This window comes from Nicotiana tabacum, chromosome 16 (genome assembly GCF_000715075.1).
Source record: "Nicotiana tabacum cultivar K326 chromosome 16, ASM71507v2, whole genome shotgun sequence".
Taxonomy (NCBI): domain Eukaryota; kingdom Viridiplantae; phylum Streptophyta; class Magnoliopsida; order Solanales; family Solanaceae; genus Nicotiana; species Nicotiana tabacum.
The window spans coordinates 8,715,153-8,787,241 of NC_134095.1; the positions used below are offsets into that span (position 1 = coordinate 8,715,153).

General features: G+C 37.1%; 2 protein-coding genes and 1 pseudogene across 2 annotated transcripts in view; all 3 read left to right on the forward strand.

The window, feature by feature from the left end:
* Positions 1–35,632: 35,632 nt before the first annotated feature.
* On the forward strand, positions 35,633–52,130 carry LOC107772205 (serpin-ZX-like; annotated as a pseudogene).
* A 5,228-nt stretch (positions 52,131–57,358) lies between these two features.
* On the forward strand, positions 57,359–60,373 carry LOC107772383 (serpin-ZX). Its single transcript, XM_016591919.2, has 2 exons — positions 57,359–57,853; positions 59,270–60,373. The coding sequence occupies exons 1-2, from the start codon at positions 57,461–57,463 to the stop codon at positions 60,047–60,049; spliced, it is 1,173 nt and encodes a 390-aa protein (XP_016447405.1). The 5' UTR covers positions 57,359–57,460; the 3' UTR covers positions 60,050–60,373.
* Positions 60,374–67,589: 7,216 nt separating this feature from the next.
* The window catches only part of LOC107772476 (nucleobase-ascorbate transporter 3-like), a 6,076-nt gene continuing 1,576 nt past the window's right edge, over positions 67,590–72,089 (forward strand). The window contains exons 1-10 of the mRNA XM_016592012.2: positions 67,590–68,115; positions 69,948–70,045; positions 70,134–70,310; positions 70,652–70,752; positions 70,915–70,990; positions 71,078–71,137; positions 71,224–71,408; positions 71,485–71,581; positions 71,716–71,802; positions 71,933–71,991. Coding sequence (XP_016447498.1) covers positions 67,938–68,115; positions 69,948–70,045; positions 70,134–70,310; positions 70,652–70,752; positions 70,915–70,990; positions 71,078–71,137; positions 71,224–71,408; positions 71,485–71,581; positions 71,716–71,802; positions 71,933–71,991 — 1,118 coding nt within the window. The 5' untranslated portion in view covers positions 67,590–67,937. The remainder of the gene's footprint in view (positions 68,116–69,947; positions 70,046–70,133; positions 70,311–70,651; positions 70,753–70,914; positions 70,991–71,077; positions 71,138–71,223; positions 71,409–71,484; positions 71,582–71,715; positions 71,803–71,932; positions 71,992–72,089) is intronic.

Below are 72,089 nucleotides of genomic sequence, written 5' to 3' on the forward strand. Positions count from 1 at the left end.
TTTACCATTTTATCGCATTCTTCCTTTACCATTCCATAGTTATTTTCGAGCTAATTAAAAGGACACTATAGCATACAAGAAAAGTAGTAGAGTATTTCGTACCAATGTAACAATCTAAATCCCAAATTTTATTGTTTAACTTCATTACTATTCAAGCACTGTCAATTTATATTGTCTCCCCTAATCATTGGCTTACTCGTGAATGCTATCACTTACTGACAAATAGCAAGTGAACTACAGTAGCATAGACATGATACCTGTTTGTGAATCGTTTTTATTTTATCAAATTTAAAGACAAAAATATTGTAAAGAGATATTCAAAGCAATGCGTTATAATATATATATATATATATATATATATATATATATATATATATATATATATATATATATATGAATGTATATGTATAAAAAACTAAACCTCAATTACTTCTTTTTTCTACTAAACTAATTATAATCTCTAACCAAGGAGTAAGTGGTGGGATTGGCCCACTTATTTTTATTTTTTTTGCTAAATACTAACTAAATTCACTTCCTTATGCTTTCAAATTTAAAATATGTAATCGGCTCAGTAACCACCTATTTAAGACACTGTCGTATATGTGTATTGGGAAAAATTAAGTTAACTTTTGGAATTAATTATGTGCTGACATGTCAAGACACGTGGGTCAATGGAAGAATGACAGCTGGCAAAGAGTATTCAAAGAGCCGCAAGCCTTAACAGGCACGGGCAAAGATTCAAGAAAACAAGAAGGATCGGTTACTCAAATCTCTTGATGACTTGAAGAGACATCGAAGGAATGAATCTAGTTAGCAAAAAGTACTAATACGTATTATCTATAATTAATGAGCATCAGTGATAGGAACATTATAGAATCTTCACGAAACAGTTACGATTGCCAATTATAACGCTACATTAATGTCATTAATTACTAATAATGGCTCTATTATGAGAGGAAAGAAACGTAGTACTTAGAAATAGTTATAAAAGGAGAGAAATAACATTTGTATGGGAACACGGATTATTATTGGAATATACTGATTTACTTTGCTTTATTTTGCTTTCGGATACATTTCAATTCAATTCTTCTTTTTTATTGTTTCCTTATTTGATTAATAACCCGAGTTCTTCTAAAATTAAGCTTTGACCAAAATTTCTATTTTCTGGTTAAACAAATTGGTTCAGTTACCGGGAATTTGATAATCTTTTATTTCTAAATCGACTCTTTTGTCAAAACAATCATGTCGAATGTCAACGATAATAACCAACAAGATTTACAACACCAAGAAAATCAGCAACGTCAGGAGAATCAACAAGGTGAAGGAACTTCAGCTCTATCTCCACGAAACTCTCCTCGACAATCTCGAGAGGGGGCTCCTGATGGATCTGAATCAAATACGAATGAGCAGTTTGAAAATAATCAAGCTATTAATGAAACTTTGAAAAAATTAATGGCCCAACAGGTTAGTAACGCTCTTCAGGCTTTTGTTAACTAGCTGCCAGGTGCTGCACCACCAACACCAACTCCAAACAACAACACCGTGGAAAATCCTCACTCAGAACTCGTTGCAGTGGAGGAACGCCTAGCGAATCTCATGATAGAGGCTCAGGTAACCCAGTCAATTCTGATTTATAAAATTTAGTACTAACTTTATAGAAATAGCTCAAGGAGCAGAGCGATTGCATAGAGCAGATACCTGGAGTGCCGCCTGTAATCAAGGGAATAGATATAGATAAATACTCTCAATAACCTTGAAAGCCAAGTGTCGCTCCTTTACCAATTCCAAAGAACTTCAAGATGCCCGATATTCCGAAATATGATGGAACAACTGAACCACGGGATCACATAACCGCATTTATGTCATGACCCAATTTCACCACAGGTCGTGATGGCATCCAACACCATTGTCAAGCAAGCCAACGCGAAAATATTGGTGAGTTCTAGTTTTACTTTACTAAAACAATTATAGCAATTTCTAAAGAATTTAAAACAAGTGATAATTAGCAACGTACAATAATAATTATACAATCCAAAAGAATAGTCTTCCAATGTTCGTGCCAAGACCTAGTGTCACAAGCATATGGGCATCTAGTAGAATAAACAAAAGAATAAATATATCCTACTATCTAAAATATAATAGACAGCCAAAAGCAAAAAGAGACTTCATCATGCTGCTGAACAGCATAGGAAGGGAGCAGCTCACCGTGGAATCTCGGGCTACGATCAAGAATGCGCACCAGACTGGTAGCTAGATATACTTGCCTCAGATCCTGTACTATTAAGTACAGAAGCAGAGTATGAGTACATAAACAACATATACCCAACAAGTATCCCGTCTAATCTCGAAGAAGTAATGACGAGAGGTCGACTTGACACTTACTAGGGTCAAATAATATAAAAAAGTGTTATGCTAAGCATTGATATCACAAATAAATAACAATTTATAGCAAGAAGTGATGGGTTCTTTCCTAGATAATATCACATGTAGCCATTTACATTTAGGGGCATTTAACACAGTTCAAATCACAAAAAATACCGAGCAAGAAGCATGCGCAAAAAGTGCCGAGGTCATAGGGTCTGATCCAACATAAAAATAAAGTGTGCACTGCCGGAGGGTCGAACGACACGAACCATAGATGCATCTATTACCCCACTCGCGAATCATACATGCGATGCGGTCAAATATAATTAAACATAACGAACAGTCAGACAGGAATATATCAGGGAAGCAATTACTCAAAGAAATGTCAACTTCTCTTTAAAAGGTCAAGAAAAGGATTTTACTCTTTATAAATTCATTTTCCACGCTCAACACGATTTAAGCAATCCAAATTGACCATAAAGTTACAGGAATAGCACATAAGGCATACTTTTGGGTCCTAGACTACCCGGACTTAAGCATAATAGTGGCTACTCACGGACTCTCATCACCTAGTGCGTACGTAGCCCCCGCATTTAGTGGTAAATTATTCAATTATTTCACCTATGGGGACAATTCCCTCTTACAAGGTTAGAAAGGAGACTCACCTCGCTCCAAAGCGTACTTCCAATATCAAGAACGTGCTCAAACCCACAATTTGGAGCTGAACGATCCAAAACTAATTAAACGAGGTAGGAACTAGTCAATAAAAGCTCACAAGTTCGCATTCTAACTATTAAAGTAATTTCACAACCCTAAACACAAGTTTCTTAAAATCCGTCCTCGGGCCCACGTGCTGGATTCCAGAATTTTTCGAAGAAAGTTGTTCTCTATATAACCTAAGGATCAAGAATATATGATTTCTACTTTATTCCGTAACAAATTTCGTGGTTAAATCTTGTTTTCTATCAAAACCCTAGTTTTTACTCTAATCCCATGATTTTTCACTAATCTTTGTGTGTTAATCTACCCAAAACCCAAGTATTAAACTCAAAATAAGTAGGAATAACTTACCTCAAGATGCTACGTGAAAATCTTCTCTCGAGAGCCCCAAAATCGCCCAACTTATGACTGGAAATGATCCAAAAATGGCTAACACCCGCAATAAATGAAGGTCACTGCTTCAGTGATTTCCACATCTGCGGTCTGGGCCGCACTTGCGCCCACCACATCTGCGGAAAAGTGTCTGTTTCTGCGGAAATTTAGCTGGGCCGCTGGGCCGCTTCTGCGGGGAGAAAACCGCTTCTGCGGAAGATTAGCCACTTCTACATCTTTGGGCGTGGCCGCTTCTACGAGAGCACAGCCGCTTCTGCGGTCTCGCACTTGCGGCTGACCAACTGCAAGTGCGGTTATCAAAAAAGACCGGAGCTTCAGCTCCTTTTCAAAAAATTTAACTTCACTCAAGCCTTGCCCGATTGATGCTCGGGGCCCCCGGTCCCTGCCCGAACATACACACAATTTTGAAATCATAAAACAGACTCGCTCGAACCCTCGGAATGCCCGAAACAACGCTAAATCTAAGAATCACCCCCTAAAACCCATTGAATCAAACTTATGAACTTCAAGTTCTTCAATTTACTTCCAATGCGACGAAACACACTTATACTACTCGGATTGACACCAAATTTTGCATGCATGTCTTAAATAGCAATACGGAACTATTCCCGACCTCGAAACTCCGTTCGGACCTCGAAAACACAAAAACCCTCTCCAAACCAAGTATTTAAGAACTTCAAAATCCTTAAGGAATCAACTTTCACTATTAGGCACCAAAACGCTCCTGGGTCATCCAAAACCCGATCTGGACATATGCCCAAGTCCAAAAACATCATATGAATCTGTTGAAATCTTCAGATCCGGATTCTGAGGTCGTTTACTCAAAATGTTGCCCAAAGTCAAATTTGGTCTTTTAAGCCAACCTTGATGAACCAAGTGTTCTAATTTCAACCCAAACTCTTCCAAATCCTGAACCAACCATTCCCGCAAGTGATAAATCAGTAAAAGCAAGTACGGAAAGTCTTATATAGGGGAACAAGGTTCCAAAAAGCAAAACGACCAGTCGGGTCGTTATAATTTACAACTGGTGTAGAGGGAAATGACTTGATCAACCAAGAAATTGAATCAGTATTGGTCAAAAAATTCAGAGAAACGCTCACAAAGGGAGCATTAATATGGTACTCTCTTTTACCCAAAAATTCTATAGATTCTTTTGCTGAGCTTGTAGATCCATTTATCAAAGCACACTTGGGAGCTCAAAAAGTTGAAAAATGAATAGAGGACATTTTCAAAATAAAACAAGGAGATACGGAGCTGCACAGGGAATTCGTAGACAGATTCCAGTGTGAAAGGATGATGTTGCCACGTGTACCTGATAACTGGGAAGCTATGGCCTTTGCCAGTAATCTAAATGAAAAAACTCGGAAGCCACGAGGAGACTCAACGAAAGTTTACAAGAATTTCCAGCAACAACTTGAAATGATATTTATAACAGATACAGCATGGAGCTGCGGATAGAAGAAGATACTATCATTCAGACTCTAAAAGATGAAAGGGTGAGTTCAAGACGAGTTGAAACTAAAAAAAAGGGCTGGAAAAAACAGGTACGAGCCTTACATGGGACCAGCAGGAAGAGACTCGCGTTCAAAACAGGAAAACCCAAGTTGTGGTCATAGATCAAGAGATAGAGAGTCAGGTTCATCATCAAGGTTCAGAAAAGAATGAAACACGCGAGAGACGCGAGATGATGATAGAAGCTCGAAGGTAAAGATCGGTGGTTGCAGTTTTAATATTAGCACATCCGAGTTGGTGGTTGTTTTAAGGAGCATGGGGGAAAAGGTACGGCGGCCAAAGGAAATGAGATCAAACCCAAACAGGCGAAATCCTAATTTTTTGTGCGAGTTTCACAATGATCATGGTCACAAAATAGCGGATTGTAGATTGCTGCAAAGTGAAGTAGAACATTTATTAAAACAAGGATATTAACTGAATTGTTTAGTGAAAAGGGAAAGCAAGCATATATGAAGAATAGGCAGGAGACTAAAACCTCCTTCACCAAAAAGGACGGTTATTGTCATAAGTGGAGGAGAAGAGATCAATGGCATAACATACACGGCAGCAAAGAAAGTGTCAAAAATTACAGTTACACACGGGAAGCGAGTTCGATAGGTTTTGGAAGAAGATAGTATTACATTTGATAATGCAGATGGCGTACTAACCCCGCATAATGATGCACTGGTAATATCTTTACTTGTACATGACACTAATGTAAAACGAGTATTGATTGATCCAGGTAGTTCCATGAATATCATTCTGTTAAGAGTGGTAAACGAGATGCAAGCCGATGATAAGCTGATACCCAAGGCACACACTTTGTCTAGTTTTGACAACTCGAGCGTCGTAACAAAAGGAGAGATAATACTCACCATATTTGCAGAAGGACTAGTCAAAGATACCAAATTTTAGGTACTAGAAATGGATATGGCTTACAATATGATTCTCAGCAGACCATGGATGCACGAAATGGACGTTGTTCCATCTACCTTACATCAAGTTATCAAGTTTCCATCACAATGGGGAATACGACAAATCTGTGGTAACCAACAAGCTTCACGAAGCATTAATTCTGTGGCAGATTCAAACACAAAAAGTGACGAAAAATAGCAATCACAGAATTCAGTTGAGGACGCAGCAACACGAACCTCAACTGAAGATGGGCAAACAGATGTAGACTCGAGGCCCAATATTATTCAGGAACTAGAGGAAAATGAAATATCAAAACAACGATCGAGGAACTGGAAGCTGTGGTACTATTTGTACATTGGCCGGACAGAAAATCTACATTGCAACCAACCTCAGTCCATAGATGAAACATAAGTTGATTGAATTTTTAAAGGCTAACACAGATTGTTTTGCTTGGTCCCATTCAGATATGATAGGTATACCACCGGAGGTAATGACTCACAAATTAAATAAAAACCCATCATACCCATATGTCAAACAAAAGAAAAGGAAGCAAAGCTCCTTCAAGAATCAGGTGATTCAAGATGATGTGTAAAAACTTTTAAAAATCGGGTCCATCCGCGAGGTAAAGTATCCATATTGGTTGGCTAATATTGTAGTAGTACCCAAAAAGAATGATAAGTGGCGAGTCTGTGTAGATTATACTGATCTAAAAAAAGCTTGCCCTAAATATTCTTTTCTATTACCGCACATAGATCAACTAATTTATGCTACTGCAGAGCATGAATTATTAAGTTTTTTAGATGCCTATTCAGGATATATATAATCAGATTAAAATGGGTCCTCTATATGAAGAAAAAACTTCTTTCATCACAGACAAGGGGACTTACTGTTACAAAGTTATGCCGTTTGGATTAAAGAATGTTGGAGCCACATACCAAAGGCTAGTGACCAAAATATTTCAAGAACACCTAGGAAAAACTATGGAAGTGTATATAGATGATATACTGGTCAAATCACAACAAGAAGGGGATCATATTCAACACTTGACTGATACATTTCAGATTCTTCGTAAATTTAACATGAAGTTAAATCCTGAGAAATGTGCATTTGGCGTGTCATCAGGTAAGTTCTTGGGATTTCTTATTTCTAATTGTGGCTTTGAAGTAAATTCCGCGCAAATTAAAGCTATTGAAGAAATCACGGATATACTTACGAACAAAAAAGAAGTACAAAGGCTGACAGGAAGAATAGCAGCCTTGGGAAGGTTAATTTCCAAGTCATCAGAAAAGTGCTTCAAATTCTTTTCAGCTTTGAAAAAGCAAAATCATTTTGAATGGTCTGAAGAATGTCAACAAGCGCTTAAAGATTTAAAGGCGTACCTGTCAAATCCACCATTGCTAGCCAAACCAAAAAATGGGGAGAAATTACTTATCTACCTTGCAGTTTTAGAAGTATCAGTAAGTGTCGTATTAGTTTGAGAAAACCAAGGTAAACAATCTTCGATTTATTATGTTAGCAAATCTTTGCTAGATGCTGAGATTCGATATTCTCATTTAGAGAAACATGCATTAGTCTTTATTATGGCATCTAGAAAATTAAGACTTTACTTCTAATGCCATCCTATCTCTATGGTAACCGCCTACCCCTTACGTAATATATTGCATAAACAAGTGTTATCAGCTAGATTAGCCAAGTGGGATATAGAACTAAGTGAATATGACATTATATATCAACTTAGAACTGCAATAAAGTCACAAGTTTTAGCAGATTTCGTGGCATATTTTAGTCAGGGGATACAATTGGAGGCAGAAAAAGAACTGCAGGTATTTAACGGATCTTATCCAGGTACTTGGACCTTATTTACTAACGGGTCATCAAATGTAAAAGGAGCAGGCCTAGGCATTGTCCTGGTACCACCTGCGGGTGAAACCATACGACAAGCAATAAAATGTCATTCAATCACTAATAATGAGGCAGAATATGAAGTTCTAATTGCAGGTTTAGAATTGGCACGAGAGCTCGGAATAGAGCAGGTCATAATCAAAAGCGATTCGCAACTTGTAGTTAACCAAATGCAGGGGACTTATACGGCTAGAGAGGCAAGGATACAATAATACCTGAAAAAGGCATAGGATTTAGTTAGACAATTCCAAACTTGGAAAATCACGCAAATACCAAGGGAAGAAAATGTTGAGGCAGACACTCTAGATAATCTTCCATCAGCTGCAGAAGTAACAAATGAAGAAAATGCTTCCGTGATACATTTGTTTTATTTAGTGCTGGATCAAGACAAAAACGAGGTAAATTACAATAATCTAACTTGGGATTGGAGAAACGAGATTGTCAATTTTTTGCAGTATGGAATACTACCTGAAGATAAGAAAAAGGCTCAAGCACTTCGCCAAAAAGCTGCTCGTTACTGTTTAATTCAAGTCAATTTATATCGAAAGATGTTCGATGGCCCTCTAGTGAGATGTCTCGGGCCTTCTCAAATGGAATATGTGATGAAAGAAATACACGAGGGACATTGTGAAAATCACGGTGGAGGGAGATCTTTAGTAAAAACCATAATTAGAGCTGGCTATTACTGGCCAAAATGGAAGAAGAGGCGGAAATCTTTGTGGCTAAATGTGACAAGTGCCAAAGATATGGCAACAACATGCATCGACCAGCTGAATTGTTACATCCAGTTATTGCACCATGGCCTTTTATGAAGTGAGGGATAGATATCGTAGGTCCACTACCAAAAGCAAGGTAAGATTTTTGTTAGTACTCACTGACTATTTTACTAAATGGGTATAAGCAGGAGCCTTCAAATAGGTACAAGAAAAAGAGGTTAGAGATTTCATCTGATGAAACATCATATGCCGATTTCGGGTGCCAAAGGAGATCTATGTGATAACGGCCCGCAATTCATATGTGCACAAATCACATAATTCTTCCAAAGTTGGCGAATTAAAAGGATTACCTCGACACCTTACCATCCGGGGGGTAATGGACAAGCTGAATCAATGAATACAGTCATTATCAATAATTTGAAGAAAAGACTAGAAGAATCAATGGGCAATTGGTGAGAGGTACTACATGGAGTCTTGTGGGCTTACCGAACAACAGCAAAAACAACTACGGGAGAAACATCATTTTCACTTGTATTCGGTGTTGAAGCCTTAATTCCAGTCAAAATTGGGGAGCTAAGTATGAGATATACTTAAGCTACCGATGAGTCGAACGAAGAAGAGATGCGGGTAAACCTGGATTTACTTGAAGAAAGGAGGGAAACCACATTAATAAGGATGGCAGCGCAAAAACAAGTTATTGAGCGGTATTACAATCATAAAGCTCGTCTCAGATACTTCAAGATTGGAGACTACGTACTCAAGAAATTTTTCCAATCCACGAGGGTAGCCAATGTAGGAAAGTTGAGTCCAAATTGGGAAGGGCCTTACAAGATTCATAGTATCGCAGGAAAAGGAGCATACGAGCTTGAAACTTTGGATGGCAAGATTCTACCTTCAAATTAGAATGTTGTTCATTTAAAGAAATACTACTTCTAAGGAAAAGAAATACCAACGGTCAGGTATCCCCACTCACGATTTTTATGTTTGAATTGTAGTTTTACTAACGTTTTTAGATGATAGGAAAAAAGCTAGCCCACACTAAATGATGAATTACGACCTGAAAGACACATGGAAAGAACATAATTCCCGGTCTAGAGTTACAACTATTCTGATGGAAATTTAAATGGGTTAAGAACTCTTCATCTAAAATTATACCTTCGAGTCCCGTATATTTTTCCTTTTTAGGAAAAGGATCACATGGAAGGAATAATCAAGTGCTCTAGATGTCATACTTCAAAACTCAAACACTTGGGGAACTATATAATATACATATGATATATGTAAAAGGAAGGCAAAGAAGGCTGAAACAATTAAATTTCAAGTCAAGCCTAAAGTCTACTCAACAAATATCAAGTTTGGAGCAAAGTCACGAGCCAAAAAATGCAAGCCTGATCCAAAAACCTATGATGAATACACTCGTGGATACAAATTTCTAACTCCTACGAATGTTTAGGTTAAAGGCAGTATTTAGCCATGGGTAGTAAAGAAACCCTTAGATTTATTTTTACAAATCTGTTGTAAAGAAAACAGTTATGGAAGAGTTATAGAAGATATTTAAATATATGTAAGGTGTTATTTAAGCTTGACAAAGTTTGAATGAAAACTTTTATCACAGTTATTCCAAGAAACATGTGTGTTCCTATTTCTCTTTTCGTATGTTTACACCATTATGAAGTTGAGACGTCTTCTTCATTAAGTGTCGTATATAAAATGGCCTCTTTTATAATTCATGTTCGATTCAAAAATCCATGAAGCTAACTAAGCATTTCTAAAAATGCAAAAAGTTAAAAGGGTAAAACAAAAACCCGCACATTGAAATTAAATAGAAGCAAGACCCTAAACTTATAAAGAAACAATACAAGGGCAAATCATTGAAAGAGTATAACAGAAACTCAAGTCAAAGGTATAATAAGTTAAAACAAAAAATTTATAATATTCAGTTAAAACTAAGTATAAACTTAGTCATAACCTAATTGTCATTACAAAATCCCCAAAAAGACTTGGGGATACGTTGTTACCAAAAACATTACCCCTAAAATGGGACCAGGGGTAAAACCACCAAACATTCCACCAAAAAGAAAAAAAAGAGTCAAACTTCACAAATAAACTTTCACTGTGGAGCAGGTTCTGAAAAAGAATTCTAGACGGCATCATTAGCAACAGAATGCTTGATTTGGTCAAAAGGAGTTGGGACATCCACCGCACCAGGATTAGCTTCAATATTCTTGAGAGTATCAGCCATGGGTGAATAGAAACTTTGGCCTTGCTAAGTTTTTTCAATGGTCTCTTTAATATTTGCTAACTCAGCATTCAAGTTAAAACCCTCTTGGCTAACCTCCACAAGGGTATCATGGCGCGTTTTCAAAATGGTCCAACTTACTTCAACAACAGTTTTGCCCTCAAGAGCCTCGTAGTCTCTTTCCCATTGATCAATTTCACTCTTGAACTCTTCCCTCTCAACAAAAGCAACATCGTAAGAAGATTGTAAAGGGGCAAGAGAACTCTCCAAAAATCTGACCTTATCAGAAGACACTCGGAGATCTTCTTGGGTGTGGGTGAGTGTTTGAACAAGCTCACCAGCATAAACCTCTTTCTCATTCAACAAGGCCTTCAGACCTCTGATCTCTTCAGTGGCTTTTGAGAGTTGTTCAGCAAAAAATGACTCAATGAGGTTTTTATCCTTGCCCGCCTGGTTGGAAGAAGCTTTCTCAACTGCTAGCTCCGATGCCATGACTCTTAGCTACTGCTCTAAGGTACATTTATTTTCTTCTAAAACTTACATCTTAAGCTGAAGACTTTCAACTATTCTTTCCAATTATCTGCTTCAATCTGGTAATCATGCATCAATTGTTCTGTCGGGGAAACCCTTTTCATAATCTCCGTACCGATGAGATTGATCTACAAAAAAATATAATAATAAGAATCTTAGCAAAAGGAAAATGGAATAGAACATGAAAAGAAGCTAATACCTTCAATGATGATTGCACGATGTCATTCGTCCAAGTCAAAGAACTATGATTATCTAACTTGGACTTTTCAACCGGACCAATCAAGGGGTTCAACCATACGTCAGTTTGGCCTGACTTCTTCAAAAGATTAATATCGGCAGAAACCTCAATGGTAATTTGTTTCATCACTCTACTTCCACTTGAAGAACCAACTTCAGTTCAAGAAATATTAGTAGCGGGGATGTAGAGGAAGTCATAATGGCTTGAGGCAAAGAAGAAACAGCAGCAGTAAAAATAGGCAAAGAGCGTTCCATTGGGACAGATACGGGGAAAGAAGCAAGAGGTACTTCATCAGATACCAAATCAAAGCCTTCACTATCAAACCCACGTGAAAAAAGTTGTTCATCAAAGTCATGAGCTGTCATAGGAGTATCTTCGTCAGAACTCACTAAAGTGGCTTCAACAGGCTCGGTCATGGGAATAGAACGGGGAGGAGTAACTTCGTCATCCGAAATGACGCGTCTTCCAGCCCACGGCCTTTTAACCAAATAATTTACATCCCGTTCCTCCTCCTCTTTAGAATCCTGGGGTTGTCAGCTTTCCTTTTCGATGAAGAACTCAAGATTATCTTCTGAGCTCTTTCCAAAGAAAGTCTAGAAGCTGCGATCGACTCAGCACTTACACCACGAATAGGAAACCCTGATAAAAAGAAGGGTTAAGTACATTCTAAAGAAAGAATGAATAAAACGAGAAGGAAAAGAATAAAATTTTACCGTGAGTTTTAACTTTCCATCCAAACCTGTTTGAGAGGTATTTCCAAGATATAACTTCCATTGAAGCTATGGTTAACAATTTCTCTACCCAACCATGAAAATTGGGAATCTCTTCAACAGTTCCCATGGTTGCTGAAAAAAGAAAAGCAAAACAGTCACGAGAAGTGCAAACCCTATTTTGAAAAAAAAAAGAGAAAAAGTTGTAAAGAAAACTTACGTGCAAAATTTTACTTTTCAGGGAATGGCAAATTTTCTTCACCTACTAACCCTGATGTAGGAGCAGCAACAAATCGAGCATACGAACCACGATCCTTATCACCCTCAGGGCTGACTAATACCCTCTTACTGCTCGCCACCAAAGTAAAAATCCCATGGAGTAATAACTTAGGGGAGTAGAGGTGTATTAGATGAAACAAGGTGAAATGCAATTGAACTAAATTAGCCAAATACCTTAAACATGCAACTGCCCTCCATACAATAGGGCCAATTTGTCCTAAACATACATTGAAGAAACGGCAGAATTCAATGATAACTGGATCAATAGGGGGTCTAAAGTCTAATGTAAAAGGGTATGTATACACGAAAGAAAAGCCAACCTTGAAAGAAGTAATACTTTGATTTGCATTAGGAATTAGAATGGGGAAATCAAACCTCCAATGACAATCCCTACGGACAACAGAGATCAAACCTTCAATAATATGTGAAGGATAGACATCGGCACGATCATGAGATGACATAGAGGAAACCTGATTTCTAATTGATTCTCTGTCAATATAAAAATAAAGTTCAAAAGGGACAATTTCATCTACTATATGTTCACGTATTGGTTCATTGATATCCCTACTTTTGGCAGAAGACCTATGTGTAAGAGAAACCCTAGTTCTAGAAGATGAAGGAGGAGTAGAACTAGGTAGAGAAGAAGAAGAACCTCGAATGGAAATTGACCCTAAGCTACATAGCCTACCCCCTCTCCTGCTCCTAGTCAGAGCAAGAGGAAGTTCATCTATGATAAGAACTTTTTTAGGATCGGGGTTTGAAGAAGACATAGCTGTACGAAGAAGAGAAGGATATTGAATAAGTTAAAGATGGAAAAGTTTTCTAAGAAAGAAGAGACAAATGATTTATTTATACTCAGAAGCAACCGTCAAACAAAAAGGTAATGATGAGAACGTCATAATAAAACGGCCACTTCGTGATTGATGAAGCCGTAAAAAAGCCTTAAAAGACGCTGAAGGACTGCAGAACCAATCAAAAACCACCATGTGTCACATGCATTAAATGGAAGTGACATGCGAAGCATCAGTTTTGGAAAAGGTGTAATGATGCTTGAGAATTGCGGCAAAAATTTCCGCTTTAATGAGATCCACTTCCCAAATATTCAATTGCTGAATAAATGGCAAGTGGGGGGGACTATCTGTATTGGGAAAAATTAAGTTAACCTTTGGAATTAATTATGTGTTGACATGTCAAGACACGTGGGTCAATGGAAGAATGGCAGCTAACAAAGAGTATTCAAAGAGTCGCGAGCCTTAACAGGCACGGGCAAAGATTCAAGAAAATAAGAAGGATCAGTTACTCGAATCTCTTGATGATTTGAAGAGACATCGAAGGAATGAATCTAGTTGGCAAAAAATACTAATGCGTATTATCTATAATTAATGAGCATCAGTGATGGGAACGTTATAGAATTTTCACGAAACAATTACGATTGTCAATTATAACGCTACATTAATGCCATTAATTAATAATGGCTCTATTATGAGAGGAAAGAAACGTAGTACTTAGAAATAGCTATAAAAGGAGAGAAATAATATTTGTATGGGGACACGGATTATTATTGGAATACACTGATTTACTTTGCATTATTTTGCTTACTCAGTTACATTTCAATTCAGTTCTTCTTTTTTATTATTTCCTTATTTGATTATCAGTAACCCGAGTTCTTCTAAAATTAAGTTTTGACCAAAATTCCTATTTTCTAGTTAAACAATGTGTTATATTAAATCATCTTTCAGTAGCTTGGTACTTTTTCAATAGCCACAAATAAATTAATTCACTAAGCTCACAATTAATGAATGCGTCATGACCCTAAACCCGGACCCGATCGTGATGGCGCCTCTCGTAAAGATAAGTCCAGCCGACACATTTTCAATTTGTTTTTAAGCAATTAAGAAATAAGCATTTAGTCTTAAACATGATAAATTCCAAAATAAGCAGTGAACAATACAATTTGCGGAAAACAAACCCAACAAAACCCTATACCGGGGTATCACCAGTCATGAGCATCTATTAATACACTACAAGTCTGAAGAGTCTACAAAGTTATTACAGAATCACTAATAAAAGAAAAGAAATGAGATAAAGAGGGAGAAGCACGGGGCTGCAAACGCCGAGCAACTACCTCGTGAACTCCAAAATCTGCTGGGAGCTTTCAACCCTCGCGAGCAGGATCAGCAGCGCCTGAATCTGCACAAAGGGTGCATGGAGTAAAGTGAGTACTCCAACTCAGTGAGTAATAATCATAAATAAAGGCTCAGAAGTAAGAAATCATGTAAGGCACATAACAGGCTATAAGAAAGCGGTAAAGGCCAGTAAAAACAGTGAAGCAGTAAAGATGTGTAAAGTCACTGAGTTCAATTTTAAACTTTATAAAATGTCTTTTTAATAATTAAGCAAGTAAATGACAGGAAAATAGGAAAGATAAACACATATCGCCCCTCGGGCACAATGTCAACTAATCCGCCCCTCGGGCAATATCTCAAAACAATACCAGCCCCTCGGGCTATATCTCACATCACAATGGGTACCCGTACTTACTGGGGGTGTGCAAACTACTGGAGGGCCCCCTTACGGCGCAAGCGCAATATCAAGTCATCTCGTGGTATCATCACTAGGCTCTCGGCCTCATATCAACAAGTCACCTTGTGGCGTACAAATCACAGGCCCTCGGCCTCATAATCATAATCAGTGTTTCCTCACAACATAGGCCCTCGGCCTTACTCAGTCAAAATCTCACAGCCACTCGGGCAACAATAAAATATGGTGCTCAACCCAAAATATCATTTAAAATATCATTTAAGTGTTAAAGCAGAGTAAACATGGCTGAGTTATGAATCCACATCATATAGCATGACTGAGTTCAAGTATAAAGCCAAAACAGTGAGAAAATATTAATAAAATCCCCTAAGGGTTCAAATAGTTGGCACGAGTCCCAAATATGGCATTCAATTCAAAACATGATGATAGCAAATAGTTTTCAGTCAAATACGCGGTAAAATAGTCATTCAGGACGGACTAAATCAAAATCTCCAAGAGTGCACGACCCCACGCTCGTTATCTAGCATGTGAGTCACCTCAATATAGCACAAGGATGTGCAATCTAGGGTTTCATACCCTCAGAACATCATTTACAATCATTACTCACCTCAATCCGGTCCAAACTCTAGCCCGCGATTCCTTTGCCCCTCGAATCAGCCACCACTCGTGTTGAATCTATCCAAAATCAGAATTACGACGTCAAAATATGCTAAGGGAATGAAGCCCAAGCAAAAATAATCAACTTACAACACAAATCCCGAAATTACCAAAACCCGACCCTCGGGTCCACGTCTCGGAATTTGATAAAATTCACATTAATGAATTTTTATCACTCCCCGAGTTCATTCATACCAAAAGCATTAAAATCCAACCACAAACGACCCCTCAAATTCCAAGTTCTAGGTCTCTAATTTCAAGCCCTAGTTCTTCAATTTTAGGCTCAATTTTCATGATTAATTAGGTAGATTTCACATTAGAATCAAGTATTAAGTCCATGAATCTTACCTCCAAATGTTTCCCCTTAAATCCCTCTTCAATCATCTTTAAAAATCTCCAAAATTGCTCAAAAATGATGGAAACCCCCAAAATCGCGGACAAGACGACTATTTAAGCATTCTGCCCAGGCCTCAATTCCTTCTTCGCGAACGCGGTCAACCCCTCGCGTTCGCGAAGCACAAACAAACTTTGACCAAAAAGTTCCTCTATGCGAACGCGACCAGCCACTCGTGAATGCGATGGCTCCTCAGCTTGACCCTTCGCGATTGTGTTACCTCTCTCGCGAACGCAATGAACAAAACACCTTGAACCCAGCTGCCCAATTTCCTCTACGCGAACGCTCTCCCCTTATCACGAATGCGTTGCACAATCATCCAGCCCTTCGCGAACGCGGAGCCTTCCTCGTGAACGTGAAGGCTAAAATCTCAGCCTTCACCAGCTAACCCTTCGCGAACGCGAGGACCTACTCGCGAACTCGAAGGTCTAATTTCTCTGCAACACTCAGCAGTTTTTCTGCAATTCACAACAACAAGAAATGGTCGGATTGAGCACCCGAAACTCATCTGAGGCCCCCGGGACCTCAAACAAACATGCCAACATATCCCATAACATCATTCAAACTTGTTCCAACTTTCGGAACGCTCAAAACAACATTAAAATACCGAATTCGCATCGGATTCAAGCCTAAGAATTCTAAAATCTTCTAAATTACGCTTTTGATCAAAAACCCAACCAAACCACGTCCGAATGACCTAAAATTTTGCACACACATCCCAATGATACAACGGAACTACTGCGACTCTCGAAATTCCATTTCGACCCCTATATTTATATCTCACCTATCAATCGGAAAATGCCAAAAATCCAATTTCGCCAATTCATACCAAAATCTACCTCGGACCTCCAAAACACATTCCGATCACGCTCCTATGTCCCAAATCACCTCCCGAAGCTATCCAAGCCATCGGAATCCACATCCAAGCCCTTTAACACATAAGTCAACATCCGGTTATCTTTTTTAACTTAAGCTTCCTCAAAAGAGACTAAGTGTCTCAAACCTTACCAAATCATTTCCAAACCCAAGCCAACCAACCCTATCACATATAGAACCAATAGACAAAGCAATAAGAAGCATAAATGGGGGAAATGGAGCGGCAACTCGTGATACGACTGGCCGGGTCATCACATCCTCCCCCTCTTAAATAAATGTCCGTCCTCGAACGAGTCAAGAAACATATCTAAAGCCTCAAACAGGTGATGATATCTGCTCCGCATCTCCCGCTCGGTCTCCCAGATAGCCTCCTCCACGGGCCGACCTCTCCATTGCACTTTCATTGAAGCTATATCCTTTGACCTCAACTTTTAAACCTGATGACCCAAAATAGCTACTGGCTCCACATCATAGGTCAAATCATTATCTAACTGAACCATGCTGAAATCCAGAACATGAGACGGATCCCCAATATACTTCCAGAGCATAGAAACATGAAATACCGGATGCACACTCGACAAGTTGGGTGGAAAAGCAAGCTCATAAGCCACCTCCTCAATCCTCCGAAGCACCTCAAAAGCCCCAATGAATCGAGGATTCAATTTACCTTTCTTCCCAAATCTCATAACACCCTTAATGGGTGAAACCTTCAACAGAACCCTCTCGCCAACCATGTAAGACACATCCCAAACCTTCCTGTCAGCATAACTCTTTTGCCTCGACTGCGCTATACGAAACCTCTCCTGAATTACCTTCACCTTTTCTAAAGCATCTTGCACCAAGTCTTTCCCCAATAGCCTAGCCTCACCCGGCTCGAACCAACCAACTGGAGATCTACACCGCCTCTCATACAAAGCCTCATATGGAGCCATCTGAATACTCGACTGGTAGTTGTTGTTATAACCAAACTCTGCAAGTGGTAGAAACTGATCCCATGACCCTCCGAAATCAATGACACAAGCACGCCACATGTCCTCCAATATCTGAATAGTGCACTCGTATTGCCCGTCCGTCTGAGGGTGAAAAGTTGTGCTCAACTTAACCTGAGTACCCAACTCTCGCTGCACAGACCTCCAAAACTGCGAAGTAAACCAAGTGCCCCTATCTGAAATGATGGAAACTGGAACACCATACAAACGAACAATCTCCCGGATATAGATCTCTGCCAACCGCTCAAAAGAATAGGTAGTACACACAGGAATGAAGTGCGCGGCTTGGTCAGTCGATCCCCAATTACCCAAATAGCATTGAACTTCTTCAAAGTCCATGGGAGCCCAACTATAAAGTCCATGGTGATCCGCTCCCACTTCCACTCTGGAATATCCATCCGCTGAAGCAAGCCACCAGTCTCTGATGCTCAAATTTCACCTGCTGAAAATTGAGACACCGAGCTACAAATCCCACAATATCCTTCTTCATTATTCTCCACCAATAATGTTGCCTCAAATCCTGATACATCTTCGCGGCACCTGGATGAATGGAATACCGCTAACTATAGGCCTCCTCCAGAATCAACTCCCAAAGCCAATCCACATTAGGCACACATATCCGGCCCTGCATCCTCAACACCCCATCATCACCAATGGTCACATCTCTGGCATCATTATGCTGAACTTTGTCCTTGAGGACAAGCAAATGCGGATCATCATGCTAGCGCTCTTTGATGCGATCATATAAGGAAGACCGAGAAACCAAACAAGCCAATACTCGACTGGGCTCCAAAATATCCAACCTCACGAGTCGATTGGCCAAGGCCTGAACATCAACTGCAAGAGGTCTCTCCGCAACTGGAATATATGACAAACTTCTCATACTCACCGTCTTTCGGCTCAAAGCATCGGCCACCACATTGGCCTTTCCCGGATGATATAATATAATGATATCATAATCCTTTAGCAACTCCAAACACCTCCGCTGCCTCAAATTAAGATCATTCTGCTTGAACATGTACTAGAGACTATGATGATCAGTAAACATCTCACAAGACACACCATACAAGTAATGCCTCCAAATCTTCAACGCGTGAACTATGGCAGCTAACTCCAAATCATGAATGGGGTAGTTCTTCTCATGGGGCTTCAACTGACGAGAAGCATAAGCAATAACTCTACCCTCTTGCATCAATACACAACCAATACCAACTCTCGAAGCATCACAATACACGGTATATGAACCTGAAGCTGATGGCAAAACTAACACTGGAGTTGTGGTCAAGGCTATCTTGAGCTTCTAAAATCTCTCCTTACACTCATCCGACCATACAAATGAAGCATCCTTCTGAGTCAACTTGGTCAAGGGCGATGTGATAGATGAGAATACCTGAAAAACCCGACGATAATAGCCTACCAAACCAAGAAAGTTGTGAATCTCTGTGGCTGAGGATGGTCTGGGCCAACTCTGAACCGCCTCTATCTTCTTCGGATCAACCTGAATACCCTCGTTGGACACCACGAACCCCAAGAAAGCCACTGAACTGAGACAAAACTCACACTTAGAGAATTTTGCATAAAGTTTCTCCTCCCTCAATCTCTGCAACATAACTCTCAAATGCTCCGCTTGCCCCTCCTGACTACGCAAATACACTAGAATATCATTAATGAAGACTATGACAAATGAGTCGAGATAAGGCTGGAATACGTTGTTCATCAAATGCATGAATGTTGCTGGGGCATTGGTCAGCCCAAAAGACATTACCAAGAACTCATAATGACCATATCAGGTCCTGAAAGCCATCTTAAGAATATCCGAGTCTCTGATCTTCAACTGGTGATAACCCGAATGGAGATCAATCTTGGAGAATATTGTTGCTCCCTGAAGCTGGTCGAATAAATCATCAATGTGAGGCAAAGGATACTTGTTCTTAACTGTCACTTTGTTCAATTGCCTATAATAAATGTACATCCTCATATTTCCATCCTTCTTATTCACAAATAGAACCGGCGCACCCCAAGGTGACACACTAGGTCGAATGAACCCCTTATCCAGGAGTTCCTAAAACTGCTCTTTTAACTCCTTCAACTCTGCTGGTGCCATACGATACGGCGGAATAGAAATGGGTTGAGTGCCCGGCACCAGGTTAATACCAAAATCAATATCACTATCTGGTGGCATGTCTGATAGGTCTGCAGGAAACACATCGGGAAAATCCCTCACAACTGGAACAAAATCAATACTAGGAGTCTCTACACCGACATCCCTCACAAAGGCTAGATACGAAAGACAACCCTTCCCAACCATATGTTGGGCCTTCAAGAATGAGATTACCCTACTGGGAACATAGTCAGTCACACCTTGCCACCCAATTCGTGGCACTCCCGGTATAGCCAATGTGATTGTCTTGGCATGACAGTCCAGAATAGCACGACACGGAGATAGCCAATCCATGCCCAAAATGACATCGAAATCCACCATACACAATAATAAAATATCCACATGGGTCTCCAGAGCCCTAATAGTTACCACACACGACCGGTACACACAGTCTACAACAACAGTATCGCCTACTAGGGTAGATACATGAACAGGTGAAGCAAGAAACTCACGGGGCATACTCAAATAACGAGCAAAGTATGATTACACATAAAAAAAGGTAGAACCGGAATCAAATAATACAGAGGCATCTTTGTGGCAGACTGAAACAATACTTGTAATGACAACATCGGAAGCAATAGCATCGGGTCTGCCTGGAAGTGCATAGAAATGGGCTTGACCGCCACCAGATCGACCTCCCCCTCTGGGGCGACCCCTAACTAACTGACTGCCACCCCTAGATGGCTAGGCGGGTGGTGGTGAAGTAACTGGTGCTGAAGACGACGACTAACCCCTCTCATCTCATACTGCATCACACTCATCTCTCCCTGACGCAACCACTCAAACTGCCTGCGCAGCTCCTCTCTGTGAGACTGTGGCACATACTTCTCTAGAAAGAGAATGGAGAACTACTGTCAGGTAAGGGGTTGTTGCACCAACAGGCCTACGCCTCTCAAAAGCCTCCCACAAAGTGAAGGCAGCTCCAGAAAACTGATAAGTAGTGAAAGCGACCCCATTGGTCTCTAGAATACCTGCTGTACGAAGCATCTTCTAACACTTATCCAAGAAACCCTTAGCATCATCACCCTCTACACCACTGAAGGTCGGAGGCTGAAGTCTATCGAACTTCTCCAAACTACGTTGCTCGTCCTCTGTCATGGAAGGAACTACATAGTCCTGAGCAGCTACAACCGAATAGGCTGGATGTGCCCCCAATGTCTGAAGTCCCTGCATGACCTGCTCAGGTGTGCGAGCGGTGGGAGTCTAAGTGCTCCCCCAGCCTCATAAGTAGTTGTGGCTGTAGTAATTGAGACCGCCTGACCTAGGCCAGTGCAAACTAATAGAATCTGAGCCAAGGCCTCCTGAAGACCCGGAATCACAATGGGCACAGCCGGCGCCTGAGCTGGTGCTGCTGGAGTGTCCTCAACGGGGACCTGATCCTGAACTGGGGTGGCTGGTGGATCTGCAGGTGATGCCCTAGCTGCTAAGCGGGCCATGCCTCTGCCCCTATCGCGACCACAACTGCGTCATCGGCCTCTGGTGGCCACAGCTGGTGGTACTGGTGGTTGTCCATCCTGACCGGTAGCGTGTATCCTCACCATCTATGAGAGTATAGAATAACATAAGTTTAGTACTCGGATCAAAAAGTTCGCACGACAAGAATTCCAAGAATATGAAGTTTTCTTAAAGGTTCTGAAGCCCCTTGAGGATAAATACAGACGCTTTGTAGCGATTCGAGAGACTCTACTAAACCTGCTCATGACTCGTGAGACCTATGTAACATAGGCTCTGATACCAACTTGTCACGACCCTAAAGATGGACCCGGTCGTGATGGCGCCTCTCGTGAAGACAAGGCCAGCCGACACATTTCCAATTTGTTTTTAAGCAATTAACAAATAAGCATTTAGTCTTAAACATGATAAATTCCAAAATAAGCAGTGAACAATACAATTTGTGGAAAACAAACCCAACACAGCCCGATACCGGGGTGTCACTAGTCATGAGCATCTATTAATACACTAAATGTTTGAAAAGTCTACAAAGTTATTACAGAATCACTAATAAAAGAAAAGAAATGAGATAAAGAGGGAGAAGAATGGGGCTGCGAACGCCGAGCAGCTACCTCGTGAACTCCGAAATCTGCCGGGAGCTCTCAACCCTCGCGAGTAGGATCAGCAGTTCCTAAATTTGCACACGGGGTGCAAGGAGTAAAGTGAGTACTCCAACTCAGTGAGTAATAATCATAAATAAAGGTTGAGAAGTAAGAAATCACGTAAGGCACATAACAAGCTATAAGGAAGCGGTAAAAGCCAGTAAAAACAGTGAAGTAGTAAAGATGTGTAAAGTCACTAAGTTCAGTTTTAAACTTCATAAAATGCCTTTTTAACAATTAAGTAAGTAAATGACAAGCAAATAGAAAAGATAAACACATAAAGGATCGTCCATCGGGCACAATGTCAACTAATCCGTCCCTCAGGCAATATCTCAAAACAATACCAGCCCCTCAGGCTATATCTCACATCACAATGGGTACCCGCACTCACTGGTCGTGTGCAGACTACTGGAGGGGCCCCTTACGGCCCGAGCGCAATATCAATCCATCTTGTGGTATCATCACTAGGCTCTCGGCCTCATATCAATAAGCCACCTCGTGACGTACAAATCTCAGGCCCTCGACCTCATAATCACAATCAGTGTTCTCTCACAACATAGGCCCTCGGCCTTACTCAGTCAGAATCTCATAGTCATTCGGGCAACAATAAAATATGGTGCTCAACCCAAAATATCATTGAAAATATCATTTAAGTGTTAAATCAGAGTAAACATGGCTGAGTTATGAAAACAGTAGAATATAGCATGACTGAGTTAAAGTATAAAGTCAAAACAGTGAGGAAATATCAATAAAAAACCCCTAAGGGTTTAAATAGTTGGCACGAGATCCAAATATGGCATTCAACTCAAAACATGATGATAGCAAATAGTTTTCAGTCAAATACGCGGTAAAATAGTCATTCGGGACGGACTAAGTCACAATCTCTAACAGTGAACGACCCCATGCTCGTCATCTAGCGTGTGCGTCACCTTAATATAGTACCACGATGTGCAATCCGGGGTTTCATACCCTCATGACATCATTTACAATTATTACTCACTCAATCCGGTCCAAACTCTAGCCCCCGACGCCTTTGCCTCTCGAATCGGCCTCTACTCACGTCAAATCTATCCAAAATCAGAATCACGACGTCAAAATATGCTAAGGGAATGAAGCCCAAGCGAAAATAATCAATTTACAACACAAATCCAGAAATTACCAAAATTCGACCCCCGGGCCCACGTCTCAGAATTCGATATAATTCACATCAATAGATTCTTTATCACTCCCCGAGTTCATTCATATCAAAAGCATCAAAATCCAACCACAAACAACCTCTCAAATTCCAAGTTCTAGGTCTCTAATTTCAAACCCTAGTTCTTCAATTTTAAGCTTAATTTCCATGATTAAATAGGTAGATTTCACATTAGAATCAAGTATTAAGTCCATGAATTTTACCTCCAAATATTTCCCCTTGAATCCCTCTTCAATACTCTTCAAAAATCTCCAAAATTGCTCAAACTGGTGGAAATAAACCCCAAAATCGCAGACAAGACGACTATTTAAACATTCTGTCCAGGCCTCAATTCCTTCTTCGCGAACGCGGTCAACGCCTCGTGTTCGCGAAGCACAAACCAACTTTGACCAAAACGATTCTCTACGTGAATATGACCAGCCACTCGCGAACGTGATGGCTCCTCAGCTTGACCCTTCGCGATCGCATTACCTCTCTCGCGAATGCGATGAACAAAACACCTTGAACCCAGTTGCCCAATTTCCTCTACGCGAACGCGCTCCCCTTCTCGCGAACGCGATGCATAATCATCCGGCCCTTCGCGAATGCGGAGCCTTCCTCGCGAACGCGAAGGCTAAAATCTCATCCTTCACTAGATAACCCTTCGCGAACGTGAGGACCTACTCGCGAACGCGAAGATCTAATTTCTCTGCAACACTCAGCAGTTTTTCTGCAATTCACAACAACAAGAAATGGTCTGATTGACCACCCAAAACTCACCCGAGGCCCCCAGGACCTCAACCAAACATGCCAACATATCACATAACATTATTCAAACTTGTTCCAACCTTCGGAATGCTCAAAACAACATCAAAACACCGAATTCGCATCGGATTCAAGCCTAAGAATTCCAAAATCTTCTAAATTACACTTTTGATAAAAAACTCAACCAAACCACGTTTGAATGACCTGAAATTTTACACACACAACCCAAATGACACAACGGAACTATTGCAACTCTCGGAATTCCATTCCGACCCATATATCAAAATCTCACCTCTCAACCGGAAAACGCCAAAAATTCAATTTCGTCAATTCAAGCCTAAATCTACCTCGGACCTCCAAAACACATTCTGATCATGCTCCTAAGTCCCAAATCACCTCCCGAAGCTATCAGAACCATTGGAATCCACATCCGAGCCCTCTAATACATAAGTCAACATCCGGTTGACTTTTTCAACTTAAGCTTCCTCAAAAGAAACTAAGTGTCTCAAACCTTACCAAATCTTTTCTGAACCCGAGCCGACCAACCCGATCACATATAGAACTGATAGATAAAGCAATAAGAAGCAAAAATAGAAGAAACAGAGTGGCAACTCATGAGACGACTGGCCGGGTCGTCACAGAATGTAAAAAAATGCTGGGTTATTACAGCAGGTTTCTTCTTGCTGATGTATGATTGATGATGTGGAGGCTGTCAGACTAGTCGTATTTTTTCTAGTCGGTTTTTTCCTTTGTAATTTGTTTTCCAAATCTAGTTGAGTTAGGATACCAAACATATTTTGTTGAGTGATATTAGTTGACCCTTCATGGGTTTTCTAACCTCATGCATTTTCTGCTTTCTTGTTGTCTTGGCGGTTCTTTCCTTCATCTATGGAAAGAAAACAGAAAAAGGATGTTTGGATAGTAGTTTGACTTTTTATCATTCTTTCCCCCAAGTTTGAGGGTGTACTAGGTAGTGTACGTAGTACGGGTGCTTGTAGAAGTCATAGTCTATTGTACTATGTATACTTTTTGTAAATGTTTTTATCTCTTTTCCTTTTTATTTTCCATCCTTTTTTTCTTCATTTTTTCTTTCACAGTTTTTTGTGGATCAAGACTTGTAGAGGAGTACCCTTTCTGGGCATAGGAAACAGTTTTTCACTGTCCGATAGTTGCGTTTGCGGAAGGTTGTTGTTGCGACCTAAACACTCACGCAAGTGTATGCGATCGACAAGTAATATAGTAATAAGTAAAGTATCGTTCCCACGAGGACTTGTGATTAACTTATCAACTGATGCAAACTCAAACAATTATCGATTTAAGCTAATTCATTACAAAATATTTAAAGAACCAATTTACAACTTACTTAATAATTGCACAATAATTCAACATAAAATTACTACACAAATTTCACAATATGTTTATAACAATTTGGATAAATATATTCCCGGGTCATGGACTTGCTAGAAATTATGCTACAATTTTAGCTTAAAATGGATTTATTGAATTATCCGGGTTATTGATTATAGGGTTAATAATATTCATAAGAATCTTTCGAGTTCTTATGCATCTATTCAAGTTAAACTAATACTTATATGTCTAAGGTATTAATATTAGCAAGAATGCATTTACAACTCCTATTTTTCAACCAAACAAGGCAATTAAGTATATGTCTATCTTAATTGCGAATTCTTCACCCGATGCCCGAGATTCAAAACTTGTTCTATTTGATTCTATATGCAACCAAGAATTTTCTTTGTCAAGTTTAATTCAAGATTCGTAAATAATATTTCACTGTTAGCTATGCAGTAAAATAATTAGAAGCAGAATCAAATAAACAATCCATAACAATAAATTCAATATCTTCAATCTAAACTTCAAATAACATAATTATCTAACATCCATGACCCAAGAATACTAGAGTTTTTTGCTACTCATAATCATACAAAAATCAACAATAAAAAAATTAAACATAATATAAACAAACAAATAGAAGAAAGTTTAAACGAACTCTTTGAATCCTTGCTCCAAGATGTTGTTCGTCTTCTCCTTTCTTAGCTCCAAGATGAAGCTCCTCCTTCTTCTACTTCTCTCTCTAAAATTATTTCTTCCTCTAAAATCTGATCTCTTCTCTCAATAATGGAGCTTTACTTTATGTAAGTTGAGTGAATCCTCTCAGATTTCCCATTTTGCCCCCAAATAATTGATTTCTCAGACAGGACTAGCGCGGGAGCGCATGACCAGCGCACATCCTGCGCATATCGAGTTTCTTTTTGTCCAAATCACTGAACTAGCGCGGGAGCGCATGACCCGCGCTAGTGGGGTTTTCTCTTGTTGAGATGTTGCTGCTCAACTTTTCGTCATTTGACTCCATTTTTTACTTGATTACCATCATAAATCCTCATTTGTTTATTGAACTCCTGTGAGACATTAAAGTCATGATTATAGCCAATTTTTGCATTATTTGAACATTTACAATAGTAAATCATCCTTAAGTTGAGCTAAAACATAGGTTATATTAAACAATTTAGCCTATTATCAACACCCCACACTTAAACCATTGCTCGTCCTCGAGCAATTAACATACACTTCACATAAGGACGATCTTTTTATCAAACAATTTCTTGTAATAACACATGTTGACACTTAGGTACCAATTCATAATAATTCAACCTCAAGACATGACTCGCAAGTGCCACGCATTTTCATAACTTGCTTACTTGCTCTAACACAAAGGTCAAAAATTCTCCTTGCCTTTAAAAATCATGTGCCCTCCCACAAATAATATAGACTAGTTCCTCTCAAAATAATAATCAAGAATATTCAGGAACTCAAAATAGGAAGAACTAACTCACTCTCAGAATAGAAATTCATGTGCAACAGATGACATACCATATGCTTGCCCCTAGTGTAATACTCTACTAATTGAACTTATTCAGTCAAGGATCTAGTAGGACTTTTATTGATTGTAATGTAGGCTAGAAAAAAAAGGGTGTGAAAAATATAGAATGTAGTAACTACACCTCTTTGAACACTTCCATACATACAATATATTTCAAAATTTCAGCATCATTCCTATGTTAAACCATCTCCAACCTTTTTGAGATTTTACATACTAACAACAAATTCCATTCTCTTCAAGCACCTTAGGTTAGGGAATGTTACTACTGAAAATTCATCCCCTATATATATACATATATACATATATGAATTATTCTTCACTCTTTTTTTCACATTAAACCAACCAATCTCTTCTCAACTTCTTCAACATTAAAACAACATTAAGTGCTCATGAGAGATAGAGGTGCAAACAACTAATATATTACATAAATTGGTAAGGTTTATAACGTGGGTGCCAAAGAAATAGGATTAACGGCTCAAAAGGTTTGACTAAGATATATACAATTAGGTGGAAATAATTATCAAACTGGTTCAACAAAGAAATGCCTATATCATCTCCTAAACTGAATAATGCTACTATTTCGCTTTGCAAAATACTTGGGGGCAAGTTCTAGACATCAACTATTATACACGGAATATTCCAGCAATCCTTACTCACACATTGGCACACAATTCACTCAAGCTTGGATCTTTCTCGACTCTCTAGTCAAAGCAGTTAAGCATAGTCATAATTATACAATTTAAGGCACTTACTTTAGAATCAAGAATTGAGATTTGAACATCACAAATAAGGCATATATCACTTTTCAAGCATGTGCATTTGAGAAGAATTAACTCTTTAATTTAGGAACTTTTTATTCAATTGACATAAAGGAGAAAAAAAATTACTATACCCGGTTCAAATACACCCTTGGAAAAGAACCATGGCATAAAGAAAAACCAAGGGGAATTATTTAAATTAAACCAAAACTAGCGTACATTAAACTGAAAAATAAAATAAACAAAAATATATTATTATTATTTTTTCGAATTAATTCTGATTTTTTTTCGTTTTTTTTTTACTAAATCAAGAAAATCTAGTAGCAATATTTCGAAATTAGGACTACTATCTATCAATATTGTAATTTAAAAAAATAAACTAAAAGCAACTTTAGCACACTAAATGAAATCAAAAAAAAAATTAAACTCAATCAAACAAATAGCAATTTGACAAAGTAAATACATTATAATAGGGACAAACCACCCCACACTTAAAAACTTGCATTGTCCCTAATGCAAAATAAAAACAAAATAGATCAGAAAAAATACTCCCTGAGGCCATTGGCTTAAGCATCTTCTTCTTCAAATGTGCGCAGATATTCCTCGTCTTCTGAGGGAACATTGTCCCCATCCCCATCCTTGTCGGCTACTAGATGCAACCTCAGGTAGTCCAATGTTTGATCTTTTGCTTGGGCGCCTAGACATTTTATCTGCACAACATGATATATTAGCTAAAAAAATCATTTTAAGAGCAGGTGGAGTAAATACCCCACACTTTTGTTAATATCATGTTGACACTTAGTATGTATAACAGGGATTCAGACTACCCTGTTCTTCAATTAGAATGATATAATGTTTATCGGTCTACCTAATATTAGAGATACTTACTACAATTGTACATAAAAATAAAAATTACAAACTAAGCTGAAAATATAAACAATAAACATAAAAAGAAATTAGTCTATTTTACAAAATTCAAAATTATTATCCAAAATATACTACACAGGCGTATATACAAATCCTACATAGACAATATACAATGTGAACCACTTTTTGCTTCCACCTTGAACTTATGAATTGTACCCCTAACAAGGCATCAAGCCTGTCGCTATGCTTCTTTGGTGGGGCTACAAAGATAACCAGGCCAAGTAATAAATTTTTCACTCGACACTTCTCGGTCTTTGGATGAGGAATGTAATTTTTGCTTTTTGGCACAATAAATTCAAGAATATAGACACTTTCATCCTCACTCTTTGACTTCCCCATAGGGTCAGGTGGCTCGATTACTATCTTACTATCTAAACACAATGTGGAAAAATGATTGGAATGAGGTCTAATGCGCCATAACTCATGAATTTTACTACTATTTACATCCCCATTTATACAAACACTCAATTCTTCTAAAGTAATGTTATCTACTCCCTCACATGACTCTAGAGCACTCTTCTTAACATGGACATCCTCAAGAAAAATATGATCTAATGATTGGTATTCTTGTTTTAGCTCCTCTATTTGGTCTAGAAGATTTTTTTCAGCTTCATACAACTCATCATTAAATTGTTGGGAGTTACACGCATCAACCTTTGCACTCAAATCTGAATCCAAGTTATGCACAACCAAGCCAAAATTATCACTTTTTTGTGCAAGTTCATCTCTCTCCTTAGACCAATCTTTCATCACTGTTGTTAGTAAACAACGTCGTTTCGCAGAATCCACTAATCGCGAATATCCGTCCCAATACCAACCCTTACTCCCATATTCAAATTCGGATGTCCAAGAGGAGAGGTCATGACTAGCCAAAAAATATGGGCCATAAAAATCTTTGATTAACCAAGCGTCTTCATCATTAACCTTACCTCTGTATATTTCATCCTCAGATGTCATCCTGAGAGAACTAGAAACATACTAAGAGAAAAATCAAATAGTTATAAAAATAACATATTTACAAAAAGAAAAGAAAATAAACTTGTAAAGATAATAATAAAAGTCTAACCCAGAAGAATAGTTAATTTCCAAGTCCCCGGCAACGGCGCCAAAAACTTGTTGCGACCAAAACACTCACGCAAGTGTACGCGATCGACAAGTAATACAGTAATAAGTAAAGTATCGTTCCCACAAGGACTTGTGATTAACTTATTAACTGATGCAAACTCAAACAATTATCGATTTAAGCTAATTCATTACAAAATATTTAAAGAACCAATTTACAACTTACTTATTAATTGCACAATAATTCAACACAAAATTACTACACCAATTTCACAATATGTTTATAACAATTTGGATAAATATATTCCCGAGTCATGGACTTGCTAGAAATTATGCTACTATTTTAGCTTAAAATGGATTTATTGAATTATCCGGGTTATTGATTATAGGATTAATAATATTCATAAGAATCTTTCGAGTTCTTATGCATCTATTCAAGTTAAACTAATATCTATATGTCTATGGTATTAATATTAGCAAGAATGCATTTACAACTCCTATTTTTCAACCAAACAAGGCAATTAAGTATATGTCTATCTTAATTGCGAATTCTTCACCCGATGCCCGAGATTCAAAACTTGTTCTATTTGATTCTATATGCAACCAAGAATTTTCTTTGTCAAGTTTAATTCAAGATTCGTAAATAATATTTCACTGTTAGCTACGCAGTAAAATAATTAGAAGCAGAATCAAATAAACAACTCATAACAATAAATTCAATATCTTCAATCTAAGCTTCAAATAACATAATTATCTAACATCCATGACCCAAGAATACTAGAGTTTTTAGCTACTCATAATCATACAAAAATCAACAATAAAAGTTTTAAACATAATATAAACAAACAAATAGAAGAAAGTTTAGAAGAACTCTTTGAATCCTTGCTCCAAGATGTTGTTCTTCTTCTCCTTTCTTAGCTCCAAGATGAAGCTCCTCCTTCTTCTATTTCTCTCTCTAAAATTATTTCTTCCTCTAAAATCTGATCTCCTCTCTCAATAATGGAGCTTTACTTTATGTAAGTTGAGTGGATCCTCTCAGATTTCCCATTTTGCCCCCAAATAATTGATTTCCCGGACAGGACTAGCGCGGGAGCGCATGACCAGCGCACATCCCGTGCATATCGAGTTTCTTTCTGTCCAAATCACTAAACTAGCGCGGGAGCGCATGACCCGCGCTAGTGGGGTTTTCTCTTGTTGAGATGTTGTTGCTCAACTTTTCGTCATTTGACTCCATTTTTCACTTGATTACCATTATAAATCCTCATTTGTTTATTGAACTCCTGTGAGACATTAAAGTCATGAGTAGAGCCAATTTTTACATTATTTGAACATTTACAATAGTAAATCATCCTTAAGTTGAGCTAAAATATAGGCTATATTGAACAATTTAGCCTATTATCAGTTGCTCATTAATTTTTGTTGGTGATGGATTCGTTGTAGGACGTTGATATAGGTTGTGGCCAAGGCATCCACACATCATACAAATTGGGTTTTTGTCTTCATAGTGGATTTTTGTAGGTGTTTTTCGATCATAACTTTTCTTGGTAGAGGTTTCCCTAAGGGAGCTAGAATACACAAACGTGCATAGTGTTCCCTTGTCGTGTGGGCAGTGCAGCTATCAATCTTTATTACCTCCCCAATCATTTGGCCTATTTTTTTCAATATTTCTAGGTCATAGCATTCAATAGGTTGTTCTTGATTAAGACATATCCAAATGGTGGAAAAGGTGATGTGATTTGCGTTTGGGTTGAATTTTGGTGATCATTTTCTGTTGAAAGGAATTGTGAGCCAATTAACCATGGTCTGTGGTTTAAGGCCTTGTTATATAGGTCAATGGAGGTGAATCGTATCATATAAAATCGTTGCCTAGATCTACGAGGTTCAGTAGTTCTGTTGAGCTCCATTTTTTGTGTATTTTTGTGCGCAGCAAATTGTTGCTCATGCGTTTGCCCTGTAGCTTGATGATTAGGGATTGTTTTCAAGGTTTATATAGTCTATTTTTGTTTGATGATGTTATAGGTATGAAGTTTTGGTGGTTTGTTAGGTTATCTTTTTCCTCCTCCATTGACATATTGTTAAAAAGTGTACAATCAAAATCCATCGCAGAAAAAGTTTGGTTTTGGGTTACTGTGCCTCGGTAGCTTGCTTATAGTCTGCTTTCCATTGTGTGGTTGATTGATGTTTGCTGTGTTTTCTGTCTCTATTGTTCAAGTTCTAGTTCTAGAGAGAATTGAGAAGGTACAAAGGGGGAAAGCAACAATGACATGAATTAAATCATGAAAAAACAGCAATAACACACGTGACAATTCAGTACTAGTAGTTTTTAGAGTATCACATTGCGCGTGTATAAAAAATACGTAATTTTTAAGTTGAAGATTGTGTTTGAGTTATTATAAAACAAAGTTAAGAAAAAAATTCAAAATAATGATAATTGTATCTTATTTATCTAATTAATCAATAAAGAAAAGAACACTACCCTACGTATTTTTCTTTAAATATGTGGTATTATGAGTGCGGTTTTACTTTAGGACTCCTATATTACATGTATAAGAATATATATATATATATATATATACTTATTTTAATCATATAAGAATTAAGTGTCATTTAATGATTATTCGCCATTTCAATATTATATGTTTATTCCAATTGAGGTATTTACATTAGTGTTTAATTTAATATGTTTCTTCCAATGAAGTGGTAGAATCTAAATAGAATTTAAAGTTTTAAATAATAGGACTTCCTATCTAATTCAATTAGAAAGGATCATTAAATAAAATTTAGTTGATTTTTAAGTCCAAAGAATTAGGAAAATAATTAAATAACTATTTTGTCTAGGGTAGAATAAGATGTTGAGTTAGAGGATATGGTAATTGTTAAGAGTTAATAGTGTTAATAGGCTAACATTTTACCATTATGAAAAAGCATATTTGACTAACTGCTACACAACAGAATGTCTAACCAAAACATCAATTTTGATTTTCCAGCACCCTTTATACCCCCCCCCCCCCAAACCCCCTTTAGAATATCCACGAATACTTCCAACCCCTATCTTTTGCTCAATCTGCTAAGAAATAAAATTACTTTGATAAAGTCACTTAAAGTAATAAACAAAATGAAGAGTTTATAGTTGACTTACTGGATACTATCACATGCAATTATTTTCAGCTGGGTGTCGTGAATCGCACTTGACACCCTAGGAATAGGAGCTTGAAGAAATACACGATACTCATGATGTCCTTTTAAGTTGAAGTCAATACATTTAATATTGCATAATAAAAATTGGTAAATTTATTAGCTAAAATTAAAATCAAAGCATCATAGTGACAAACCATCCAACAAAATCCACTAATCTACACAAATACAAGTATACGCTTAAAGAAGTACATCCAAGCAATCCAATACTTCAAAGTAAATAAGTACCAAACTACCAATACATCAATTTACACCCCATGAAGAATAAGTTAATGTTAAAAAGATTAGAGAGGCAAGAAAAGCTCAAACCTTATCGTAAACAATGCAAATAGTCAAAGCTTTATTATACGTTTACACAAAATAGCCGTGAAGTTCTTTTATAGATGAGCAAATAGGTTTTGAAAATTTCATTCAAACTAGAACAATTTTGCTTCATAATGATTAATGAGCAGGAATGAGTTCATGACATACTCAGACTTTAAAAATTAAGTCTAGTGTTTATTTTTAAGATTCGTTCACAATCACTACAGTAATACAATCTTAGAAGTAGTATTATGAAATTCATATTAAAATTAACTTTAAAAGTGATCTTTTAGTTAATTCTACCGTTGTAAGTGTTTTAGTTTATGTGTGTATACCGTCTTGTCCTATTTAAATTAAGACACTGTGGGAAGTTAATTTATGTCGGGCCTTCGACTACAGAAGTCACCCACCTTGTTAGAAAATTGATGGAGCAGTATAGGGAGAGAAAGAAAGACTTGCATATAGTGTTCATCGACTTAGAAAAGGCTTACGATAAAGTTCCGAGAGAGGTTTTATGGAGAGTTTTGGAGGCTAGAGGTGTACATGTTGCCTACATTAGGTTGATTAAGGACATATATGATGGAGTAAAGACCCGAGTGAGGACGGTAGGTGGGGATTCGGATCATTTTCTGATTATGATGGGGTTGCATCAGGGGTCGGCACTCAGCCTTTTTTTGTTTGCTCTGGTGATGGACGTACTGACGTGCCACATCCAGTGGGAGATGCCATGGTGCATATTATTTGCAGATGATATAGTATTGATTGACGAGACGCGAGACGGTATGAACGAGCAATTAGAGGTATGGAGGCAGACCTTGGAATCTAAAGGTTTCAAGTTGAGCAGGACCAAGACAGAATACTTGAAGTGTAAGTTCAGTGGCGAGACTCAAGGAGGGGAAGGGGAGGTGAGGCTGGACTCGCAGGTCATCCCTAGGAGAGGGAGTTTTAAGTACCTTGGGTCTATTATTCATGGGGGATGGGGCGAGTGATGAAGATGTCACACATCGTATTGGAGCTGGATGGATAAAATGGAAACTCACTTCCAGTGTTTTGTGTGACAAGAAGGTGACATCGAAACTTGAGGGTAAGTTCTACAGAGTAGTGGTCAGACCAATGATGTTATATGGGGCTGAGTGTTGGCCAGTCAAGATCGCTCATGTCCAAAAGATGAAGGTAGCAGAGATGAGGATATTGAGATGGATGTGCGGGCACACCAGGTTAGATAGGATCAGAAATGAGGTTATTCGCGACAAGGTGGGTGTGGCCTCTATTGAGGACAAGATTCGTGAAGCGTGACTTAGGTGGTTTGGACATGTGAGGAGGAGGAGCATAGATGCCCCAGTGAGGAGGTGTGAGAGGTTGATATTGAAGGGCATGCGGAGAGCTAGAGGTAGGCCAAAAAAGAGGTGGGGAGAGGTGATTAGGCAAGACATGATGCAACTTCAGTTGATCGAGGACATGACCCTTGATAGGAAGGTATGGAGGTCGAAGATTAGGGTAGTAGAGTAGGTAGTCTAGAGTGTTCATAACAGTAGTATTGGCACGTAGTCTCGCTTTCTGTTGGTAGTAGGTTTTTATGACTAATTGTTGTTTTCTTTCATTGTTGATCACCTTACTATCTTGTTATTTTTATTCTGCTTTTATATGGTTGTTTGGTACTGTCCGTTCTTGTCTATATTTTTGTTAATGTGGTGCTGATGTTTCCTGAGCCTAGGGTCTATTGGAAACAACATCTTTATCCTCACAAGGTAGGGGTAAGTCTGCATACACACTACTCTCCCCAGACCCTACGGTGTGGGATAATACTGGGTAGGTTGTTGTTACTCGATTTAAATTCCTAAATATTAGGAGTTCTTACCTAGCTACCTAGTTAATAAGGAAATATTTACTTTATTTAATTTAAAATAAATATTAGAAAAGTAATTAAATTACAATTGTATCCAATGTGAAATCTAGTTTTAAAGGGCAAAAAAGGCGAACGACATTTCGTTAATGACTTGCGTGCTTTTATTATAGTATAGATAGATATAGATAGATATATAGATATATACAGAGATAGATTATGAAGATTGAATGATGTTTACACTGTTTTCTCCCAATAACATGAATTAAATCATAAAAAAACAGCAATAACACACGTGACAAATCAGTACTATTACGAGGTACAAAGGGGAAAAAACAGCAATAACATGAATTAAATCATGAAAAATATAATTCCATGAATAAACAATTAAGTCGGGAAATTTAGAGGCGGCAATTAATCAAGGCTGCGTCTGGTAAACGCAAGTAACACATAACTCTTTTAATTAGAGTAAGAAAAATTAATCATGCTAATGTAAGTTCTATACTTAGATTTCCTTGGCGAGAAAAGGAAAAAATCTCCTATTATATAATCAGAAACACGAAATGAACAGAAACGTAGGTTTACAACTTAACCTCTATATATAACGAGAGTCTCCAATCTCAAGTTGTCACTCCTCAGAAATATAGCCATCTTCTCCATGGATTTCCCTTCTTATTTTCGCAGTATGAACTCGACCAGATCCCGTTACTAATGGACAAATCTGTTTGTAGTATGGATCTGTGGAACTCAATTCAAAAGCAGAGCGATGTTTCTTTGATTCTTGCTAAACACGTATTCTTCAGCAAGTTTAAAGAAGACAACGAGTCCAAAAACACAAATATGGTATTTTCACCGCTCTCCATTCAATTAGTTCTTGGCCTTATTGCTGCTGGCTCCAATGGTGCCACATTTGTTTAACAAAAAATCTGAGTCTTTGGTCAAAGCTAAAAAGAAATTCGGGTTACTGATAATCAGGAGACGAAAATAAAATATTTTTGAGAATGATGGTAAAGCAGTAAATAGTTTTGTATTTCTGTAAGATCTCAATAGTATTTCGTGTCCTTACAGATGTTGAGTTTTTCCCCTTTTATAGTTGATTCTAGGAGAAGATATAATGTCTTTGTCTTAATGAGGCAATTATGAGCAATAAATGATATTTAAAAGAAACGATACACAATCATTTCTATTTAATTCAGATTCTCTAACGTATTTGACATTTAATGCTGTATTTAGACTCTTTTACGTCATCAGATTCGTATCTTCAACTTCTTCTGATCTTTGATCTTTAAACGACTTGAATAGGTACGAGACTCGTACCTATTTTAGTAACGGTCCACACCTATGTTGCTTTCTTTTTCCCCTATCTGTTGTCGCTCGTGCCTCTTGGCTATTTATTGCGTTTTGACCTTTTGACCAGTCCACGTGTCATGACACGTCATCTTCAATATTCGGACTCAGTTTTTTCCCAATACAGATAGTCCCCCCATTTTCATTTATTTATCAATTAAATATTTGGGAAGTGGACCTTCACAAAAAGGGAATTTTTTGCTGTAATCAATGCTATGACAGTATTGACGCCCCAGTTGTCTTTTCTATTTAATGCTCTGCACACGTGTCACCTTCCGATTGGTTTTGTAATTCTGCAGCCTTTTTCCAAGGTTTATTCATCTCTTATATTCACGAAGCGATAGTTGCCTTTATTATAGGCTTTCCATCATTACACTTCTTTGCTTGACGGTTGCTATTATATACATATATATATCCTTTCTCCCTTTGTCCTTTTCTTCATAAACCCTTAACAAATCCTTTACTCTTTATTTCTACTCCTTTCTCCTTGAGTTCATCCTTTTCTCTGCAATGGCATCTCCGAATCCTAACCCTAAAAGAATCCCAATTCTTGATAGCTTCCCCAATGCCCCTGAAAGACATAGAAGAGGAAGAGGTAGCAGGCTTCGTAGCCTAGGATTCGTTCGTGGTGGTGCCTCTGGTTCTGTCATGCCTTCTTCTAGCTCCGGTACTATTTCCAGAGGTTCTATCACTAAGAAATCTTCCTCTAAAGGTAAAGAACTTCCTAAGCTTCTTCAAGAGCCTTTAGTTGAGGAAATAGTACCCAACGACCTATCTTTTGAGAATGATCGGAAATCTCTTCGTGAGCAAATTGTCAATTTAGAGAAAGCTGACACTTTCCCTTCTTTAATCACTGAACCTTTGGTTTCTATTGTTCGAAAAGATTGCAACTGGAGAAGTGATTTTCGTATAGTAATCCCTAATCCAAATCAAAGAATATCTTCTTTTAGGATTGGATTTTCTTTTGTTTATACTTACCCCTTCACTTTGGGATTTATTCCTGCTATTGACCCAGTCATACTTGATTTCTGTCGTTTTTTCAAAATTTGTTTGGGACAAATTGGTCCCCTTGTATGGAGAACAGTAGCTTGTTTGAGGTATTTATCTGTTAAAGCCGGTGTTGATTTTTCCTTTCCCCACCTTATCATCTTTACCACCCTATGTTATTTTGCAATGGAGTTTTTACTCTAACTGCAAGAAGTAAAAGGGTCTTAGTAAGCCCTGAAGATGACAAGGACCGCGGGTGGTACACTCGTTATGTTGCGGTATGCACAGTTGATTTGGTGGGTGAAACAAATATCCCATTCCCTGAGAAGTGGAACTTTGCACGTAAGCTTTTTTTTTACTTACCGTTCTTACCTCTTAAGAATTTCAACTTCTTTTCTAATTTCATCCTTCTTTGCTTTTCTATAGCAACCATGGGAGATGTGGAACCCGTTCCTAATTTCCGTTGTTGGGTAGATTTAATCATGAAAGTCGTGCCTATGGAGGCGAGAACGTGGAAATCCATTTCCAATTTACATGGTTGGAGAGTGAAAACTCACGGTATGCGTCTCTTTATCATTTTTCGTATGACAAGTCCTTCTTTTTAAAAAAAAATCCTTCTTTTTGTCAGGATTTGCTATTCGAGGAATGACAACCGAAGTGGCTACTGCCCTTCGAGCCTCTTATGGTACTTCTCTTTCTGTGGAGAGAACTCAAGCTAGGCTGTCAAAGAGGAAAGTTGTAGAAGAAGATTCTGAGGATGATGAAGACGAAGACACCTCTTTGATAGCTAGACCAAGAGCCAGGAGACGCATAGTTTCCGAGAATGAAGCTGAAGTTACCCCTGTCTGTGCCTCTCTTACTGAACCTGTTCACATTCCCTCTGAAGATGAAACCACTCCGAGGGACACCAACGAATCTATTCATCGTCTCTTCGTTGGTGGTTTTGAAAGTGGAGAACTAGGTCCAGTTTTAGATGAAGTTCCTCTTTCTTCCTCTGTTCCCATTCCTTCATCTCCTGCTTCTTTACCTGCTTCTGCTCCCTTACCTGCTTCGAGTCTTTTGACTCCTGTTATTTTCACTTCTTCTATCACTCTTCCTTCTATAGCTCCCCCTTCCTCTGTTCAACATGCAGAGGAGGGTTCTAGTAGCAGAAGCTTGTCTATGAGGAGCGTTACGCTTGAAGTTCCTGCTAACAACAGTCTTTTAAGGAAGTCTGGTGGAGCAGATGACTGGCTTAGGCCTTTGATTGGAGATATTGAGAAGAAGAAGATGGACAGCCATAGTTGCTTAACTTTGATGAATGACATCGTTCATTCTACTTTGAAGGTATTCTTCCTTCACTTACTAACAAGTTTTTTTAAAAAAAATCTTATTTCTATGAATTATCACTGCAGGCTAACCTCATTGGTACAGAATTGATGGGAAGAATTTCCCTTCTAGAAAAGAAAGCCCGTGAGTCTAAAAAGTCTATCCACGAGGCTGAGGAAATAGCCAGGGGAGCACAGCTAGAAGCAGCTAATTGAAAAGAGCAGTTTGAGAATGCTCAGGGAACTATAGAAGAATTGCTAGAGAGTAGAAATCTCCTGGAGCAACAAAAGCGAGGTCTGACTTCTGAGCTAGCAGTTGCCAAGGCTTCTTCAAGCCAATTTGAGAAAGATAAGGAGCGCCTTGAGTGTTCATTTTCAGAACAACTATCAAATTGTAGTGAAGAGATCAGAGAACTTAAGGTACTCTTGGCCAAGAAAGAAGAGTATGCAGGGGAGTTAGTGCAAAGCTTGACTCAAGCTCAAGCTGATTTAAAAATCTCTTCTGATAAGGTACGTACCTTAGAGAGTTCTCATGCCTCCCTTGAAGCATCCTTTGAATCCTCTTTAGCTGAAAATCAAGTGTTAAAGAATGATTTTGCTATGTGGGAAAGGGAGTATGAACTTCTTGAGGAGAATTTTAACATAGAGGTGAGTTGGGCTTTTCTAAACTCTCGTCGTGATGCTTTAATAGAGGCCAGTCAAGAAAACTTTGATTTAAACTCAGAGTTGGCCAAAGTTTTAGAGACCATTGAGAGAACCCAACAACCACTTGACTTTCTCTCTCCGTCAATTGAAGCTCTCGTGGCTGAAGAACCCTTAAATGAAGAAGTCGTTGCTATGGCAGTTGAAGTTGAAAATGTTGCAATTCCAGCTTCAGAGGGTGAAACTTCTATGACTCAGTCTGTGGAAGTTGAAGCTTCTGTGACTCTTGCTTCCCTCGTTGATCCTAACATTTCAAGATCAGCTGAAACCGTTCATGTTGCTGCTTCTTCAGAAGTTGCCACCATGTCTGTGGCTGAAAGTGAAATTAATATTGCAACTTCTGATGTGCTAACCCCTTCAATTGGATGATGGTTTTATCCCTTAGTTTTTAAGGGATTTTTTGGTGAAAGTCCCCAGTTATCATAATGGGGCACTTGTATAAACTTTTATTGACTAAGTTTCTACTTAGTCTTTTTAATTATATTAAGAAGTTTTGTTAGTACTTCAATGTGTTCTATTCTTGCCTTTTCCTTACTTATTTAGGACTTATAGAATAGTTTAGCATTTTTATCCTTTGAAAATGCTTTGTGATTCTTCTCATGACTTATTAACATGAGGTTTATAAAAGAGGGCCCTTTTATTTTATCGACACTTAATGAAGAAGACGTCTCAACTTCATAATGGTGTTATAATACGATGAAAGAAATAGGAATACACATGTTTTGTATGAAACAACTTTGACAAGTTTTTATTCATGAACTTTAACAAGTTTTTTGACTATTACATGTATTAAAATACATCTATAACTTTCTCGTAACTGTTTTTCTTGTAACAGATTTTTTTCATAACATAAAATAAACAAGGTTTTTCTTCATAACCTGTTTCAGTACATAGTCATGACCCTATCTTTATATATTAGGAAGGGTTTGAGAGGTGACTTCGTTTATGAGCTTGAGAAATGACTCTGTTGTTCTCATGAATGCTGAAGACTTCGTAACTTTTTCTCAACACTTGTCTCTTTGTGGCCGACTTTTGTTCGATATTCGTATCTATTTTTCTACACATATCTGTGTATAATATGTAGTCCCCCAAGTGTTTGAGCGGTGAAGTAGAAAGCGTCGAGCACTTGTTTATTTCTTTCAATTTGGTCCTTTTCCTGAAACAGAAAAATATACGGGACTCGGAGGTGTGATTGTAGATGAAGACTTCCTAACTCGTGTGTATTTCCATCAGATTAATTGTAACCCTGGGCTGGGAATTTTAGAATACTCCATTTTGACTTGCAGGTCGTAACTCATCATTTGGCACGAGTTAGGGTTTTTGCCTAGCATCTAAAATCGTTAGTAAAACATTAATAATTCAAAAAAAATTAACATGACGATACCTAACCGTGGGTACTTTCTCAGAAGTAATACCTCTTTAAATAGACGGCATTCCAATGTGAGGGTAAAACTTTGTCGTCCATTGTCTCCAACTCGTATGCTCTTTTTCCCGCAATGTCACGAATTTTTTATGGTCCTTCCCACGTTGGACTTAGCTTTACTGAATTAGCAGCCTTTGCAGATTGGAACACCTTTTTAAGCACGAAGTCCCCAATTTTGAAAAATCTGAGGCATGCTTTCCTATTGTAATATCGTTCAATTACTTGCTTTTGTGCTGCCATTCTTATCAATGCAGCTTCTCTTTTTCCTTCAAGCAAATCAAGGTTGACCCGCATCTCTTCATTATTAGATTCCTCCGTTGCCCGAACGTACCGTGTGCTTGGTTCACCTATTTCAACTGGAATTAAGGCTTCCACACCATAAACTATTGAAAATGGTGTTTCTCCAGTGCTTGTTTTTGTCGTTGTACGATAAGCCCATAATACTCCAGGTAATACCTCAGGCCAATTACCTTTTGAATCCTGTAACCTCTTCTTCAAGTTGTTGATAATGACTTTGTTAGTGGATTCCGCTTGTCCATTACCCACTGGATGGTATGGCGTAGACGTTATCCTTTTAATCTGCCAACTTTGAAGAAATTCTGTGATTTGAGATCCTATGAATTGTGGTCCATTGTCACACACGATCTCCTTTGGTGCTCCAAAACGGCATATTATATTTCGCCATATGAAGTCTTTAACTTCCTTCTCTCGTACTTGTTTAAATGCTCCTGCTTCTACCCATTTAGTGAAATAATATGTGATTACAAGTAGAAACTTTACCTGACCTTTTGCTTGTGGAAGTGGACCTACGATATCCATTCCCCATTTCATAAAGGGCCACGGGGCTATAACAGGGTGTAGTAACTCAGCTGGTCTGTGCATATTATTGTCGTATCTTTGACATTTATCATATTTGGACACGAAACTGTTTGCCTCTTCTTCCATTTTAGGCCAATAATATCCTGCTCGAATCAATGTTCTTACCAACGACCTTCCCCTGCGTGATTTCCACAATGTCCTTCGTGCACTTCTCTCATCACATATTCTGTTTGAGAGGGTCCGAGACATCGTGCTAGTGGTCCACCGAACATCTTTCGATAAAGATTTCCTTGATAAAAACAATATCAAGCGACTTTTTTGCGAAGCGCATGAGCCTTCCCTTTGTCAATAGGCACGGTTCCGTGCTGTAAAAAAGCAATAATTTCGTTTCTCCAATCCCATGTTAGATGATTAAAATTTACCTCATTCTTATCAGGTTCGAGAACGGAATGAAATAAATGTATGACTGAAGCATTTGCGTCGTTTGCTACGTCAGCTTCAGATGCGAGATTAGTTAAAGCATCTGCCTCCACATTCTCATCTCTTGGGATCTGCATTACCTTCCAAGTTTGGAATTTCTTAATTAGTTCCCGTACCTTTTCGAGATATTCCTGCATTCGAGTTTCCCTGGCTGTATAAGTCCCCAGCATTTGATTGACCACGAGTTGAGAATCACTCTTGATTATAATTTGTGTTATGCCGAGTTCTCTTGCCAATTCCAAACCTACAATTACAGCTTCGTACTCTGCTTCATTGTTAGTTATAGAATGACATTTTATAGCTTGCCTAATAATTTCACCCGTAGGTGGTATGAGAACTATACCTAGACCTGCTCCTTTTATATTAGATGAACCATCAGCGAATAAAACCCAAGTCCCCGGGTTTGCACCATTAAAAACTTATAATTCTTTTTCTGCTTCTAAATGCATCCCCTGACTAAAATCAGCCACGAAATCAGCTAGTACTTGAGATTTTATAGCGGTCCTGGGTTGATAAATGATTTCGTATTCACTTAGTTCTATAGCCCATTTTGCTAATCTTCCTGACAGTTCGTGTTTATGCAAAATATTTCGAAGCAGAAAATCAGTAACTACAATAATGGGATGACATTGAAAATAAGGTCTTAATTTTCTAGATGCCATGATCAAAGCTAATGCTAACTTTTCTAGTTGTGGGTATCATGTATCAGCATCTAATAAGGACTTACTTACATAATAAATAGGAGATTATTTACCTTGGTCCTCACGGACTAAAACAGCACTTACCGCAACTTCAGATACAACCAGATAGATGAGAAGCTTTTCTCCCACCTTTGGTTTTGCCAATAACGGTGGTTTTGACAAATAAGCTTTCAAATTTCTAAGGGTTTGTTGATAATCTTCATTCCATTCAATATGATCTTGCTTTTTAAGTGCAGAGAAAAACTTAAAACACTTTTCTGAGGATTTGGAAATAAATCTCCCCAAAGTTGCAATTCTTCCCGTTAATCTTTGAACTTCCTTTTTATTAGTAAGGATATCAGGGATTTCTTCTATTGCTTTGATCTGAGAAGGATTTACCTCAATACCACGGTTAGAAACAAGAAAACCCAAAAACTTACCTGATGCAACTCCAAATGCACATTTTTCTGGGTTGAGTTTCATATTAAATTTTCGCAAAATTTCAAATGTAACAGATAGATGAGAAATATGATCATGAGACTGGTGGGTTTTGACGAGCATATCGTCTATATATACCTCTATTGTCTTCCCTAAATGTTCTTGGAACATTTTGGTGACCAACCTTTGATAGGTTGCCCCAGCATTTTTGAGACCAAAGGGCATTACTTTATAACAGTAAGTCCCCCTGTCTGTGATGAAAGAAGTTTTTTCTTCATCATTAGGGTCCATTTTAATTTGGTTGTACCCTGAATATGCATCTAAAAACTTAAAAGTTCATGTCTTGCAGTTGCATCAATTAATTGATCTATATGTGGTAGAGGAAAAGAATCTTTTGGACAAGTTTTATTAAGATCTGTATAATCTACACATACTCGCCACTTACCATTTTTCTTAGGTACAACAACTATGTTGGCTAACCAATTAGGGTACTTTACCTCGCAGATTGACCCAATTTTTAATAGTTTTTGGACCTCATCTTGAATCACCTGGTTTTTGAAAGCCTCTTGTTTCCTTTTCTTTTGCTTTATTGGTGTAAAGGATGGGTCTTCGTTTAATTTGTGAGTCAACACATCCGGTGGTATCCCTGTCATGTCAGCATGGGACTAAGCAAAACTGTCCACGTTAGATTTTAGAAATTCAATTAACATACCTCGCATGTTTGAGTTTAAATTAGCTCCAACATAAACTTTCCGTTCAGGCCAATGCTCAAATAATATTACAGCCTCGAGTTCTTCGATGGTTATTTTGATATTTTCATTCTCCTCCGGTTCTTGAATTGTATCAGGTCTCGAGTCTAAATCTGTTTTCTGTTGCTCAGTTGAGGTTTGATTGCTGGCACCTTCAACTGTTTCCTGTAATTGCTATTTTTCTTTGTTTACAGTGCTCGTATCTGTTACAGCGTTGATACTCTTGGTTGTTTGCTGATCCCCTCGAATTTGACAATTCCCCCACGGTGATGGAAATTTAATAACTTGATGTAGAGTTGATGGAACAACATCCATATCATGGATCCAAGGCCTCCCCATGATCATATTGTAGGTCATTTCCATATCAACTACCTGAAATTTAGTTTCTTTAACAACACCTGCAGGAAAGTTGTTAGAATTACCTCTCTTTTTGTTACCACACTTGAATTGTTGAAGCCTGATAAGGTGTGTGCCTTGGGTATCATTTTGTCTTTAGCTTGCATTTCACATAATACCCTTAGTAGTATAATATTTACGAAACTCCCTGGATCAATCAAAACTCGTTTTACATTAGTATCATGTACAAGTAAAGATATTACCAGTGCGTCATTATGTGGAGTTATCACTCCTTCGGTATCTGCATCATTGAATGAAATACTTTCATTTTCTAAAACCTGTCGTACCCATTTCCCGTGTGTAATTGTTACCTTAGAAACCTTGTTGGAGGCTATGTAGGTTATGCCGTGAATATCTTCTCCCCCACTTATCACATTCACTGTTCTCTTGGGTGAAGTAGGCTTTGGTGGCTCTTGCCTATTTTTTATATAGGCTTGTTTACCTTTTTCACTAAATAACTTAGTGAGGTACCCTTGCTTCAATAGATGACCCACTTCACTCTGCAAGAATCTACATTCTGAAGTTTTGTGCCCGTGATCATTGTGGAATTCGCACCAATGATTTGGATTGCATCTATTTGGATTTGACCGCATCTTTTTTGTCCACCGTACCTTATCTCCCATGCTTCTCAAAACAGCCACGAGCTCGGAGGTAGTGACATTAAAGTTATATCTGCTGAACCGTGCCTTTAAACTTCTGTCATCATCTCGTGACTCTTGTCTGTTCCGATCATTTCTGAATTTCGAAGAAGAACCAGAGTCCCTGTTCCTCGATTTTTGATCATATTGTTGGCTATCTTGTTTTGACCGTGGGTCTTTTCCTGCAGGTCCCATATATGGATCGTACCTGTTTTTACCTGATCTTTTTTCTGTTTCTGATCTTCTGGAACCACCCATTTCTTCATGATGAAACTTAGGCATGGTATCTTCTTCAATTCGCAGCTTCGTACTATACCTGTTGTAAACATCATTCCACGTGGTTACAAGGAATTCTCGAAGGCTCTTTTTGAGTCTTCTCGTGGCTTCAGAACTTTTGTCATTTAAATTACTTGCAAAAGCTATTGCAGCCCAGTTGTCAGGCACACGGGGTAGAGTCATTCTTTCACGCTGGAATCTATCAACAAAATCTCTAAGCAACTCCAAATCCCCTTGTTTGATTTTGAAAATATCTTCCATTCTTTTCTCAACCTTTTGTGCTTCCGAATGTGCTTTAATAAAAGAATCTGCAAGCTCAGCAAAAGAATTTATAGAATTTTCAGATAAAATAGAATACCAGGTTAATGCACCCTTGGTGAGTGTTTCTCCAAATTTCTTGACCAGTACTGATTCAATTTCTTGTTTGGTCAAGTTGTTGCCTTTCACGCCTGTTGTAAATGCAGTCACGTGATCACGTGGGTCTGTAGTACCATCATATTTCGGGATGTCAGGCATTTTGAACTTTTTCGGAATTGGAAGGGGAGCAGCACTTGGCTTCCAAGGTTGTTGTGAGTATTTGTCCATGTCAACCCCCTTTATTACAGGCGGAACTCCAGGGATTTTCTCAATACGCTCATTTTGTTCCTTAATTTGTTTCTGCAAGGTTAGTACTAAATTTTGCAAATAGGAATTATCTGAATTACCTGGTCCCCCTTCCTGTGGTTCACTGGTGGTTCCTCCATTTCCAGAATTAACAAGACCAGAACGGGGATTCTCCAATGTATTATTATTAGGAGTTGGTGTGGGTGGTGCAGCAGACAATCGACTAACTAGATCCTGAAGAGCTTTGCCGACCTGTGCATCAATTAGCTTTTGTAAAGCTTCATTTGTACCTCCTTTAAAGTGTTCAGATTGTTCTTGTTGATCAGCACGGGATTCAGTAACAGGAGTGCCTTGACGAGATTGACGTGGTGAATCTGGAGGGGAGGGAACCACGTCACCTTGATTTTGATGGATTTGATTTTCATGGTTGCCAATGTGTTATTACTGTTATTGTCGGTGTTGTTGTTTGACATGGTGATAACAATGGACAAGATGTAGCTTAAAAGAAAAGATTATCAGATTCCCGGTAACGGAACCAATTTGTTTAACTAAAAATCTGAGTCTTTGGTCAAAGCTAGAAAGAAATTCGGGTTACTGATAATCAGGAGACGAAAATAAAATATTTTTGAGAATGATGGTAAAGCAGTAAATAGTTTTGTATTTCAGTAAGATCTCAATAGTATTTCGTGTCCTTACAGATGTTGAGTCTTTCCCCTTTTATAGTTGATTCTAGGAGAAGATATAATGCCTTTGTCTTAATGAGGCAATTATGAGCAATAAATGATATTTAAAAGAAACGTTACACAATTATTTCTATTTAATTCAGATTCTCTAACGTATTTCACATTTAATGCTGCATTTAGACTCTTTTACGTCATCAGATTCGTATCTTCAACTTCTTCTGATCTTTGATCTTTAAACGACTCGAATAGGTACGAGACTCGTACCTATTTTAGTAACGGTCCACACCTATGTTGCTTTCTTTTCCCCTATCTGTTGTCGCCCGTGCCTCTTGGCTATTTATTGCGTTTTAACCTTTTGACTAGTCCACGTGTCATGACACGTCATTTTTAATATTCAGACTCAGTTTTTTCCCAATACAACATTGTACCAGTTTCTTACTTTCCTCAAGCTCAACTCCATTGAAGAAGTGAATTCTCTTTATTCTTGGATCGTCTCTAATTCCCTTGTCGATGGCAGCCCCATGGGTGGTCCTCGTTTGTCTGTTGCTAATGGGGCTTGGATTGACCAATCTCTGTCTTTTAAACATTCTTTCAAACAGATTATGGACAATGTGGTGACATCGTTTACCTTGCTTTTTTCTCTCATCTTACCTTTTCTTATTATTAAATAATCATATTTTATCCTTTACCCTACTCTTTTATATAATAGTTCTATTTCGTATCCTATTTTTTCTTAGTAATATCACAAGTTTATTTTTCATATTGTTGGTACGTGACATCATGAAACGACAACAAATGATACAATCTATTCAAATATTATATTCATCAAACAATACAATACGATACATTATGAAACGACATGTAACAACAATCAAAACAAGCTACAACTGTTGGCAATTTGGCTTTGTAGGTCGGTTAGCTCATTTGTTAACATGTTAATTATTTACTGATGTAATGTAGGCCACAGTTAAATTAGTAGTTTCCTAGTCTTTAGGCTACATCTGCTAGTGGAGTTTATGGTCAAGTTAGTTAATTTCCTCTTCTATTTAGGTGGCATGGACATCTTCAGTTATTAGTCTTCTTCTATTTAAAGTGTCTCGTGTATTTGATATATTGAGTCAATTACTCAAATGGTCATTCAATTATTTCAAATTATTTCCTAAAGTCACTTTTCTTTTGTTTGTAGCAATAAAGTCATTGAACTATGCCTATTGCACTCAGAAGGTCACTCAACTAGATTTTTCAAATTTTGGATTGTCAAATATCTATTTTACCCTCTAAATTATAAACATTTATCTTCTTTATATTTTTTTAAAAACTTTTTAGTATTAACAACAAAAATTCAAAAATTTATTTACACAATTCAGAATGAAAGAAAATAAAGGTTGTAAAATATATAGTTCACGCACATAAAGAAATAATTATTTTTATATTACGTGCATGGAATATATATTTGACAACCTTTATTTTTTTTCATTCTGAATTGTGTAAATAACTTTTTGAATTTTTTTTGTTAATACTAAAATTATTATTACTAATAAATTATTCTAATTAATATTTTTTACTATGCTCATTATTTTGTTATTCCGGCATTATATATACTTAAATACTTTTTATTTTTTAATTTATAAATAATATTTATTTATTCTATAGGTAAGTCTATAATGTAAATTAAAAAGGGAAAAACCATAATATTAAAAGTTTAAAAAAAATAAAATGAAGATAAATATTTATAATTTAGAGGGTAAAATAGGTATTTGACACTCGAAAATTTGAAAAATCTAGTTGAGTGACCTTCTGAGTGCAATAGGCATAGTTCAATGACTTTGTTGTTACAAATGAAAGAAAAGTGACTTTAGGAGATAACTAGTATTATCACCCGCGCGAATGCGCGGACACTAATCATGTAATATATTTGAGTTATTTAGATTATATGTAAATAATTTTAAAATTTAAACTTTCTCTATTAGATATAGATAGTCATTGGATCTTAATTAAGAAACATTACATGAAAAAGATTAACCATTTCTCAAATTTCCTAGATATAATTCTATTTTTCTTTTTTGATATCATTCTCACCGGTGTCATTGGATCCTAAAATTAGGCGGGAAGCAAAATAATAACTCATATTTATGACAAAACAATCAATAGTTAGACTATGAAGGACTCTTTGGATACGACTTGACTTTTTTACTAATACATGCATGAACTCTTATCTATTTTTTACTAATTCTATTTTTCTTTTTTGATATCATTCTCACCGGTGTCATTGGATCCTAAAATTAGGCGGGAAGCAAAATAATAACTCATATTTATGACAAAACAATCAATAGTTAGACTATGAAGGACTCTTTGGATACGACTTGACTTTTTTACTAATACATGCATGAACTCTTATTTTGTGAGTTGATATCTTTCAAAAATTATATCTATTTTAAAATTTCAGTTTCTAAAACATTATTTTTAAATAATAATTTATTTTATAATAATGTAAGTAAAAATGTTATCCTTAATTCAAAACTCATTTTAGTCGGCTGTCTAAAATTTAAAAAATTGTTTAGCCAGTAATTTGTTTTTTCCAGTATGGCTACATTTTGATATTTGACATTAACCATATTAAATATCTGAGTTATTTGAATGATATGTAAATAACCTTAAAATTTAAACCTTCTAGATAATCGTTAGATATCAATTACGAAATAATACATGAAAAAAGACTAACATTTTCTCAAATCTCGTAGTGATAATTTTATTTTTGTACCATATTGGTGTCATTGGAACTTAAACATAGCCAAAAAGTGAAATAATAACTCGTATTTATGTCAAAGCACAAAGGTTGACACAATATGAACGATTCTTTGGTTACGATATGACTCTTTTACTACGACTTGAACTCTTATTTAGTATGTTGTTATCTTTCAAAAAATATTTCTATTTTGACGTTTCAATTTCTAAAGCTTTATATATCAATAATTATTATCTTTATAATGATGCAAATGAAGATATTATTCTTAATTTAAAATTCGCTTTAGTCGGCTATCTAAGAATTTAAATGATTCTTTAGCCGGTGAAATTTTATTTCAATATGACGTCATTTTGAGTTTATCGATATCTCTAGCCACAGATTTTGAATTTGGAATACCTTATATACAGAGGTGGATCTAGGATTTATACTTTATGGATTCAATTTTTAAGGTTTTAGCATTGAATTCATTATATTTTTAGAGTTATAGGTTCATATCTACTGTTTTTATAATTTTAAGAATTGTTCAAATATAAATTTTTGTTGAGCATGAAAAGTTATGGGTTCAATTGAAACTATTGTCAACACTCTGCATCTGCCTCCGCCTATATATATGTACAAATTTTTTGTTCTTTGAATCATTAAATGTTAAATTAGTTGACTGTTATTATATAACATTTCATATATTGTCTTGAAATTGCCAAGTAGTTTTTTATCGACACCATACTTGGCCTAACCTCAATGCAAATTACTCAAATTGCATTTATATTCAAATTCAGATATCATATCAGTTTGTTAGTAATAGTGATTTTAAAAATGACACACAATATAAATTAAAAAAATATTCAAAGATATCATTGTCTTATAATCTATGTATTTGAGTGAAAAAAATATTATTAAATCGATGATATCAACTTCCAAAATTTTTATACTTAACATGGATGAAGCAGAAGAAGAAATTCGTTGTCATCTCTTATTTTTGGTTTTTAGATTTTTCATATATTTTTTCTATATTTATTTTCTTTTATCTTATTTTTTATGTCTTTTTTTTTTTACAAAAAATTAATTTATTTCTCTATAAAAGGATTAGTTTAAATAGAAATTGTCTACATAAGAACTTTATTTATATTTTTAGTCTTTAGTTGAAATTCTTCCATATTTTTCTTTTGGCTTTATCTAATCAATCTAAATATGTGCTCGCCTTACCACTTAAATTAAAATTTTGAAAGATTGTGTAATTATATGTAATCGATATATAATATGTGTATAATCGTGTGTTGCCAGTATATCATCTATGAATATTAGCTATAAAACGTAAACAATAAATCTGACCAGATATTTATATAAATATTCTATAAGATTTCGGTTTCTTAATTTTATCCATGATATGACTTCTATTATAATAATTTAAAAACTCTACAAAATTCAAAAATATATTATCCATTTATTTTTAAAATTACATTATATTAAAAAAATCCATTTTGAAATAATTTGTTTATATTTTAAAAAAAATATTTCATGTCATACCATTTTTTTTTAAATATACTTTTTGTTACACTTGAAAATTGCTATAGAAACTATCAATAAAGTTACCATATACTATTTGCATTTATTAGCTTGCCACTTGTTTTAACCACAATGCAAACTTTATATAGTAACTTTCTTGATTTAATATATATATATATATATATATTGAGTGACCATTTAAGTAATGGACTCTTGATATATTACTTGAGTCAATTAAGTACTTTCATTGTCTGTTGCTTTCTCATATATGCTACTGACAATTTTCAACAACAGCTTCTATAATGTGCATATAGAATATTTTTTTCTTTTAATAATGTGCATATAGAATATTTTTTTCTTTTAATTTCAACTATATTAGCCTGCTGATTTTATGTTCTCTGATTTTATTAAGGCTGAAGAGTGAAGAGGTTCGTAATGAAGTCAATAAGTGGGCTAAAGAGGAAACAAATGGTCTAATCAATGAGATTCTTCCTCAAGATTCAGTCAAAAGCGATACAGTTCTCATCTTAGCCAATGCATTATATTTCAAAGGAATATGGAATGAGAAGTTAAATGCTTCAGATACAAAAGATGATGAGTTTCATCTCCTCAATGGAGAATCAGTTCAAGCACCTTTCATGACCAGCCGAAAATGGCAATACGTTTAAGGCCTTTAATGGTTTTAAAGTGCTAAAACGTCCTTATAAACAAGGCGACGACAAGCGCTGTCTCAGCATGTACATATACCTCCCAAATGCCCGCGACGGATTACCTGCTTTACTGGAGAAAATCAGTTCAGAACCTGGATTCTTAAATCGACATATTCCATTAGAAAAAGTTATAGTGCGTAAGTTTCTTATCCCCAAATTCAAAATAACTTTTGGGTTTGAAGCTACAGAGGTTCTAACAGGACTTGGCCTCACACATCCTTTCTATGGCAATGGTCTCGCTGAGATAATGGACGATAATGACCCTCTGTTTGTAACAAAAGTTTTTCACAAGTCGTTTATTGAAGTCAATGAGGAAGGTACAGAAGCTGCGGCAGTTACTGCCGCTACAATGGTGATTGGGTGCTCAGGTGTGATGATTAAAGAGGAGCAGATAGATTTTGTTGCTGATCATCCCTTCTTGTTCCTGGTGAAAGATGATGCTACTTGTGTTGTTTTGTTCATAGGGACTGTGTTGAATCCTCTTAATCAATTTTAGTTAGTTGCATCGATGTTAAATCCACTTAATCAATTTTAGCTAGTTATATCGATGTTTACGTTTATTTTTAGTTGTGCTTTCAATATATGGTAATGACAGAAGTTGTGTCTCAGTTTGTTTATAGTTCAACTTCAAGTTCTTTAATTTCGTCACTTGTTATACTTAATATATGAGTATTTGTCATGTTATGCGCTGTATACAAGTTAATTCGGCAAAATGAACTGAAAAACTTCCGTTTGAGGGATGAGATTAATGTTTATTCAACGAATAAGAATGTACATAAAACATATACTATTGCATAATAGGAAAAACACATCGAAAAACAAATAAAAATAAAATCATAATTGATATAGAAACCTCTTCTAGTTGGAAATTTTTTCCATTGAGAAAAAAAATGCAAAATCAGAGCTACAATGGTTAGTAATTCTAATAGGATGCCTGAAGAGTGGGGGTGGAGTACAATGGTTCTGTTGTATAAGAACAAAGGTGATATTCAGAGCTGTAACAATTATAGGGGTATCAAATTACTGAGTCATACCATGAAAGTCTGGGAGAGAGTGGTTGAAATGAGAGTGCGAAGGACGGTGTCTATTTCAGACAACCAGTTCGGGTTCATGCCGGGGCGATCTACCACAGAAGTTATTCACCTTATTAGGAGGATGGTGGAACAATACAGGGATAAGAAGAAGGATCTTCACATGGTGTTTATCGATCTAGAGAAAGCGTACGACAGGGTACCTAGGAAGGTCTTATGGAGCTGCTTAAAGGCTAAAGGGGTCCCGGTTGCATATATTAGGGTGATTAAAGACATGTATGATGGAGCTAAGACTCGGGTTAGAACAGTAGGAGGCGACTCCGAGCATTTTCCGGTTGTTACAGGGTTGCACCAAGGGTCGACGTTCAGCCCTTTCCTATTTTCCCTGGTGATGGATGCCATAACGCACAATATTCAAGGGGAGGTGTCATGGTGCATGCTATTTGCTGATGACATAGTCCTAATTGACGAGACCCGACGCGGCGTCAATGAGAGGCTAGAGGTTTGGAGACAGGCCCTTGAGTCTAAAGGGTTCAGATTGAGCAGGTCGAAGACGAAATACCTCGAGTGAAAATTTGGGGACGAGGCGACGGGCGAGGGAGTAGAAGTGAGGCTTGAATCTCAAGTCATACCTAAGAGGGGTAGTTTCAAGTACCTTGGGTCAGTTATTCAGGGGACCGGGGAGATCGACGAGGATGTCACACACCGTATAGGGGTGGGGTGGATGAAGTGGAAGTTAGCGATGGGAGTCCTGTGTGACAAGAAAGTGACACCGTTACTAAAAGGTAAGTTTTATAGAGCAGTAGTTAGACCTGCCATGTTGTATGGTACCGAGTATTGGCCGGTTAAGAACCTACACATCCAGAAGATGCAAGTAGCAGAGATGAGAATGTTGAGGTGGATGTGCGGGCATACAAGGATGGATAAGATTAGGAACGAAGATATTCGAGAGAGGGTGGGCATGACCCCAATAGAGGACAAGATGCGGGAAGCACGACTCAGATGGTTCAGGCACATTCAGAGGAAGTGCACTGATGCACCTGTGAGGAGGTGTGAGCGATTGGCGATGGTGGGTACGAGGAGAGGTAGAGGGAGACCTAAGAAGTATTGGGGAGAGGTGATCAAGCAGGACATGACGCGACTTAGGATTACTGAGGACATGGCCCTAGACAGGGAATTGTGGAGGTCGAACATTAAGGTTGAAGGTTATGGGGAAGTTGTGAATATCTATACAGCGCACTAGAGTGAGACTAGCCCGTTAGGAGTTAGGCTTAGGATACTACTGGTTAGCTACTGATGCAGGGCTTTATACGCTGGATATTAGTTTACCTTCCATCTCTCTCGTATTTTCTATATTCTCTTATATGGCTGTTATTTTGCTATTTTAATTTATTTTATGTATGTTATGTATTTTATGTTATTATATTATGAATCTATCAATAGTACTAATATATCGTCACTTGGTGCCTTCTTGAGCTGAGGGTCTCCTGGAAACAGCCTCTCTGCCCCTCGGGGTAGGGGTAAGGTCTGCATACATACTACCCTCCTCAGACCTCACTTGTGGGATTATACTGGGATGTTGTTGTTGTTGTTGGGGTCTTACCTGATATAATAGTAAATATTATTCTCATATCTAAGTTTTATTTAAAGGCAAAAATTTCATGATATTTGTGACAAACTAATAAAACGGTAGTCAAGGTGTGTGACAAACTAGCACGAGCACTAATTTAAAAAGCAAAAATTCTTTTTGTAAACCAAGTTAACATCAACACTTGAAAAAACAATTACTCATTTTTTCTTTGATTACGTGGTCACCTTGCTGATTGCGGTAGAAAGGGAATCCGGAACCAAAATGTGTTTTTTTTTACTCAAAATATAGAAATAAGTGTTAAAAAAAAGTTATCAAACTATATATAACGCCACAAATAGTGGCGCTATACAGTAACGTTAACTGCACCGTTACTGTATAGCGCCACTATTTGTGGCGCTATACTGACACACCTTACATAGCGCCATTAATAGTGGCGCTATACCCCTTATTACCTGACTCCACCAATAATTTCTGGGTTCAATAATTTAAAAGCGTATAAAGCCACTTTTTGTGGCGCTATATACAAAAAAAAAAAAAAAAAACCCGGCTAACCATTTCCTATATAAACATCGTAGAATCGCCACAACTTCATTCAAAAAATTTTTTTAACTCTTGTTGGTTTCTATTGTTGTTAAATTCTCCAACATTTTTTCATTATGTCTGAAGAACGTAGAATAAGAGTATCATTATATTGGGGGGGTGAGGTTGTGATGGAGAATAACTCTGTGGGCTACAGTTTACCTGCTAAGTGTAATGTTAAATTGCCACTTTCAATGGAGTACGAAACATTGATATCGTTGTTATGCAAAAAAATGAGTGTGAGAAAACGTTCAGTGATACTCAAAGTAACCGGAAGATATCCGTCTTCCGTTACATCGCAAGGGGTTGCTTTTTACTCAGAGTTTAATATCGACGATGATGACACTTTGAGTGATTTCTTGAGGACTCCGGACGAATGTCGGGAATTTCTTGTAATCACAATGTTGGAGATGTACGTGAAGGTCGAAGACGTTCCAAAAAATGAGGTTGTGCGTAGTAGAGATAACCTCCAGTCATCGGGTGGTTATTCTGGATCAGTTTTTGCCAGACAAGTTCCGGATGAAAGATTTTTTCTTGATTTAAATTTATCACCGTCGGCGAATGAGCAGCGAGAAAATAATTTATACCCTGCTTTCCATAATTCACAAGAAGAGTGGTAAACTTCAATTTTTATTTGTGTTAATTATGTATATTTTTGCGTATTGAATTAATTTTAACGCTCATTTATTTAATAGGGGGTACCGGCCGGATATGAATTTTACAAGTGGCCCATCCGGTAGTCATCACCTAACTGAAAACGTCCATCATGGAATGTCATCACATTACGACTTGTAAGTGAAAAGCTACAGCCATATATAAAGCATTTATTAATTTAGTAGCTTATATTTTTGTTGAAATGTGCAGTGAAAACGAGCAAGTTGAACTACCCGTACTCACTCAATTGCCCGAAAACGACGTATTACATCAGGATCTGGCAGATGCACAGAGTGAGCAATAGAACAACGATTACGATAACAATGCCGATGAATCGGGAGACGAGACAGCATTTGCTCGTGAGGATGGTGATGAAGAGAACGAGGAGGAAGGACCTGATTTGAAGAGAGCCCCCCATAGACGAAAAGTGTACGAGTCTGAAGTGTCGTTTCATTCAAGGGAGATTCCTTATATTGATAACTTGCCAGCCGTGCCGGATGTGGAAGCTCTCACAAGAGATTTTGATGAAATCCGGACAGCAATGTGGGATGAGTCTAGACCAACGGTGCTTGCAAAGGGGATGCTTTTTCCTGATAAAGCACGCGTAAGCAGGGCTTGTAAAATGCACAATGTTAAAGAGTGTCGTGAGATGCAGGTATCGGAGTCAAGTCCGACGGTATACAAGGCTATTTGCCGCAGGTGGTTTTGGCCATGTAATTGGATGTTGCGTGCGTCGAAGAAGAAGACAGGTATGTGGAAAGTGGGTAAATACATTCCCACCCACACATGCGAAATGGACACTTTCAACGGGAATCACTTCAACTTGGATATTGACTTGATATCTTTTGTACTTATTCCGCACATCGAAGCGTCCATAAGGTATAAAATCAAAGAGTGCATTACAGCAGTCCACCAGGAATATGGCCACACAATTACTAAAAGAAAGGCATATCTTGGGCGCAAAAGAGCGTTTGAAATAGTCTATGGTAACTGGGATAAGTCATTTGCAGATCTGCCTAGGTACATGGCTGCACTGCAGCACTTTAACCCCAGAACAGTTATTGAATGGAAGCTTGAGCGGAGTCCGGGTAAACCAGAATATATATTCAATTACGTGTTTTGGGCATTTAAGCCAGCAATTGATGGTTTTCCGTATTGCCGGCCCGTAATATCCATAGACGGAACTCATGTCTATGGAAAGTACGATATCAAGCTATTGATAGTCGTGGCAGTGGATGCTAATGGACAGATATTTCCTCTAGCCTTTGCTATTTGTGCAAATGAAAGCACAGAGACGTGGACAATGTTTTTGAACCACTTGAAAGAGCACGTTGTCAAACATCGTTCAGATATTTGTCTAATATCTGATCGGCACGGGGGTATATTAAGTTCTGTGGAGAACCTTCCTGCCTGGCAAGAACCTTATGAATTTAACAACAATAGAAACCAACAAGAGTTAAAAAAAAAAAATGAATGAAGTTGTGGCGATTCTACGATGTTTATATAGGAAATGGCTAGCCGGATTTTTTTTTTTTTTTTTGTATATAGCGCCACAAAAAGTGGTTTTATACGCTTTTAAATTATTGAACCCAAAATTATTGGTGGGGTCAGGTAATAAGGGGTATAGCGCCACTATTAATGACGCTATATAAGGTGTGTCAGTATAGCGCCACAAATAGTGGCGCTATACAGTAACGGTGCAGTTAACGTTACCGTATAGTGCCACTATTTGTGGCGTTATATATAGTTTTTATATATAGTTTGATAACTTTTTTTAACACTTATTTGCATATTTTGAGTAAAAAAAAAAACGCACTTTGGTTCCGGATTCGTAGAAAGGTACAAGTTCCATACTTCAATGCTAAGTATTGACTTTAAACACTGTTCAAACTTAAACGTGTCTCTACTTCACCATCTCTTTCTTGTTTGACTCTTTAAAAGTCTTTACACAATCACAGAAATACCCAAATAATCTCCATTGCAATGGACCTTCAAGAATCGATCAGCAACCAAACAGGTGTATCCTTAACATTAGCGAAACATGTTTTTGCAACCGAGGTTAAAGGGAACAACAACATGGTCTTTTCCCCTTTGTCGATCCACGTAGTGTTGGGTCTAATCGCTGCGGGTTCAAATGGTCCGACCCGTGACCAGTTGCTCGCTTTCCTCAAATCCAAATCTACTGATGAACTCAACTCTCTTTCTTCTCAGCTTGTTGATGTTGTCTTTGCTGATGGTAGCCCCAGTGGTGGGCCTCGTTTGTCCGTTGCTAATGGGGTCTGGGTTGAGCAGACTTTGCCTTTGAAGCCTTCTTTCAAACAGATTGTGGACAATTTTTATAAAGCTGCTTCTGTTTCTGTTGATTTCCAGAACAAGGTAAGATTTTTAAGCCCCGATTTTAACCATTGCTTAGCTACTTCAGTAGAGTAGGATTATTTCAGTTTTTCCTGTTTTGTGGAGCTGAGATTACTATTGGGTTCGAAATTTAATATTGTATGTATTTAGTAGATATGTTAACACATATGTCTGGGCCAAAGCTAGTGGGTTCTGATGAACCCAGAGGGCTGTATGCATCCCCCCCCCCCCCCGCGCGGTCCGGTTATGGATCAATGCTACATTTTGAGAACTTCTACTTCTATAGAACCCTAGTTTGCCTTAAAAATCAATTTTTTTTGTAACAGATAGAAATAGCCTAAGTAAAAAGGATTAGATATAGGTGATTCATAAAGCCGACGGTAACTAATTTGAGTAATTGATCGGTTCAGTTATGAAATGCTTGATGGGATAATTATACTACGAGGAAATCTGTTGTATCATTTGCGTTTGTGAATTCTTGCAGGCAAATTTCGTTGCCATTCAGTTCCAAACACTTCTTTTTTTCCATTTTCTGTTTCCTTTCTTTTTTCGAAATACTTAAACTTATGGATTGGTCATACATATCAAAGATTAGGATTTATTTAGCAGCTGATATCCGGTTAGGTGGTGTATACAATATAGATTGAAATACTATAAAGTTTAGTAGCAGTATCACGATTTTGATCTTTGTAAACTGTTAAGTTAGCTTGGTAAAGTAATGTGGTGAATGGATTGTGAGCTGGGACATTGGAAGTAACAATTTGATGATAAAATCTTCCTACTTCAATGGAGCTAGGGTTTTGGTTACTGTCAATTCTCGACCTTCAAATATCTTTTGTTGAGTAGGACCAGCCAAAGCTGTCCTGTTTACTTTTTGGTACACATGAAATTCAGTGCGCTTAATGTTTATGCTCGAGGGATTTGCATTTCTACTTTTAGCTCCATAAAACTTTGTGCACTTCATCTTTTGGCATTGAAAACTTAGGGATCTGGTACAAACAACGATAAAGCCAAAGGTGTAAAACAATTTTTTTTTGCGCCTTTGGCTTTCTCTGTGTGTACCTTTTTCTCTTAGCTGGGGATAGAACGATGAACAGATGGGGTTGAATTTGTGCATTTAAATGATTGATAAACAGTAGGCCAATGAATGGTTTCTCACACATTTTCATCATGCTTATCATTCACTATGATCTCAAATACTGATGTATTGCTGCCTTCACTGGAGATTGAAGTAGTTCTAATTCTACATTCATTGCATAAGAAACTGGCTATACTCTTCTAACATTTCTGTTTCCCTGCAATCTTAGCATGGATAGTTCTACTAACCTATGAACTTTAACCAACCAGCACCTGCAGCTGAGTCAGAAAATAAAGTAAAGGAAAACTAAAAAGAATCCTTTTGCATATGTTTTATTATTAAGTTTTGATGATTTGTAGGCTGTTGAGGTTGCCAATCAAGTGAATCAATGGGCTGAAAAAGAAACAAGCGGGCTTATCAAAGAAATTCTTCCAGCTGACTCAGTTGACAGTGCAACAAGACTTGTGTTTGCAAATGCACTGTACTTTAAAGGAGCCTGGGATGAGAAGTTCGATGCATCAGTGACTAAGGACAATAAGTTCCACCTTCTCAATGGGACCTCTCTTCAAGTGCCCTTCATGACTAGCAAGAAGAAGCAATACATAAAAGCTTTTGATGGTTTCAAGGTTTTGGGGCTTCCTTATAAACACAGTGAAGATAGGCGTCGTTTTACCATGTACTTCTTTCTGCCTGATGCCAATGATGGACTGCCAGCTTTGGTAGATAAGGTCAGTTCTGAATCCCAATTCTTGGAGCGTCACCTTCCATATCAGAAGGTTGGAGTTGGTGAATTTCGTATCCCCAAATTTAAAATATCGTTTGGATTTGAAGCTTCTAACATTCTGAAAGGGCTTGGCCTGGTATTGCCTTTCTCTGGTGATGGCCTAACTGAGATGGTGGACTCCCCTGTTGGCAGTAACCTTTATGTTTCTAGCATTTTCCACAAGTCCTTTATTGAGGTAAATGAAGAGGGAACAGAAGCTGCAGCTGCAACCGCTGGTGTGATTAAACTAAGGGCATTAATGGTAGAAGAGAAAGTAGACTTTGTTGCTGATCATCCATATCTCTTCCTGATTAGAGAAGATGCAACAGGCGTGGTACTGTTTGTTGGTAGCGTGCTAAATCCTCTAGTAGACTAAGTCGTGTTCCCACAATATGGAGGTTGATAAGTGTTTGCATCTTCTTTGTATTGCTTGGACTTATTTGGTGCCCAAAGTTAGTTCAAACCGCTTTCACGCCCTTCTATCTTGAGGTTGAAATATTTTCTGCTGAAGAATTTTTTTCATGTACACTTCAAGAATCCTACTCCCTCCTGGTACTGCGGGTAAAATTTTAGTAACTGCTCTTTGTACTATTGAGAGCTTGTATGCCTTACATTGTACTTTGAAATAATTGACATCAAAGGTCTGTCTATTACTTTCAATTTCTAGTTATAGTTGATGTAGCTACATGTGTTTTCTTGTCTGTTTGCCTGGTCCAAAAGAGGATACATAGGAACATGCTAACTATAGAGAAATAGATGTGTAGGTTTATTTCAAACTGGCCTCATCTAAAGCAATTTAAAAGTTGTTACAAGAAAAGCCATTTGAAAATGGAAAGAGCTTTAACAAAGACTCTAAGAATAGCATTGCTGCTTTCCAGTATTGGGGGTTTTATTATTACTGTTTGTTAGTCTTGGGTTTTTGCCTCCTGTTCTTCTTTACGCAATTGATTTAATCATCAATAAATTCCTTAATTTAACCAAGCACGGAACAGATTGACATATTGCAGTCTTAAATGTCCATTCAAAAGAGCTCAATTCATTGTTGCTCCTTGACCTTACTGGAGTTGATTCTGCACTTCGTTGGATGAGATCGTCCAAGGTGTAAAGGCTGTCAACTAGCCAAGTCCGAGGTAATTAGGACTACAAATAGTTGTGCACCAAATAATCGGTGCCAAGTTTAGGAGATACAACAACAACAAGCCCAGTGTAACTACGACCTTACCCCACCTTCAAGAGCCAAGTTTAGGAGGTAATTAGGTATTTTTCTTCCTCTTTAAATTTATTTAAGTTCTTCGTATTGATTATGTATATCTTACTGAAAAGAATGTATCACTGCTTTAAACCATACATACCAAGGTATCTTCTCTATAACTTCGAAGAGGAGAAATGTGGTCATTATTGAAAGGTCACTGCAGGGCTTGCCACTTCCTTAAGCTTTATGGTAATGAATTTCATATGAAGCCCTATGCTTAAAAACTTTCCATTCCTTGTAATTATTAGGGATAATTTTAGATTATGCATTTGCATTTCGAGTTTTAAATGACAAAGAGGCTACTTTTTCAAATTTTTAATCTCAATACCTTCTAAAGCAAATCAAATACCATTGATATAATTTGTCTGCCTTTGTATGTGAGCAAGGCCGGTGCCGACCTTCTAGTACTTGAACTTTGGGAGTGACATTCGTTTTTGGATTTTCAACAAATTTTTTATTATCCAACCAAATATTCTGTTATAACCCCAATTCTTTAAAGGGTATTTCTATTCTATCGAAATTTTATCTCCTATAGCAAAAGTTATTCACCCTATTTATTATAAATTAAAATTATTTTAAAATATTATTTTTTATAGCTATTTTTTATATTTTATAGCAAAATAAGTATTTATGGCATATACTACCATTGAGGCATGAAATATGCTATTTATGTTTTTCCCCTCTCTTAGACAACTGGACGTACCTATATTTAAGGTGATTGTCGTTACTGTATTTAGGGATACATGGCGCAAATACATGTGAATACATGCGCGTACAGCTGGACTGTCCTAATTTTAGGCCCTTTTTGCTACTGTATTCATGAATATATGGCGCGAATACATGTGGATACATGCGCATACAGTTAGGTTGCTCTCATTTTTAGGCGCTTTTTGCTACTGTATTCATAAATACAGCAATGTGAATACAGCGAATACACTACCGTAACAACTGAATAATAGCTATAGAAAATAATTATGTAAATAGTAGTTATAGGAAGTTAACAGTAACTAAACAATATTGATTTTCGAAAATTCCTGTATTCCTTTACCAAGTATCCGTTTCATTCCCTTTCTTTGTCTTGTAAAACAACTTGCAAAAATCAAAGTGAAAACTACATCTATCTATTAGTATTAGTCTATTAGAGTATGAATTATAAAGTGGACACGCACATCTAATACTATTTAAGTCCTCCAATTGAAAATAAAATTATAATGTTACAAAAGATTATATAAGGTGCGTGTGGTTTGAAAGAAAAGAATTTCTAGAAAATTTGTTCCAAAAAATACGAGATTGCCAGAAAATATATTTTAGGAAAATTATTTTCCACCTAAAAAAGGAGAATGACTTCTCTCACTTCTGGGCGGAAGTCATTTTCTTTTATAATTATCACAAACTTCATACTACTACTTAAACTAATGGTTAAGTAATTATTATCAATCTTTAATATTCAAAATATTTATCAGAATGCAATTCGTTTTGCTACTATCATCTTAACTTCAATACATATATTTCTATAGAAGTCATTTTCAGGAAAAAAAAAATCCGCCATGTACATGTTACAGTAATCAAGAATTTTATGTGTTTCAATTGGGGTGTACATGGGTCGAGTTGGTTCGGATTTTATAATTACCAAACCAAATTAATTATATTGGGTTATTAAATCTAAAGACCAAACCAAATCCAGTAAAAGTCAGGTTTTTCAATCTCGGCTTTTCTCGAATTTTTCAGGTTTTCTTTCATAAAGTCTTCATAGTACAAAATATAGAATTTGTGCTCCAAATATTTCTTTAATCCTAGTAAGATAGAACTATATAGGGTGTTTTTCAATAGAATAACATAAATATGAGATGAGTCGTGGCATCGTACTAAAATATTCTAACAATAAAAATAATAGAATCGCATAAAATAAGTATTGTTAATAAGCCAGAATGAAAACAAACATAATTTAAAATTACTAATAAGTTGCTAAAATAAGTACGACTAATAAGTAATATTATTTACATGGCTAAACAACAAGAATAACCCGGTAAAATTGCACTAGTGGGGTCTAGGAAGGGTAGTGTGTACACACACCTTACCCCTACCCCGAAGGAGTAGAGAGGTTGTTTCTGAAAGACCCTCGACTCAAGAAAACTAAAAGACAAAAGGAGACAATATTAATATCACCACAAAAATCGTAAGAAAAATAGTAACCATATGAAATCCGGAAGAAAGATGCAAAGCAGAAGCGATAGATAGTAAATAGGTCCTGCACAGAAAAGCGAAATAGTAAGACACAACATTGCCACTAGCTATCTTAGACAAAAACCCTACCAAACTAGTCTCATAAAGGTACGAAGTAAGGCAAGACTCAACTACCTCCTAGCCTACAACCCTAATACTCGACCTCCACATCTTCTTATCAAGTGTCATGTCCTCGGAAATTTGAAGCCTCGCTATATCCTGCCTGATCACCTCTCCCCAATACTTCTTAGGTCTCCCTCTACCTCTTCTCGTGCCCTCTACAACCAGCTGCTCACACATCCTTACCGGAGCATCTGGACTTCTCCTCTTAATATGCCCGAACGATCTGAGCCTCGCTTCTCACATCTTGTCATTAATGGGAGCCACGTGCACCTTCTCCCGAATATCATTATTCCTAATCTTATCCATCCTAGTGTGCCTGCACATCCACCTCAACATCCTCATTTCTGCTACTTTCATCTTCTGGATATGTGAGTTTCTTAACAAGCCAACACTCAGCCCCATACATCATGGCCGGTCTAACCACCGCTTTATAGAACTTACCTTTGAGTATCGGTGGTACTCTATTGTCACATAGGATTCCAGATGCTAACCTCCACTTCATCCATCCTACCCCAATACAGTGTGTGACATCCTCGTCGATCTCCCCTCCCCCTGGATAATCGACCTAAGGTACTTGAAGTGCCTCTACTTGGGATGACTTGTGATTCAAGCCTCACATCCACGCCCACTTCCCTCAACTCAGTGATGAACTTACACTCCAGGTATTCCGTCTTCGTCCTGCTAAACTTGAAACCCTTAGACTCAAGAGCCTGTCTCCAAACCTTCAGCCTCTCGTTAACACTGGCCCGCGACTCATCAATCAGAACTATATCCTAGGCGAATAGCATGCACCATAGGCCATGACACCTCCCTTTGAACATGGTCTGTTAACGCGTCCATAATCGGGGAGAATAAGAACAGATTGAGCGCAGAACCTTAGTGTAACCCTATTACAACCGGAAATTAAATGCTTAGAGTCGCCTTCTACTGTCCTAACCCGAGTCTTAGCCCCATCATGCATGTCCTTAATTGCCATAATGTAGAGAACCGACATACCTTTCGCCTCCAAGCATCTCCAGAGAACTTCTCTAGGAACCTTGTCATACGCGTTCTCAAAGAAAAATAATTTATGCATTTTATCTATACCATGGAAAAACTAAAAAATAAATATCCAACACTATTTTCATTACAATTGAATTGAATATCTTTTATTAGCATTAGTATTAATTTGATATTGATTTAGGATTTATTTGAGTTACTAACATTTGCGAACTATAAAACTTATTGGATCATCCAAAAATAATAAGTCCAAGCTTGAAATAATACGTGGAAAAATAAAACTATAAAAAAGCTTAGGAAATATTTATAAACTACTTTATAGTAAATATTTTTATGTATTAAATATATTTAAAACGTCTATACATATAATGTCGGGTTAGTTTGGTTTCGGTTTGACTTTTTTTAGTTAATACCAAACCAAACCAAATATGATAGAGTTTTTTTTCTAACATCAAACCAAATCATAGTCGGATTTTTTTTCTCGGTTTGAATCGGATTATCGGATTGATGCGGTTTGTCGGTTTCATTTATATACCCCTAATCTCAATAATTAAACTACAAAAGAAATATAGTAATACTTTTTACTTTCTAGTTTCAGTAAAAGAACAATTGTAAAACAATTTACAAGTGTGTTAGTGAACCATGTAAACCCCAACACCAAAATTTTCAAGCTATAAATCTTCTTGAAAATCTGCAACATGCGCCAAGGGCAGATATAGAGTTTAAGCAGATTCAAAAATAACTCTGTAGCTTTAACACAAATTTTATATTTGCCGTAAAAATTATTTGATATATATAAATTATCGATTTAGAACCTATTAACTTTAAAAATTTAAGATTTAAATTCTGGATTAATATTTGAATTAGGGCCTTCTTAAAGAAAACTCTTTCATCCAACTATGAGGTTCTTGTATTTTCATCTGAAATATTGGTCCTTATTCCCGAGTGCCGACCAGGACATAATCAACTCTCAGATTTTGTAACCTTTATTTACATGAATTACCATTTCAGAAGCCTCTGAAATATTCAATATTTGAACAAAACGTAAAGCTTTATCGAGTCAAAAGCTGCTTTTTTGGCAAAAATAGCAAGTAGTAAAAGGGTAATCATAGTACTAGTACTAGTATAATATACTCCAATATTAATTAAGAATGAATTATATATGAATAATGTACACACACAAAAAATGAGATCCGAGTACAAGAATGAATTCTAATAGTAACATTTAATGAGTTCTATAATTTTGAAACAGTTCGCCGCAGATGTTCACATACACACTGCGACTTCCACGTGCTGACGCAAAGTTTCAAATAGTCAAAGCGTACTATTTTCCCAATTTGGAGCTGCGTTTGTTGCACATTTACCGGTTCATGCCATCGCTACGGATTCAAAATGTGAAGTATTTGGGTTCCTACGATAATTTTTTAAATTAATATAAAATAATAGCTAAGTGAACGGTTAGATATTTATATATATTTAATAGATTTTTTAATATAAATATAGGATCGCCCCTGATTGTAGATGAAAATCATGAAATAACACTTAAAGATAATGAAATTGTATTGAGTAACTGGTTTACCTTCTTTACAATGTATATGTATTTAATTTTTTTTAGTTATATAATAAAAGATAAATTTCCTTGATGAAAATTATGCTTTTAACATTATCCTCTCCCAATAGTAATGTAGTATGGATCCATTGTCTCTCATAAATAATCTTAAATTACTATTGAATGACCCACTTCATTTTTTATCAATTTAAAAATATTTTCTTATTTAAAAGCTAATGAATGGGATATTGTTTCCCAAACTCATCATATCAAGGGTATTACATGAAATTTACTCTTGTAGTATTGATGATCTTTTAAAATGAAGTAGTAAGCTGTCACATAATAATAAGAAAAGAAAAATTCATTTTTTTTTGCCTTTCATGCCCTTCCATGAAGAGACATGTTTGATTTATTTCTCTTTTTTCTCCGTTCATTTTATATCATGATTGTGTCATATCAAATATTGGAGAATAGAGAGAAGAAAGGTTGTTGTTGTTGTTGTAGAGAGAAGGAAGGGTGTAATTTTGTTAAGATTGGTATTATGAGAATTTGATGGAAAAGTTGGGTAAGGAAATGATAAGGTTATGAATTAGACATTTTTGCCTTGTCTTTATTTGCTAATGGCAGACACTTTATAGGAAAAAAGTTGAAACCAACAAGCTGTTAGTTTGTTTTCTTCTCATTTTCTTTGGCTTTAATTATTGCCCCCCTATATTCTCCTTACACCATCACCCTCATAATCAAACTATATTTTTTAAAAATAATAATATGCAACCCGTGATCCTTTTATTAAGAAAGTGAAGTGGAGATTAATGTATTATATACCAACAAACATACTTCCCCCCCCCCCCCCACCTCTATTTCCCTTCCCATTTATTTATTTTTGTTAAAAAGGAAGAAGCTCATCTTACTCTCACTATCCTAAATTATTTGACCCGCTTATTTTTTAAGAGTATATATATCTATTAATATGATATTATCAGCCATTTAAAATAGTTTTTAGCTGTATAAGTTTTAATCCATAGTATGTATTATTCAATTTTAATTTGTAATATATTCTAACAAATTTTTAAAACAATTAATACTTGAGTTCTATGCTGAAAATTGAATAAGTCAATTTTTAAATTTTGGTATCAATTATTTTTTATTGAAAAAATAAATACTCATTATTTTCTTTACAATATTAACAAGCAAAAAGTGAAAACTTAACTAAGTTAGCATATAAAAGATAATTTAACTTAAATTTTGCAACGCTTTTGTTAGAATTGTTATTGAATAGTAAATTACTACTATTCAATAACATTTCTAATTTATGTCTTGCCTTCATTTGTTAAGTACTAAATAAATAAAATTAATTGGTGATATATTATAGTATATCTTTAGTACCACTACCCCTCTAGTACAATAAGAAAAGGAATGTCAAAGCTGTAATTAACAGAAGAGTCAAAGGGTATTTATGAATTAGCGCATTGATATTTGTGGACCCACGTGGGATGTCCCCCCATCCCTCTTCCCATGCTATGTTTTATGTTCCTCGAAACTATCAAAAAACCTTAACCAGTTTTACGTTTTACGTTTTACGTAATGTAACGATCTTTTTTCCCTCCTCTTTTTGGCCCTTTCTGAAAATTATCTCCGCCCTCTGTTTTTTTCTCTTATCTCTACACTCTTCTCTCACTTTCACCCTTGTCAGAAAAATTAAAACACACACACAAAAAAAAAAATTAAAAAGAAACACACACACACACACACAAAATATTACAGTATAAAATACCAATAAAAATAACAATAATCTGAGTGTCTAGCATGTTGCAGAAGTTGATCCCAATCTGATCTGGCTATTCAAATTTCATTTTCTATAGTAATTAATGCTCGTTCGTTAAAGTCACAATTTTTTAAGTGTCACACACTAAACTCAGATTTCATTTTCAATTTTAGTTGTTCTATAATAATATATATAGTGTACTTTCCTTTATTTTTTCCCTAGTCTATACTCTATAGTGTCACATGTCGGTGCTGATTCTTGAAATCTAAGTTAGAAAGGTGGTCCTTTAATTAAACTCCATTTTTGTAGTTTCTTTTGTAAAGTAGAGAGTAGCAGAAAGAGGAAAAAGAATTATGGGGGAGACTCACAATCATGACCACAACCACAACCACAACCACAACCACCAGCCACCGCCGCCACAGGCGGCGCCGCCACCAGCAATGCCACTTGGTTCTGCTAGAGGACCACTTTTCCCCCCTGCGGAGCAACTCCTTCAGCTTCACTACTGCATACACTCTAATCCTTCTTGGCGTTAGTATTCTGATTCTCTATTTTAACTATTTATAGTAAAAGTGCCTTAGCAAAAAGATAAAGATGAAAAATTGACACACTCGTTTTGTAAATTTCTTTTTTTTTTTTTAAGTAAATTTTTTGGTTGGGGTGAATTTTAAAATCTGAAAGTATTGCTACTGAAAGGAACGTTTTTGGAGAACGAGAATCTATTTTGTAAAAGTATTGATCTTTTATATCTGTGTTTTAGTTTTCTGACTTTTGGAGTTTTAAGTGTTGTTTTCTCTGAGCAAGTTGAGCTTTTCTTTTAGTAGTTTTTTTTCTTTGGGGTCTAATTGGTACAAATTAGATTCTAATTCTCTGCAAGTTTAGTCACTGTTTGCTCTTATTCAGTGATAATTATGAAAAAGAGAGGTAAAGTTAGACTATCACCTAATGAATATTAGCCAAGATAGTCATAGAATACCAAGGGAAGTTTCAAAAATGATTGTGGAGTAAGCTGGAGAATATAAATTAAAAGCTCATTGGTGTTGCTTGTACTTGATAACTTGGAGGTTTCCTCTGCGCAATATTGTTGCTAACTGAGTCAATGCTATGTTCTCAACAAAGAGTCTCTTTCATGTGTGATCGTTTTTGTGAATGGAATTGAACATTGTGTGATTGGGTCAAAGCTTGCTGATGCAAGTAGGTTGCCGGTTTATAGTGTGGCACAACGAATAATACTTGTCTAATTAGAGCTCTTAAGATTGGCTAAAGATTAGATAGACGGAAATACCACCTTTCAAAAAGAAAGAATAACGAAATGGACACAAGCTCAATACTGCGTGCATTCATCAAAGCTAAGGTGATTAAAGTGAGTAATTGAAAGGATGAGAGGGGAGAAAAAGATAAGTTCAGCCGAATTCTAATTCAGTCACTTGTAAAAAGGAAAAGCCAATTCAGAGTTTATTCACTTAATATTCATCCTAACTTCTCAAGTGTCCGAGACAATGCAATGACCCCCTCATTTGAAGTACTTGACGGTTATGCTTTTATGACAACGATCAGGTGAAGGAATCAAAATCATATCAAGCATGGTTACTTTAGGAAGCTTCATGTTTCTCCAGAGTTTGGAGTTGAGATTGCTCCGAGTAAAAATGCTTTTGTTGCTGATATGGAGTTGAAGCATGTTCTTCTCTTTTTTCTCGGGGAAGCTGTATATCATCTGAAGACTTAAGAATCAAACTGTTTAATGGGGACCTGAGTTAGGTTGAACTTCCTTTTAAGATAACTATATACTTTGCATTCGTACAACAAATAATTTCCAACCAAAAGGAGCTGGAGAGTTTCCATGAGATAACTGAAATTAGGTGGATTGGGTTATGTTGAAGACGAATAATCCTCCTAACCATTGCAAGATTGTTAGGACAATTCTTGTATTTTACCATCTACAGTAATATAATTTTGATAGAACAAAGGTCTCGTATTGAGAAATAAGATCTAGTTTGCAGTTTCCTTGTTTATGCTGCATATGGCCCACTTGACCGGAAATTAGACGACTTATGATCGAATTTATAAACTCGCATGGATAATTTGATGTGGCATTGGATCACTGATTCACTTCTAATTATTTGGAACGCAGTTCTTGTTCCTGTAAGTTGTATTTTTTATTTTGCTATAAACAAAGAAATAAAAGAATTTCAAGGAAATAGTGGCCAAACTATTTTAAGATCTGACTAATTCCAAAAGGAAAAGAATGGTTTTAGTAGAGTATTTGAAGTTCCCGCCTCCGATAAATGAGTTATAGATTCTGTAACCTAATTATAGCATTGGTCCTTTTTCTCTAATCATTTGCACGATTCCACATTTTGCAGCACAAACTGTTTTGCTGGCTTTTCAACACTACATAGTTATGCTTGGAACTACAGTAATGATTGCCACCGTGCTGGTACCTCAGATGGGTGGGGGTCCGGTATATCTCTAGCATTTCCCTTGTTGAGTATTGGAGCTCCCATTTTAATGTAATATTGACATCGTGAGCTCTTTAACTTCGTGCGTAGGGTGACAAAGCTCGAGTTATCCAATCTTTGCTTTTCACATCAGGAGTGAATACTCTTCTGCAAACGCTTTTCGGCACAAGACTTCCCACTGTGATGGGTCCGTCATTTGCTTACATCATATCAGCCCTGTCGGTCATTAACGATCTCTCTGACGGTAATTTCAGGAGTGAGCATCAGGTAAATAAAGTTTACTGTGTAGGTATTATCTCTATTACTTGTATAATATATTTTGTGGATCTGTTTTTCCTTTTTTTCACAACCCTTAGTAGGCTTGTCCCCCTTTTCCTTGATTACAAAGAAACACTTGCTTAGAAGAGTGATTGCTCATCTTCTCTGGTCTTGTTTATTTCTCTTAAGATCATTGATTACTCTTGAAACAAGGTTTCATTTACATCATAGTCACCTTAGCTTTAGTACGCTAATATTAATTCTTTGATATTGAATGTTGGATCTTGTAGAGGTTTAGTACAATTGCTGATGATATTTCTGATGCATTACCCTTTTATTGCTGCTTGTAGAGATTCGAGCACACTATGAGAGCTATTCAAGGATCGTTGATAGTGTCTTCCTTTATCAACATAATACTTGGATACGGCCAAGCCTGGGGAAATCTTACAAGGTAAGTTGTGTTTCTGCTTCTAAATGCTTATTACAAATACCATTAGTTCTGTCTTAGATTCTTGGAATTGTCTTTCTGTCTTTGGATTGTCTTCTAGTTGTGTTTCATCATTTTATTACTTTCTGTGATGGAGGAATCACATGCCCTTCTTTTTGCCTACAGGTTTTTCAGTCCTATTGTCATTACACCACTTGTCTGTGTTGTAGGTCTTGGTTTGTTTGGTAGGGGCTTTCCTCAGGTAATATCCTGAATTCTTAAAAGCTTCGTTGGTTGAGAGCTGCATAAACGTCATCCAGTTTTATTTGTGATCCTATGATTTGATCAGGTGGGTGATTGTATAGAGATTGGCCTACCCATGTTAATTCTACTTGTCATTTCCCAGCAGGTAATATATTATTCATTGACTAGTTTTTCTAGTGGCAATCCTTTCAACTTACTATAAGATTGTAATGTTTGTCAATTCATTTGCAGTATATGCAACGTGTTCATCCAGTTGCCCAATCTATACTTGAAAGGTTTGCTTTGCTCTTGTGCATTGGGCTTATCTGGGCTTTTGCTGCTATTCTTACTGTTGCCGGTGCTTACAACCATGTGAAGGAGCGAACTGAGCTTAGCTGCCGAATTGACCGTTCGTTCCTCTTGCAATCGGCTCCATGGTACTCAGCTAGATACAATAATGACAATGTCTTCAGCTTCTATCTTCTGCTGACGTGTATATTTGGTTGCCTGTAGGATCAAAGTCCCTTACCCTTTCCAGTGGGGGACTCCCATATTCAGAGCTAGCAGTGTTTTTGGAATGATGGGTGCTGCACTTGTCTCAGCAGCAGAGGTTCACTTGCCATTTTGATTAAATTTAATCCCCCGCCAAGTCTTTGAATTAAATTTTTCTTTTAGAAGCATGAGTTTTAGTATAGGAGTTGTCATTATGATTCTTTGGTACTTACCGCTGATGTTTGTTTTCAGTCAACAGGAACTTTTTATGCTGCATCAAGACTTGCAGGGGCGACACCCCCGCCGGCACATGTAGTGAGTAGAAGCATCGGCCTACAGGTGCTACATCCACTAAGTGATTCAGCAATGCCTTTTTACTATTTAATTTAGTACAGTTTTTCTTCTGCTTTAGGCCTCAAATAAATTTTTTAGCATCAGAGTGGTTCATTGTGCTCTGCTTCTTGTCCAGGGTCTGGGACAGCTCTTCGATGGGTTCTTTGGTGCTGTTGTTGGCACTACTGCATCTGTGTAAGGGTTATTTTCTCTCCTGATTTAACACAAAGCACGTTCTAGTTCTTGATAGATTTTCTTCATAGATTCTTGGCCTTTGCTAATTTTAATCTTGG

Coding starts and splice junctions, on each gene's coding strand:
- LOC107772383 (XM_016591919.2), top strand. CDS start 57,461: ATGGACCTTCAAGAATCGATCAGCAACCAAACAGGTGTATCCTTAACA. Junction 57,854..59,269: donor CTGTTGATTTCCAGAACAAG/GTAAGATTTTTA, acceptor GATGATTTGTAG/GCTGTTGAGGTTGCCAATCA.